The 67587-nt window shown below is 45.7% G+C and overlaps 1 protein-coding gene across 2 annotated transcripts; it reads left to right on the top strand.

Moving 5' to 3' along the window:
* The first annotated feature begins 9543 nt into the window (after positions 1 to 9543).
* Positions 9544 to 23526, top strand: HMGN5 (high mobility group nucleosome binding domain 5). 2 transcript variants are annotated; one of them, XM_048514364.1, is made up of 7 exons: positions 9544 to 9789; positions 10058 to 10088; positions 11788 to 11817; positions 14848 to 14877; positions 16973 to 17023; positions 20027 to 20167; positions 22798 to 23526. In XM_048514364.1, the coding sequence occupies exons 2-7, from the start codon at positions 10074 to 10076 to the stop codon at positions 22843 to 22845; spliced, it is 315 nt and encodes a 104-aa protein (XP_048370321.1). In that variant the 5' UTR covers positions 9544 to 9789; positions 10058 to 10073; the 3' UTR covers positions 22846 to 23526. The 2 variants fall into 2 exon arrangements, with proteins under 2 accessions (XP_048370321.1, XP_048370320.1); XM_048514363.1 differs by having other exon boundaries at positions 9544 to 9796.
* The last annotated feature ends 44061 nt before the right edge of the window (positions 23527 to 67587 follow it).

Below are 67587 nucleotides of genomic sequence, written 5' to 3'. Positions count from 1 at the left end.
ACAGTGCTGCTTAGTGGAGTCTGTGTATCCATTCTTCAGGAAGTAACCAAGTGATAGACAGAGACATGTGTACAAAGTAGGCATACTTTTGGATAAATTAAGTGACAAATATCTTCAGTTTCAAAATTAAGTGATAATTAGCAAAGAAGTTGTTATATCCACTACCAAAACAAGGATCTTAACATTCTGCTACAATTATCTGTCAGTCCCAAACAGTGTGAGTTGCAGTACACACACAACACAGATATTGCACTGGCCACCCTTGCAATACAGATCAGCAAGTATGAGTTTTGGGCCCAGCCCCAGAGAGACCCTGCCTACTCTGTTTCACTTCTGCCTCTCGATTTGCCAACCTAGAGGCAAATGTGCTGTGGAAAAACTTAGCACCCATGGCAACAGAACATACTGGCAGTAACAAGAGTGGCACAGAAGTAAGGGGTACAGCACCTTCACCCCATTCTCATAATGGTCCCCCAAGAAAACTAGCTGTTGAAAAGGGCTCAGCAATCACCATCTCAAGCTAAGCTGCTTTGCACAGCAGTAGGTATATGATACATATACTAGATCAGTGGTGGCGAACCTTTGGCACTCCAGATGTTATGGACTACAATTTCCATCAGCCCCTGCCAGCATAGCCAATTGGCCATGCTGGCAGGGGCTGATGGGAATTGTAGTCCATAACATCTGGAGTGCCAAAGGTTCACCACCACGGTACTAGATGTTCTGATTTTTACAGGCTGGACACGGTCCTCAACATAGTGCCCGTGGGTTTTATGGCACCTGCCGACACCTTTCCCGGTGCCTGCCATGTGCTTTTAGAAAGCGAGCAGGGCCAGAGAGGTTTTTTGCCCTGCAGGGCCGCTAGAGATCTGATCAATTGCGCAGATTTCTTTAAAAAATTACTTTGGCAGCAGCTATCACCATAGCACAATGCTCTTCACTGTGTGACTAAAGGTAAGCCGTGAATATGAAAGAAATATTTTTAAATGCGTTCATTTTAAAAGGCATCCTGTTAAGCACAGTCTCTGCCTGAAAGGCTGAAGGATTACTGGGTTTTAAAGAAAGTTTTCCTGATGTCCCTTGTGAAATAACTGCATTTAGTTCAGTTTGCTAGCGGACTGGGGTAGAGACCACCCTGGCCGAATTATGTATAGCACTAACTCTTCTTAAATGACTTTCCACCAGCATCAAAGTGGAGTCCTCTGACATGCCATATGTTATCTGGACTCAAACCCTTAAAATTAAAGTTGTGGTAAAAGACTCCCAAAAAGTTATGGACTCCCAAAGGGGTTGCCCCCATCCCTCATTGTTTCTGATGGGAGCTAATAGGAGATGGGGGCTACACCTTTGAGGGTCCATAACTTTCAACCCCCTGAACCAAACTTCACCAAACCTGGGTGGTATCATCAGGAGAGTCTCCTAAAGATACCCTGAAAGTTTGGTGCTGCTAGCTTAACAATTGCATGCCTGACAGCAGGCATCCTCCAAATTTCCCCAGAGTCTTTTTTTAAATCCACCCCCTTCGGCATAGACTTAAAGGGAGAATCTGAGGTCCCTAGTTTAAACATTGAAAGTGATGCTGTTTCAGGGTGGGGGAGAATCCATCCCAAAACAGCATCACTTTCAATGTTGTTTTAACTGGGGACCCCAGATTCTCCCTTTAAGGTGGATTTAAAAGGAGAATCTGGGCTCCCTAGCTTAAACACCATTGAAAGTGATGCTGTTTTGGGGTGGATTCCAGCATCACAGTGGCTGCCCCGGGGGGGGGGGGGGGGAAAACTCAGATTTTGCACCAGGCTCCATTTTCTCTAGCTATGCCTCTGGCAGGGAGTAGCATAGGGCTGCCTTGAGATAAAGTCACGGTAAAAATTAGCAAAACCCAAGAACGATTGCAGTTGTTTCCTGGTAGAGGGGGCTGGTCATTTTCTGATGTCCTCCACTTTAGCTAGGTCCATCTCTATCCCAGCAGCTGACACTCTATAGCCCAAAAAGTCCAACTTTGTTTGGTGGAAAGCACACTTGGACAACTTGACAAATAAGGAATTGTCAAGGAATCTTTGGAGGACTTTGTGTACTAAGCGTACGAGATTGTTCAACTTCTGAGTAAATGAGTACATTATCCAAATACACTACAACTCCTTTGAACAATAAATCATGTAAAACATCATTAATCAAACTCATAAAAACACTGGGAGCTCTGCTTAACCCGAAGGGCATCACTTGATATTCATATTGGCCATAACCGGTGTTAAAAGCAGTAAGATGTTCAAAACCTTCAGCAATCCGAACACAGTAATAGGCTTCCCGGAGATCCAGTTTAGTAAAAATACGCTTCTTTCCCAAACTGGCTAACAAGTCTTTGATCAACGGGAGGGGGTATTTATTAGAATTCAACACGGCATTCAACCCCCTATAGTCAGTACAGAAACGAAGAGATCCATTTTTCTTTTTGACAAACAGAACTGGAGCTGCAAAGCTACTGGTAGTTTTCCGGATGAAGTCCCTAGCCAGATTTTTTCCCCAAAAAATTCATGTAAAGCGGCGTCCTCATTAGGACTACAGTCTTCCCTTTGGTAGTTTTGCCCCAGGTATCAACTCAATTTTACAGTCCGTGATACAATGCGGTGGGAGTGTATCACATTCCTGCTCTTTAAAAACTGTCTACAAGTCTTGATAAGGACACAGGATAGGGGGGCGATCTGTTTCTTGAAGACTTTTGGCTTGTCCAATAATTAGGGGCTCAGGGGGGACTTCATGAACGTGGCCCCCGCAAGGGAGATCGGTAAAACGAATGATACGATCAATCCATAAAATGGTTGGATTATGCTCTTCTAACTAAGGCATGTCCAAAACCACGGGGTACTTGGAGGTATTGGCAACAATAAAACTGCAGTATTCCCAAAGCTGGGCACATTGAATCAGTACTTTAGCAGTTTTAAAACATGAGAGAGAGCCCAGCATGCAGCCGCCATCCATTTGAATGAATTGGATGCGATGCCACAATTGCAGAGAAGCTGAATGAATTCTTTGCATCTGTCTTCACCCAGGAGGAGGTGAGGAAAATTCCTGCACCTGAACCAAGCTTCTTAGGAGGTGAATCCGAGGAACTAGCGAAGATAGTGGTAGACAAGGAAGAAGTTCTGGCAGCCATTGATAAACTAAATGCTACCAAATCCCCTGGCCCAGATTGCATTCATCCAAGAGTTCTTAAAGAGCTCAAGCATGAAATTGCTGATGTTCTCACATTAATATGCAACTTATCCCTGAAATCAGGCTCCATCCCTGAAGACTGGAAGATGGCCAATGTCACACCAATCTTTAAGAAAGGGTCTAGGGGGGACCCAGGAAATTACAGGCCAGTCAGTTTGACATCTGTTCCTGGTAAATTAGTAGAATCTATCATTAAAGATAAAATTATTAAACATGTAGAAAAGCAAGACCTGCTGAGGAAGAGTCAGCATGGCTTTTGTAGAGGCAAGTCCTGTCTTACAAACTTACTAGAGTTCTTTGAGGATGTAAACAGACATGTGGATAAGGGGGAACCAGTGGACATTGTCTACTTGGATTTCCAAAAGGCTTTTGACAAAGTTCCTCACCAGAGACTGTTGAGAAAACTGAGCAATGAAGGAATAAGAGGGGAAGTCCTCCTATGGATTAAAAACTGGTTGAGGAACAGGAAACAAAGGGTGGGTATAAATGGGAAGTTCTCACAATGGAGAGATGTAAGGAGTGGTGTCCCCTAAGGATCCGTTTTGGGACCAGTGCTCTTTAACTTATTCATAAATGACCTGGAAGTAGGAGTGGCTAGTGTGGTGGCTAAGTTTGCAGATGATACCAAATTATGTAGGGTGGTAAGAACCACAAAGGATTGCGAAGAGCTCCAAGTGGACCTTGATAAATTAGGTGAGTGGGCTAAGAAATGGCAAATGCAGTTCAGTGTAGCTAAATGTAAAGTGATGCACATAGGGGCAAAAAATCCAAACTTCACATACACGCTACAGGGGTCAGTGCTATCAGTCACAGACCAGGAAAGGGATTTGGGCGTCTTAGTTGATAGTTCCATGGGAATGTCAACTCAATGCATGGCAGCTGTGAAAAAGGCAAACTCTATGCTGGGGATCATTAGGAAAGGAGTTGATAATAAAACTGCAAGGATTGTCATGCCCTTATATAAAGCAGTGGTGCGACCGCACTGTGTTCAGTTCTGGTCGCCACATCTCAAAAAGGATATCGAAGAGATAGAAAAAGTGCAGAGAAGGGCAACGAGGATGATTGAAGGATTGGAGCACCTTCCTTATGAGGAGAGGCTGCAGCGTTTGGGACTCTTTAGTTTGGAGAGGAGACGTCTGAGGGGGGATATGATTGAAGTCTACAAAATTATGCATGGGGTAGAAAATGTTGACAGAGAGAAATTTTTCTCTCTTTCTCACAATACTAGAACCAGGGGGCATTCAGTCACAAGCCTTTATTGGCATAAAATAAACATACAAAATCAGCATACAAAATTTGCCCATTATTGCTCACAATTATAGACACTGGTACTAAAATACTAAATACTAAAATATATACATGGTCCTTCTGTAACTATAGGACATTCCTTCAGCTAAGTTAACTCACTTAAACGTCATCGGATACTGACAGAAGCTAGCAAAATTACTGCTGGCTATATGTGGTCATAATACATAGACATTCATTGAAAATGTGGGGGGAAGAATTAGGACTAATAAAAGGAAACACTTCTTCACGCAACGTGTGATTGGTGTTTGGAATATGCTGCCACAGGAGGTGGTGATGGCCACTAACCTGGATAGCTTTAAAAAGGGCTTGGACAGATTTATGGAGGAGAAGTCAATCTATGGCTACCAATCTTGATCCTCCTTGATCTCAGATTGCAAATGCCTTAGAAGACCAGGTGCTCAGGAGCAGCAGCAGCAGCAGAAGGCCATTGCTTTCACATCCTGCATGTGAGCTCCCAAAGGCACCTGGTGGGCCACTGCGAGTAGCAGAATGCTGGACTAGATGGACTCTGGTCTGATCCAGCAGGCTAGTTCTTATGTTCTTATGTTCTTAAACAATTCCAATCCAAGCCCCTCAACTACACTGGATGGAAAAAGCAATGAGTGCAACCAGAGTCCACTAAAGCTTGCGCCAACATCCTGGTATTTTTGGGCTGATTGGTAACAGTTAGTGACAGTACAATGGGTTTACCCTCAGCACTCACCCCATCCTCCTCAGCAGTTCCTTTTATCACAGACTGGGGCATCGGCAAGTGGCTCCCTTCCACCGCCGAATCCGCAAATGAGGAATAGACCTCCATGGCAAGTTTGGGGTTCTTGGACTTGGCTTTGCTTGGTTTCACGCTGGGACGTTTAGCGGATGCTGAAGCAGCTGTTTGAGGAGCCGGTTTCGCTAGGCAGGTTGCTGCCGAATGCCCGCTGTCACCACAGTAGAGACATAACCTTCTTCTACAGTTGTAAGTAGATTCCTCAGCCGGAGGTGCTGTATGGGGTGGTGGTCATCGGGCACCAGAGGTCCCACTCGGAGCCATAGAACGATGGGGCTGTGTTGGCTTGCTGTCGAAAGATTTCACCACAGTCATCCAACCATCAGTATCTCCAGCTAGCAGGATCCACTCTTCCAAATTGGTTGGATTGCCTCCCATCATGGCCCATTTGCGGAGCTCCGGATTTAAGGCTTCGGTAAATGCATAGACAAACATCTGGTCAGACCAATCCGAGATCCTGCTAGCAACGGCACGAAACTGGTCTGAGAACTCCACAAATGGCTTGTTCCCTTGGCAGCGGTGGCGCAGGAGGTTAAGAGCTCGTGTATCTAATCTGGAGGAACTGGGTTTGATTCCCAGCTCTGCCACCTGAGCTGTGGAGGCTTATCTGGGGAATTCAGATTAGCCTGTACACTCCCACACACACCAGCTGGGTGACCTTGGGCTAGTTGCAGCTTCTCGAAGCTCTCTCAGCCCCACCCACCTCACAGGGTGTTATATTGTGAGTGGGGAAGGGCAAGGAGATTGTAAGCCCCTTTGAGTCTCCTTACAGGAGAGAAAGGGGGGATATAAATCCAAACTCTTCTTCTTCTTCTTCTTCAACAACTCACGTTTGGCTTGCTCACCTATAAACGGGTTTTTGAAAGGGTTGCGGACTGCTCTCAGGAACCCCGGGGCAGAGCGCACAACTCTTCTGCTTGTCGGTTGAACAGCTCCATGTACCACTGGGCCGCCGGACCTTCTAGGAGGACTCCCACATCATCGACACGCTCTCTTTCGCTCTGGTATTGCCGTCCATCATCTTGCATATGGACATCCACTTGCAACAGAAAAAAAGGGTAGTCGGTGGGGGGATTTATCAAAACGCACCGACATCCGTTTTCTTGCCGGGGTAGGAGCCGGCATAGTCAGGATCCGAATCACTACCTGCGGAGCCCCGTGCGCACCCACTCCGCCAGCGGCTCCGGCACCCGTCTGGGTGGGGCCGTCCACTGCTGGGCACGCCAATCACTGGCGTAATGCCCATTGGGCAAGGTGGGCAGCTGCCCAGGGCACCACCCTGTGGGGGGCATCAAAATGCTGGGTTTGTTTTGGGGTATTTTTAGTGGTTTTCCATTTTTGGCCTGCAGGGGGTGCGGTTTTTAGGGTAGCGGCACCAAAATTGCAGCGTATCATCAGGAGACTGTCCTTATGATACCCCCCAAGATTGGCGAGGTTTGGTTCAGGGAGTTCAGAGTTATGGACTCCCAAAAGGGGTGCACCTATCCCCCATTGTTTCCAATGGGAGCTAATAGGAGATGGGGGCTACAGTTTTGAGGGTCCATAACTTTGGCCCCCCTGAACCAAACTGCACCAAACCTGGGGGGTATCATTAGGGCAGTCTCCTGATGAGACCCTGAAAGTTTTGAGACTGTGCCTTCAGAAATGTGCCCCCCCCCCCAGCCTGCAACCCCCATTGACAGCAATGCAGAAAACTCAATGCAGAACAAAGATTCTTGGGCAAATTTCGGGATGTTCTTGCAGGGAGGGCATTCCTGGACATATCAGCACAAAAATTTCAGGGTATCATCTGGAGACTGTCATGATGGCACCCCCAAGGTTTGGTGCAGTTTGGTTCAGGGGGTCCAAAATTATGGACCCTCAAAATGTTAGCCCCTATCTCCTTAGCAAAGAATGGGGGATGGGGCACCAATGGGGGGGGGCATATCCAACTCAGGTTTTGCCCAGGGCTACAGTTTGCCCAGGGCTGCCTCGTTACGCCCCTGACGCCAATGCTCTTGCTGGGCCCGATCCTCGTTCAGGCGGGCCCATTCTGCCCAGTAGGACTGTGGGTGGGCACCTAATTCCTCAGGGCCCCACCACCGTGGAGGTCAGCCGGTCCTGCCAGGGTACAACGATTTGTAGTCCACAGGTTGTTTGTAATCCACAGGTCGGTCTCTTGGGAGAGAGTCCCAATCCACAGGGACTTCCCTGCTACCAACCGTCCACTGCACAGATCTGAGATCCTCCTGTTGGCCCCCCACGCCAAGTCCTTCTCTGCGCCTAAGAGAAGATTAACAAGCAGACGGCCCCACACCGAATCCAAAGGCACTTCGGCGGGATGCAGACTGTTCTATCAGGGGGGCAGCCGAAGCCGTGTCAGACTTCAAAGCTTCATCCTCCCCATCCAGCATTTCAGAGATCCTTTGTTCCATAATCTTGCTAGGAAACATAGGCATATATTCCCCAATTAGTCCTTGAATAAAAGCTAGTATTGCGGATAAAACATGCACAACTTCAGTAGACGACAGGTACATGAAGTGTAGCACTGATAGAGAACAGTCTTAATGTCAGGACTCCCCTGCATTGACAATGAACCAGGCAGACTTCAAAAATTTCAGATTTTATTGCAAGTGACAGGAAAGCAACAGAAGACTGTATTGTCGAAGGCTTTCACGGACGGAATCACTGGGGTGCTGTGTGGTTTCCGGGCTGTATGGCCGTGTTCTAGAAGAGAAGAAGAAGAATTTGGATTTATATCCCCCCTTTCTCTCCTGGAGGAGATTCAAAGGGGTTTACAATCTCCTTGCCCTTCCCCCCTCACAACAAACACCCTGTGAGGTGGGTGGGGCTGAGAGAGCTCTGAAAAGCTGTGACTAGCCCAAGGTCACCCAGCTGGCGTGTGTGGGAGTACACAGGCTAATCTGAATTCCCCAGATAAGCCTCCACAACTCAAGCGGCAGAGCTGAGAATCAAACCCAGTTCCTCCAGATTAGACACAAGAGCTCTTAACCTCCTATGCCACTGCTGCTCCTCCTTCTAGCAGCATTCTCTCCTGACGTTTGGCCTGCATCTGTGGCTGGCATCTTCAGGGGATCCTCTGAAGATGCCAGCCACAGATGCAGGCCAAACGTCAGGAGAGAATGCTGCTAGAACACGGCCATACAGTCCGGAAACCACACAGCACCCAACAGAAGACTCTTCTGAAGCTCAAGCTCTTAGACCAGTGCTATTATGGATTGCACTTTTCATCCCCCCCCCCCACCCCACACACGTGAAACCCTCAACAGAACAGTTCCCCGCAACATCTCCAGACATTCAAGGTTACTTGATCAGCCAGCTGTGGGGAAAGGCAGAGTAGCAAAAGCAGTGCATAGCTGGAAGTCACAGTTCCCCAAGCAGCCCAACCCCCGTAGCTGTCATCCTGACAGAATCCTAATTTCTGGGTAAACACCCTTAAGGCGAGGCTGCCGATGTAATCGAGCCTTGGAGAATCCGTTGGTGCAGCCCAAGTTTTATTTTATTTTTTTAAAAGGAAAATCTGCACCTATCAATTGGCCCAAGAGCAAAACTTCCTGTCATTCCTCCAACCCCAAACCCATTTCCTTGAAAGGCAGGTGGCAAGTTTGAGCACACTTGTATAGGCGTGAATTCCAATTTCTAGGTAAACACCTTGAAGGTGAGACTGCTGATGTACTCCAGCCTTGCAGAATCCGTTCCTGCAGCTCAAGTGTTTGGGTTTTTTTTTAAAGGAAAGTCTGCACCGATTAACTGGGGCTGGAGAAAGGTGGAGAGGACGCCTGCAGCCATGATTCCGCGTATGCCATAATGTATATCCCAGTCTGCTATAATACAGCTCCCAGCCCTCCAGCGAGGTCTTCGCCCGCTCCTTCCCCATTCCCAGGGCGGGAGCGAGACGAGGCCCCTGCATTCCCCCCCCCCCCCCCCCCAAGCTGCACCCTTCCTCCTCCCCCACTCCCCTTGCAGCGGGAAGGCAGGAAGGTGCCAGGGCAGCCATGTTGCTGGTGGCTCTGGAAGGAGAAAGGCTCGCACCGCCCGCCTGGGGCAACTTTGCAGGGAACTTTCTGCTCCCAGCCTCCGCGAGGAGCCCGGAGCTGTTGCAAAGCATTCGCAACGCACGGCGAGGCGAGGGGCCCGAGCACGTTTGCAACAGGCGCCCTTGGCCTCTGCCGGGTGGCTTGCACCCAAGGGCGTTCGTGGACTCCCAGCCACCAAGGCCCGGACGCAGCCAAAGCTGGCTGAGAGGCGCCACTGCGTTGTCTCCGCCATCAGGCCGGGGAAGGGGGGCGCTATTCAGGAAGAGTTTTACGCAGACGGCGCAAGCGCCCGGCGTGCGTCTGGCTGGAGGTGCGCGGGCGCCTTTCTCGCGCTAAGAGTCCGGCCCCGCCTCTCGTCCGAGCCCCGCAACCACCGCCTTCTCCCGCTCTGGCCTGGCTCTCTCATTGGTCCGGGGACGCGTCAGTCACCAACCGGACCCATCTCACGCTCCCCATTCATGCAGTTTGGTTGAGTGTTGGTGTATTTTACTGTTTGCAATAAAGAGGGGGGGAAATTTTTTTTGGGTTCAGTTTCTGCTACAATTAATTCATTTTTTCAAAAAAATATAGCATTTAAGGGGAGATCTTTTTTTCCTTTTAAAAGCAAAGCCTTTTGCAAAGAGGGTTTGTTGGGTGTTTTGTTAATTTTGCGCGTGGCGCTTTGCCTTTTTGGGGGGGAGGGGTGTCTGGGTTAAATATTTTTAAACACACCCCCTCTCTCTTGTTTTGCAAACAGCTATTCAGGTTCAACTATGCCCAAAAGAAAGGTAAGCAAAGAAAAAAATGTGGGATTTTTTTTTTGGGGGGGGGGGGTGCAATGGAGGGAGGCCAGAACGTGCAGCCCGTTTGCTGGGGAGGCGAAGGGGGGGGGGGAGATAAACATGTCTTGCATTTTTTTGCGCGCGCGCGCGCTTGCTTGGTCTCGGTGCACAGTCGGTGCGTTTTGCATTTTAAGATGTCGGTGGAAGCCGTAAAGCGGAGCCGATGCTGCTGGGAGACGCTCGGGAAGAGGGATCGGGGCCGGCCGCGGGCTCCCCCCGATCGGAGTTGAGTTGCCGGGCTCGGAGAGCGGCTGCTGCTGGCCGTCTCCATGCTGGGTCGCCCACAGCCATGGTGCTGGCTGCTGGTGCCCTTATGGAGCTCGCCTAGCGCCCGCCCTCGCACAAGGAGCCCGGCAGGTTGCTCTCCCCCCAGCCCAGGGCTTAACTGCCGAGGGGATCGACAGGCTTGGCGGAGGGGGCGCGTTGCTTTGCAAGCTTTGGCCCCCAAGCGGCTCTCCTTCCCCTGCGTTTGCCTTTGTTCTTTTTTTGTGCGTGTGTGTGTGCGTCCTTCCTCCTACTTCTTGGCATGCCAGATGGTTGTGCAATGGAAATCCGGAGCCATTAGGCGGCGCAGAGTTGGGAAACTGCCCTTGCAACGCGGGGAAGGGGCGGCGGGGAGCGCGCGGGGGTCCCAGCAGGCGGAATGCAACTTTCACCGGGGGAGATGGGGGCTAGTTAATAATATTTTAAAGAAAAAAACCTCGGCCTCTTTTTTTTTGCAAATAAACGGTTTCTTGCACGTTGCAAATAAGAGGTCGTTAAATATAGCTGCAGATTAATCTCTTTAGTTCGATGCATTCGATTGCTGCAAAAATTAAATCCTGCAGCGGTTCGCTTTGCAGAGCGGTTTGGCGCTCGAGCTGCCCTCACAAAGCGGCGCTTATGCAACCTGGCTTTCCCCTCCCCCAGCTCTGCTCCCCCCCCCCCCCCCCGCTCCACCCTCCCCCCCATTACCACCCATCTAATTTGGCTTAATTCCTTTCTGGATCGAGCCAGGGTGAAAGCATCCCCCCCCCCCTCCCCAATTCAAAGCTTCTCGCGACCTTGTAGGTAATTTGGCGGGAACTGGGATTTTTTTTTGAAAAAAAAAAAGGGCTGGGGTGGCTTTCCGACGCCAGGACGTAAAACAGAACAAATTAGCTGGCGGGGCATTGTGGGAGTTGTAGTCTTTGGTATGGCACTTGGGAGGTCTGCCTGGAATGTCTCAAAGCAGCCAATTTTCAGTTGGCAGGGGGAGGAGCAAGGCTTTTTTTTTTAAAAAAAAACTTACTTTTGCAAGCATCTTGCAGAAGACATGCAAGGGCAGGAATGACTGTTGGTGTCACTCAAAGCAAAAATGCCTCAAAAATGCAGTTGAGGAATTGCAAACTGGCACAAGAAGAAATGCAAGCTGTCAGCGATCAGTTAGCAGTTTACTTTGCTGTGACCCTCTAAAGTTGCGCACAGGCTGAGTTGGCCGTGACATTGCACAGTAGGTGGGCACGTAAGACTGAAAATAGTGGCTACCGAACTTGTCTCTATTTTGACTGATGTACTAGGCACATAGAGACTTATTTGCAGGTGTGTGGCATCCATTTTCTTTTAGGGGGAAGCCACAAATGCAAATATTGACATTTTGTATGTGCTTTGTTTTTTTTTACAACAGGCTGCAGCTGAAGGTGAGGTAAAGGAGGAGGTAAGTTTGTTTACATGATATCATTATAAAACATTCATCCCCGCTCTTCTCCACTTACCACCCACCTTGAAGGAGATTAACCACTATATGGTCCATTCACAAAGCAGAAACTGCTTTAAAAATTCTGCAGCATACTGTAGGCCTTTACTGACATACCCTGTTTCCCCAAATATAAGACATCCCTTGAAAATAAGACGTAGTAGAAGTTTTGCTGCAGTGCGAAATATAAGGCATCCCCCAAAGGTAAGATGTAGCAAAGTTTTTGTTTGGAAGCATGCCTGACGAACAGAACACAAAAAAATAAGACATCCCCTGAAAATAAGACATAGCGCATCTTTGGGAGCAAAAATTAATATAAGACACTGTCTTATTTTCGGGAAAACACGGTAGAAACTCATAGCATAATATAGTAAAATTCTGAGATTTAAAATTAAGTATGAACAAAGTAAGAATGGCCTATTTTTTAACAAAAAGCATTTTTAATACCACAATTTATCTTCCATTATAAGCATGATGCAGATTTATGGCTTCTTCCAGAAATCTGGCTATCTTCTTGCTTAATTCAAGATTGGAATTATTTTTAAAAAAATCAGCGTAACAGAATTGGGAAGTCCTGCCCTATGTACTAGCATAGGACTTTGCTCAGATCTCAAGACACAAAGGACAATAAAGTACAGCATGCTGAATAGTTTCAGTGGAGTCCACCTGTAGGGTGAGCTGCGGCAATCTATTAACTAGCGTGGCCCGGCCACGCGTTGCTGTGGCTTATTGTGGTGAAATGGGAAAGGAACAGTAGCAGCAAATCAATTGCAGAGGCCAGCAGTACGTGCTCATGCAAACACGCAGCCTGATACTGTGCGATGTCAGTGATGTGTGTGCCCGCATTCCTTGGGGGGAGGGAATGGAAAGGCACCCCTCCCACACATCTAGGCTGGCTGGTTATGACCCTTTACCTGGGAGTAAGTTTGGTTGGTGAGTGTCCAGTGAGGTGGCATTTTATACCCCACTTTCCTATAGTCATATAGATACTATGATCATATTCAAGGTGGTTTACAAAATACAATAAAATACAATCACGCAACCATGTATTTTTCAGATTTTCTTTTTATAAAACAGCTCGCACAAAGATTGTTGAACCTTTGATAGAAAGAGTCCATATTAATCGTGAAGAGGAGTTGATTAAAAAGTTTCCTGTGGGAACTCTCCAATTACGGTCCAGGTTGTCCAATAGTGTGATAATTCTTAAAGCCTGACAACTTGTTATTTCTTCAGTGAATCTTGTACCACTGTAAATGCTGTGTTTTATTTATTTAAACTTTATCGTAACTTATTTCATACAGTTAAGTTTTATTCTGTTTCTAATTGGCGGAAAGACGTAAAGAAATAGTAGTTAATATTTTTACAGTGCAATAACAACAATACAATATATTGTCAAAGGCTTTCATGGCCGGAATCACTTGGGTGCTGTGTGGTTTCTGGGCTGTATGGCCGTGTTCTAGCAGCATTCTCTCCTGACGTTTCGCCGGCATCTGTGGCTGGCATCTTCAGAGGATCTGATGTTGGAAAAGCAAGTGGAGTATACACCTGTTGGAGTATATATACCTGTTGGAGTGTTTCTTCACCCACCCTGGACACTCCCAACAGGTATATATACTCCACTTGCTTTCCCAACATCAGATCCTCTGAAGATGCCAGCCACAGATGCAGGCGAAACGTCAGGAGAGAATGCTTCTAGAACACGGCCATACAGCCCGGAAACCACACAGCACCCAATAATACAATAGTAATAAAATAACAAATAAATGCAGCACAGTAGCTCAAGTGTTGCAGTCTTAGAGAGTTTTCACTGGCTGGAACAGCGATTCCTTGGCTGGCATTAGCCTGAAACCTGCTGGTGCTTTCCCACATAATAGTTAGAAGGGCCTGAAAAGTGTCTGTAGCTATTTTTCAGCTAGGCCTGAGCAGAAGCTCAGTTGTATGCCTACAACAGTTGTACGCCATCAGTGACAGTCCATTGCTGAAACAGATCACTGTCAAGGTCCAGCTGCCTTTAAAATGGCTACTGATTGTGGCTCAGGGCTAGCGTAGATTCTTGTACATTATGCAGTCCACATATGGTCAAGGGAGTACTGGGGGGTGGGGAGCTAGTCTAAAATGTCAAAGATGCAACCAGCACCCACCTGTCTGTTCATTCCCAGTGTACCAACAGCTTTTTAAGATACAAGAAGCAGCAGTGGCGTAGGAGGTTAAGAGCTCGTGTATCTAATCTGGAGGAACCGGGTTTGATTCCCCGCTCTGCCGCCTGAGCTGTGGAGGCTGATCTGGGGAATTCAGATTAGCCTGGGCACTCCCACACATGCCAGCTGGGTGACCTTGGGCTAGTCACAGCTTCTCGGAGCTCTCTCAGCCCCACCTACCTCACAGGGTGTTTGTTGTGAGGGGGGAAGGGCAAGGAGATTGTAAGCCCCTTTGAGTCTCCTGCAGGAGAGAAAGGGGGGGTATTAATCCAAACTCTTCTTCTTCTTCTTTTTGAGAGCGGGGCTGTCTGTCATCCCCTGGGAGGCTGATTTATACTGAGGATACACTTGTGTGGAACAGACTGCTAGATGGCTGCTACACGTGAACTTGCCGAAATTAGGGAAGCGGCAACACTTTCTTTGTCCTAAATGGCACGCAGTTCTGGGCCGTCTTTGCACACACTGAGTTATAACTTTTGCCCTTTGCACTACAAAGCAGCCCAGTCCTGTAGGTCAGAGGTGTCCAACTCAGGCGCTTCAGATGTTCATCGTCTACAATTCCCATCAGCCAATTGGCCAAGCCAGCAGAGGCTGATGGGAATTGTAGTCCATGAACATCTGAAGCGCCTGAGTTGGACACCCCTGCCGTAGATGTTCGCTTTGAACTAAGCTTTGGTGAATTTAGTGAGACGTTTGCTCAAGTAAATTTGCAGGCAACTTTCTGATGTTGATTTTTTCTTTGCTTTCACATTTAATGGCATGACTAATGGTGTGTTGTTGTTTTTTTTCACAGCCAAAGAGACGATCGGCTAGGTTATCCGCTGTAAGTAGCTCTCCGGGTTCTTTTCTTCAGTGTTAACGTTTCATAAGAACATAAGAACTAGCCTGCTGGATCAGACCAGAGTCCATCTAGTCCAGCACTCTGCTACTCGCAGTGGCCCACCAGGTGCCTTTGGGAGCTCACATGCAGGAGGTGAAAGCAGTGGCCTTCTGCTGCTTCTCCCGAGCACCTGGTCTGCTAAGGCATTTGCAATCTGAGATCAAGGAGGATCAAGATGGGTAGCCATAGATCGACTTCTCCATAAATCTGTCCAAGCCCTTTTTAAAGCTATCCAGGTTAGTGGCCATCACCACCTCCTGTGGCAGCATATTCCAAACACCAATCACACGTTGCGTGAAGAAGTGTCTCCTTTTATTAGTCCTAATTCTTCCCCCCAGCATTTTCAATGAATGCCCCCTGGTTCTAGTATTGTGAGAAAGAGAGAAAAATTTTTCTCTGTCAACATTTTCTACCCCATGCATAATTTTATAGACTTCAATCATATCCCCCCTCAGATGTCTCCTCTCCAAACTAAAGAGTCCCAAACGCTGCAGCCTCTCCTCATAAGGAAGATGCTCCAATCCTTCCATTTGGATGGTGCCGATGACTTGAGTGCCTTCGTGCTAGGAGCTTCTAACAGCATCTTAAAACAGGGAGCCTTATTACTTTGGAGGAGTGAGAACGGGTGTCATGTGGTGTAGTGCTTAAGAGTGGAAGCTCCTGTCCAAATCTCATCTCAGCTGTCACCTCAGAAGGTGACCTAGAGACAGGAGCACACATTTTAAAAAACGCTGGGCTGCTGCCAAAAATGGCAACCCCACATCGAGTCTCTCCTCCATCTAAGTACGCCTTGTCTTATCTTTACACTTGTACATCCCCTATGGAATTGGGCCTGAAAAATGCACAAAGTAATAACATTAGGACAAATGGAGTTGGTACATTTGGACTTTGTGGAAAGAGAGGAAGACGGCAGTGGGGGCGTTCAGTTCTGGCTACTGTTTAGTCGGCTTTATAATGTGGCAGGCCACACTGGCCGAGTTCCCCATTTGCAGTGCGGGGATAATACTGATCTCATTTACAGGGTTCTTGCGGGACAGATTGAGATAATGTATGTGTTGCAGTGTAGAAATCAGCTATTATTATTTCTCTTGCATCTTTGTGGCTAGGGTTGTGAAAAGTGGGACAGAATTCAGCAAACCGAGTACAAAATCCATGTTCTGGATTATGCCATGATGCCCACTGGCACAGTCTTGGTGCATTTAGATTGCCAAGTTGAGCCCAAGATCTATTGGAGCAATCCCCAATGTGGAGCCCTGTGATGTAGAAACCTTAGTGTTTTATTATACCTCCACTATCCTTTCTCTTTATAACTTGTTTTCTTTATCCTGTTCATACTGTCTCCTTTCTACCCTTTCCTGTGACCCCTCTCACAATCCCTTTTCTTCCCCTTTCTCTGTTTGTTTTTCTCTCTGCTTTTAACACCCCATATGTCATTTCTGTATCTGGTAGAGAAAGGCACCTGCTACATGAAACACCTTTACTGACACTCCCTTACACAAAATGACGTTCATTGTAGGGACTCCTCAATATCAGAGCCCCTGATCCTAAAAACAGAGCCAAAGCATAGCAACTGAGGAACTTTCTAGTTTATTTCACTTGAATAAATATCAGAAAATACAGGTAATATATATAATTACCTGAAAATTTGCTTTGCTTCCTATAAAGCCTATGATCTTTCATTTTTGCATGTGAACGTTTTACTTAAACTTTCATTTTTTTAAACTGCATGGGAGGGGTTAGGGGTGGGGCAGCCATTTTGTGATGGCATCCATGATGCTTTCTCAAAATTCTAAAAGTGCTCTCGGGCTCATCGAAACGGAGGATCTACTGACTGCAAGAAAAGTAAGAGTTAGTTTGCTGGTCACTCGGTTTGCACAGTACTTGTTGAATTCAGTGGGTGTTGCAGAAGACCACACCTAATCTTGGACAACGTTCATTTCAGGTGGATTGTGCTCAGGTCGATATCTGTTCTGTACTTTAAAAAAACAACCGTGTTCTGATATGACATTCCTCATATACCTGTTTGCTTATCTTTCAGAAACCTGCTCCACCTAAACCAGAGCCAAAGCCGAAAAAGGCAGCGCCCAAGGTAAAAAAAACCACATTTCTCTAAATAAAAGCTGAAGACCATACGTTGCCATTGTTTGGTCTTAAAACATAATACCGTATATACTCGCGTATAAGTCGACCCGCATATAAGTCGAGGCACCTAATTTTACCACAAAAAACTGGGAAAACGTATTGACTCGCGTATTAAGTCGAGGGTGGGAAATGCAGCAGCTGCTGGTAAATTTCAAAAATAAAAATAGATGCCAATAAAATTACATCAATTGAGGCATCAGTAGGTTAAATGTTTTTGAATATTTATTTCAAAGAAAAACAGTAAACTGGCTCTGTAAGTGGAAAAGAGGGTCAACAAGAACAATATGGTATCAACAATAACTTTAAAAGTACAAAAACCTTAGCTCAACCAGCAACCAAGCTAAAACACAAGAGTTAAAATCCTCCAAAACTGGATTCCTCATCATCATCTGTATGTCCAAATGTAACCCAACTTAGATTTTAAGAGGGATATTATCAGAAATGGAAAATCTACTATTAGCTTCCATTGTAAACAATGGGGATGGGGCATCCCCTTTGGGGGTCAATAACTTAGGATCCCCTGACCCAAACTTCACCAAACCTGGCTGGTAGCATAAAGAGACTCTCCTGATGAGACCAGCCAGGTTTGGTGAAGTTTGGTTCAGAGGGTCCAAAGTTATGGACCCTCAAAAGGGTAGCCCCATCTACTAATAGCTGCCATTGAAAACAATGGGGAATGGGGGCACCTCATTTGGGGGTCCATAACTTTGGACCCCTTGAACCAAACTTTACCAAACTTGGCTGGTATCATCAGGAGTGTCTTCTGAGGGTACCCTGAAATTTTGGTGCCACTAGCATAGAAACTGCGCCCCCTGCTGGCCGGCAAAGTAAAAACACAAAAAAAATTTAATGACCCGCATATAAGTCGAGGGGAGCTTTTTCAGCATTAAAAATGTGCTGAAAAATTCGACTTATACATGAGTATATATGGTAAGTAGCCAACATTGTGCTTGTTTATCCATACAAGTCATTCATTCTTTCCCAGGAAAAATATTTGGTAGATGGTTAAAATAAACATAATTTTTATTTTGACAGTATCCATTTTCCTTCTAAGCCATTTGCTGTGTGTAGGTTACTTTGAGAGATGAGGAGGAAAACCAACCTAAGTAACAAGGGAATAGGTAGACGTGGGAGGACCCAGGGAAAAAGTTGTGACTTAGGTGGCATTCTGATTTCGTCCTCTTTACCCTAAAATTAATATGTTCATCCTAGCTGAAATCTGCTTGGTAGCAAAGCGTGCGTACCATTGCTACCTGCAGCGTCCTTTTTGTGTCCGCAATTCACTCCTAAAAGGACTGCTTATTCCTTTTTGTGTTCAAAAAAGCAGAACAAGCATTTTTGTTCTGTTTTCGGCCCTTGGCACCTGATTAATGTGATCCTGCTGATCTTTGCTGTTAGTTTATTATCTGACAACCCACGGTTAAAACAAATTGTTTTCTATTGACAATTTTTTGTGAGAGAGAGCTGCCTTGACCCTTGTTTCTGTAGAAAAAAGGTTCTGTAGGCGATGTTGTTTGTGCTGCGCTGAAGATGTTTCCCTGAGCTGAACGCTTGCTCGGGTGAAAAATACAAAAAAAATCGCATGGAACTTTCAACGGGTGTTTGGATGCTTGTGTCCCTTATTTCTGGTTTACACTGGGGGGAGAATCACACTAGCTGGGACAGGAACAGATATCCACGTGTGTTAATTCAGAGATCTGCCGATTTACATATAAAATAGGAGACAGATATATTAACCAGAACAAAATAACATTCTGCTGCTTAAAAAGGTTTTTCTCCCACCCTGGCTCTTGTGCCAGAAATGAGCCTGGCTAGATAGGAAGCCATCCAGAACAGCAAGGAAAGGAGGGAAAGGGCAACGATTCCCATTATAAACCCAATCTATCCCTCTCTTCACGTGTTCGTGGGCATCTTGTCTGGTTGTCCTTTAGGATTCAGATCAGTTTGTCTGCTTCAAGGCATAGGTCAGTGTTGGCGAACCTTTGGCACTCCAGATGTTATGGACTACAATTCCCATCAGCTCCTGCTCCAGCTCCAATTGGCCGTCCGGGCAGGGGCTGATGGGAATTGTAGTCCATAACATCTGGAGTCCCAAAGGTTCGCCACCACGGGCATAGGTTGTCATAAAGCACTGTTTGCTGCAGATGGAGCTATATCCAAAAACGCACCTTCCTCGGTACCCCATTTTTGAGCATCACACAGAGCCATACAACCAGTGTTCGATAGACCCCCTAGCACAAAATATGTCTTCTGTCAGGTTTATTATACAAAGAACTCAAAGTGATTGCCTCAACAAGGGAGGCAAGGGACCGCACAAGCTTCGTTCTGACGCCTTTCTCACCTGCCATAGCAAACAGTGCATGTTTACTCTTATTGGCATTAGACAGTAATTAATATAGGCAGTTATGGGTTTAATTCTTCACTGCACTTTGGTTATGTATACAGAGCTGTTGATATGGGGGGTTTCTTTGTGTGTTTAGGTCTTTTTTTAAAATCTGCCTTTCACACATACTGGTGACACTGTCTGAAATATAGCAGAGTAAATGGGCAGGGTGTGGGTTCTAGCCTAGTATTTTTGTAGTACTTGGGGCAATGGAGAAACCAGTGCATCAAACAGTTTCTGCATCCCAGTAAGGATCTCAGCTTATCTTGCCTAATAAGAGAAGAAATGATCTCTTTGGTTCAGTGGAATTTTAAAAATATATTTGCAGTTTTTTTGTTAAAGTAGCATACATGGCCTCAATACATTAAAAGGGAGTTGTTGTTATCCAAGCAGAAATGTTTATTACTGTTCAAATATGCATTTTCCACCACAAAACATTCTAATTTGGTGTGGAAATTATGTCTCTTCATTATCTCCCTTGAAATGTAGAATCTTGATCTTTGAGGATTGACATTTGAGTGCAGTCTGCTTTTTTTTTTGTTTTGTTAAATGGGATTGCTGTTGCAGAAAGAAAAAGGAGCAAACGATAAGAAGGAGGACAAAAAGGTAGCAAAAGGGAAGAAAGGAGCCAAAGGAAAAGATGAAACGAAGCAAGAAGATGCTAAAGAAGAAAACCACTCTGAGAACGGAGATACCAAAACTAACGAGGTAGAGTATACGGCAGCTATCTAGTGCAGGATGAATGAGCCCTCATTACTATATGCAATGTGTAGTTCAGCTGCCCTGGAACTTGGAGGAATACAGATTGAGGCTGGATTTGAGACCTGCAAACCGAAACAAAAAGGGGAAGAAAAATGTCAACCCGGAGAACCAGGTGCCTCAGAAACTTGAGAAAAAGCAGACACCAGAATTGATACTTAAGGGTTACATGCAATAAATCGACAACACTTTAATACATTACAAATGGCAAAAATTGATTATAATGGTAAATTTCTTTCTTATAACCATTTTTAAACTGTTTTTACTTTTTGTAATGTATTAAAGCTTTGCTAATTTATCCTTAAGTGTTCATTCATTATACTGTGGTGAGTCTAATCTGGAGAACTGGGGGTTTGATTCCCCGCTCCTCCATATGAAGGGTGGGCTCTTATCTGGTGAACCGTTTTGTTTCCCGACTCCTACATTTCTTGCTGGGTGACCTTGGGCTAATCACAGGCCCCTTGCGCACTCGCAAAATAATGCGTTTTCAAACCACTTTCACAACTGTTTGCAAGTGGATTTTGCCATTCCGCACAGCTTCAAAGAGCACTGTAAGCAGTTTGAAAGTGCATTATTCTGCATGTGCGGAATGAGCCACAGTTCCCTCAGAACTCAGCCCCACCTACCTCACAAGGTTTCTGTTGTGGGGAGAGGAAGGGAAAGGAGTTTGTAAGTCACCTTGAGTCTCCTTACAGGAGAGAAAGGCAGGGTATAAATACAAACTCTTTTGCTTAACCCTGCCCTGGATGGGCCAGGTTAGCCTGATCTCATCAGATCTCAGAAGCCAAGCAGGGTTGACTCTGGATAGTATTTGGATGGGAGACACCCCCCCTCCCCCAAAAAAGAATACCAGGGTTGTGATGTGGAGGCAGACAATGGCAAACCACCTCTGAAAGTCTCTTGCCTTAAAAATCCCACCTGGGTTGCCGTAAGTCAGATGTGACTTGGTAGCATTTGACACACACACGGTAGGCTTTCTATCAACTTTCTTGGTTACCTGGATTTGAAACCTGCCCATTATTTGTCACTTTCTGTAAGGTTTCTAAGCGCATGATTCTCATTATTTCCAAGGGTCTGCAAGGCAAAGGGAAGAGATTAACTTCTCCATCTTCTCAATCTGCCGTGCATGCCAAAGGTCAGGGGATGAGGGTGGATTGCCTGCAACTGACGTTAAGCAAGAGATTTCATAAATCACCCCCCCCCCCCCAGCAAGTTATCTGGAGTACACAACATAGATAAGGGGAAAGGATCTTGTGCTGCAACTGTGCCAAGATAGCCATCTAGAGAGATTCATAGCCGTCAGTGGCTATTTGCCACAAATCTAGAATTGTGCCAGGAGTGTATCATTTTAGTATGCAGGGATGTTATATTTGAATACCTTTCCATGTCGATAGCTACAGATGTAGAAAACTAGCTGTCTCTTCCTTGATGTAGTAGCTTTCCCTTCTAGAGAGACAGCAACGTGAATAACCATTAAAACATGGATTAATCCTACCTAAAATGCTGCACTGTGCTTTTGCTGTACATTTGAAACATCACTGTGTTAAGTGTGATGTAACATTTTGGAACTGGAGGCCATGCAGAAGACAGAAGCCATGTTTTATGTAATGGGGTAGAGGACAGAACTCACCCCCACAGAAGTAAAATAAGAACCCCCCCCCCCCCCCGAAGTAAAATACGAGGGGTGGGGGATTAAGCCTTCTTTTAAACCTGACATGCTGCAGTGGAAACAGAATCTTAATAAAGGTAGAGAATCAAGCTAAGTTTACATCCCTTTTGGTTCTCAGTTTTGCATATATGCAAATACATTTGGCAATTAAGTGACTTAGAAGGCAAGTTGAGCCGCGCTTCTCTGCTATGTTCTGGTTCTATGAATTTGAAGTGGACGTACTATACATTTCTGCTATTCTTTCAAAGGGTCAATTTTAGTAGTGTGTACAGAATTTAAAATCGTATGCAAGAGGGAAACAAGTTTCTATATGTGGGAAGTAATCCGTGGACGCAAGAACTGTGGATCTTTCCCAGATTTCTCCCCCGCTCAGTAGCCATTTCTGACCCTGGGACAGTTCATTCATGGACTGATACCTGTGTGGGTCAAGAGGTGGGGAGCTAATTTGACAAGGGAAAATTCCTATTGCAGCCTTCTAACCCAGGAGTGACATTTCTTAGGGTCAGGAAGGGCTTCCAGGGGGAGGAAACATGGGGAAAATCTGATGGATCATTGGATCCAATCCAGGTATATGTTTCACTTCATAATCCTCTGGTTTATTTGTACTGAACAATAGAGTGGGATGCATTGTCGAAGGCTTTCACGGCCGGAATCACTGGGGTGCTGTGTGGTTTCCGGGCTGTATGGCTGTGTTCTAGCACAGCTGTGTTCTGATGTTTTGCCTGCATCTGTGGCTGGCATCTTCAGAGGATCCTCTGAAGATGCCAGCCACAGATGCAGGCGAAACATCAGGAGAGAATGCCGCTAGAACACGGCCATACAGCCTGGAAACCACACAGCACCTCAACAGAATGGGATAGTTCCTGTTTGTAAAAAACACTTTCTTTTCTTTCACCTCCAACACGAATAGGCACCAGCTGCCGAAGAATCCGACGAAAAGGAAGCCAAGTCCGAGTGACAACCTTTGCCCTGTTGATTTCCATCATTCGGTATCCATACCTCCATTCTGTATTGTTAAGAGAGGAATATTTTTATCAACTATTTTATAAATGCAGGTTTTTTTAGCATGAATTTAATCATGGAACATCTTCATCTCTGTTACTTGGGACTTGAAACAAAAAGCAAAACAAAAAAAATCTTTTGTTTTTAAAATTTGTGGTTGTCATAGATTGTATGGTACCTGGAAAGAATCAGTGGTGGTAGCTATTGACTTCTGTCAGTATATAATCCCTTTGTGTGTAAGTCAGACAGACTTCAGATTTTAATTTCACCCTTGTTACGTGTTGTACGGTTTCTTAATGTGGGGAGGTCTCAAAAAAAAAAAATAACACAAAACAATTGCGTCAGACATTCCGGTGGTTCTGTGGGTTGCTTTTATAAAGAAGGTGAGATATTTTCATGAAAAATCCTAAGAAGCTGGAAATCTTGTTGTATCCCAAATGTAGTTTTATTTTGTCACATTTTGGAGAAGAAGAATAATTGGGGGGGCGAGGGCGGGGGGGGGGAGAAAGTGTAATCGTGTTTTTAAATGAAATACAAAAAAAATTCTTTTAGAAAAAAAAGGGCAGGTTGGCTGAATATACCCACTGTTAGGAATTTTGCTGGATTTATCTTAATAAAAAAAGACTCCTCGAAAGAAGTATTGTCGTTTTGCTTGCTTGCTTGCTTATTTATTTATTTTTATTAATTAAACTTATAGGCCGCCTCATCCCCGAAGGGCTCGAGGCGGCTCACAATATGGCTGTTCTAATGAACAGCAAATCAACAACATAAAACTTAAATCCCTTAAAACCTATACAGCAATAAATTAAACAGCAGTATTTTAAAACAAAATTGTTTAAAACAGGCTCATGTGCTAGTAGTGTATTTCTACATTCTATACTCCCTTCACCTGCAAAGGGAGGGTGTGTGGAAGGGAGAGGGGTGGACCGTCCTGTTGGAACCAGACAGAACTAACCTTCAAGACCTCTGCTTCCTACAGGAGGATTATCATGTCTGGGACTGCATCCTGTGACTGACCCACTCTGGTTGCAAACCAGCTTGGTTAGGGACAGAACACTGCTTGTATCATCCTACCTCACTGAATGCTGGGGAAAATGTTTCAAGCATTTAAATTTGTAGATGGACCTTTTATCAGGTGGATTCAGCCCAAGGCAGAGGTGGGATCCAACCAGTTCTCCCCACTTTTCTAGAAGTGGTTACTAATTTTTTCTGAGTGCCGAGAAGGGGTTACTAAGGCAACCTCCCTGCCCAATAGGGACTGGAGGTGCGTGTGTGCGGCGGCGCCACTGTTTGAATCCCACCACCATCGGAACCTGTTATTAAAATTTTTGGATCCCACTACTGGCCGAAGGTGTTCGTTTTGGCCTCTGATTGCTAGTGGTTTTCAGAACCGCTGAGCTACAAAATTGCTAGATTCAAGTCCAGTAGGACCTTAAGAGACCAAGAAGATTTTTGGATAATGGAATTACAAGTCAAAGTTTCCTTGGTGATATACCAACATGAGCTACCCTCTGAAACTAGATACAGAATTATGTCAGTGGATACAAAGCTGCCATAGGAATGCAAATAAGATTCATTCTAATGTACCCAAAACTGAATGAGTAAGTATCTTGGCACCATAAATCTGGGGAAAAAATTGGAAGAGACTTGGAAAGGAAGGTTAGCTCGTTTTCAATTGCTTGCTTTCTGTCTACATTCAGAACAAACTATGGAGGCTCCAAGTGCAGCTCAGGTACTGAAGTTCAAATGCTCCTATCCAATAATGCGTTGTTAGTTTGTTACATCCAGACCATTAATTGTGATTAATTTCTAGTTTATAAACTGCAGTTTAATGTTAGCTATGTTTTAATCCTGGTTCATAGGTAAACTACAGTTTGAGGTCAAGATATAATGACAAGCTGTTGCTTGTTGCAAACAAGCAAGTTTTAGGTACTTGCGCCATGCACAGAGGGAGACAGTACACAAAACTGAGGACATCCAGAGCTTGCTTTAGGAATGAAAAATGTCATTTGTCATGATATCAGAATTCAGCTTCTGTTTTCAATCAAATCATGCCATGAACATCTGTATCCATCATGGAGAGTTACATTTTTATTACAAAAATGTATTTGAAGTCAGTGGAATTTCCTTCCAATGGAATTTATTTCTCAATAAGTATCCTATATTGAGCATACTCAAGAGCCGGCGTGGTTAAGACCAGATGCACTCTAATCTGGAGAACTGAGTTTGATTCCCCGCTCTGCCACTTGAGCAGTGGAGGCTTATCTGGTGAACCAGATTAGCTTGTACACTCCAACACATGCCTTGGGCTAGCAACAGTTCTTTGGAGCTCTCTCAGCCTCACCCACCTCATAGGGTGTTTGTTGTGGGGGGAAAGGAGATTGTAAGCCCCTTTGAGTCTCCTTACAGGAGATAAAGGGGGGGTATAAATCCAAACTCCTCCTCTTCTATATGGATGGGAATTCCTTAAACAAGTTGTTAAAGCTACATTTATAAATAATACCATTCACAGAGAAAAAGGGAGGGGACATCTTCAAGAAATCAAGGTAGCTGAATAAAAAGATAAATGATGATCTGAAAATTATAATGTAACAAGAACAGGAAGTGGGGCACTCTACAAGAGACATCAACTGGCGAGTAGCCTGAACAGTTATTGGGGTTTTAAATTTGGGTTTTTGGTTTAATTTATTTAATGTGTTGTATTAATGTTGTCAGCTGCCTTCAGCTCCACAAGGAAGGAAGGTGTCTTAACAAATATTTTAAATAAATGAATAAAATAGCGTCAGGACAACAAAAGATCAAAATCGGCTCAGAATAGCATAGAACAGGGGTAGGGAACCTGCGGCTCGAGAGCCACATGCGGCTCTTCTGCCCTTGCACTGTGGCTCCACGAGCCGAGCTACCGGCTCCATCCTTGCCCGCCCTGCAGGCAGCAGAGCGAGCGCATCCATGCGCTTCTCAGAATGAGCGGAGTAAAAGGTTAAAAAACCCCAATATATATAGTGTTAGTTTTATTTTAAATGTCAAAAATTATTTGCGGCTCCAAGTGTTTTCCTGTGGAAAACGGGTCCAAATGGCTCTTTGAGTGTTAAAGGTTCCCTACCCCTGGCATAGAATGAAGAACAAAAAGAGTTCAAGTAAGTAAGAAGAGGAAGGAAACGGGAGGCTGCTTGGTAAGGAAGGGAGAAATGGTGACAGAAAAGGCAGAATTGCTCAAGTCTGGTCTTGCTCTGACTTCTGCACCCTTGGAACACCTCATCTTTGAGAAATCCTGGTGGTACTGTGAGACTAAAGATGGGCATTTTAAAAATCTTATTTTGGTAGGGTTTTCTTAAAGTCACTGCTCACTCATAGGGTCTCACGCTTACTTGCAACATTAAAACAGGATAAATGAGCTAAAACCACATAAAAGCAAATATCAAATATTAACATGAAGAAGAGTTGGTTTTTATACTCCACTTTTCTCTGCCTTTAAGGAATCTTGAAATGCATTATTGCCATCTGTACACCACCCCACAACAGACAACTTGTGAGGTAGGTGGGGTTGAGAGAGCTCTAAGGGAACGGGGACTAGTCCAAGGCCACCCAGCAGGTTTTATGTGGAGTGCCAGGAATCAATCTCCCCACCTCTAGATTAGAGTGTGGCATTAAGCTACACTGCCACAACCATGCTGGCTAAAATGTTAAACCAGGGGTGTCCAACTCTGGTGCTTCATTGGCCATGCCAGCAGGGGCTTATGGGAATTGCAGTCCAAACATCAGAAGTGCCAGAGTTGGACACTCCCGGGTTAAACTATTAAAATATGGCTAACACCATGTCACCAATGAAGCAATCCAACCATGTGGTTTACATTCCGAAGGACAACCTGAACAATTTGGCCTTGTGTGCTATTTGGAAATTAAGTCTGCCAGGGCACCGATGTCCTTAGAGAGTGTATTCCGCACAAAGCAGGGGCCACAAGAGAGAAGGCCATTCTTCTGGTGGTGCCTGACCGAGCCATATTGGAGCCGGGCTCCTGCGAGAGGGCCTTACAGGATGACCTAAGGGAGCAAGGGGGTCATAATGGGAGGGGCAGTCTTGTGGGTATGATGATCCCAAGCTTTTAAAGGATTTACGGTTTTAACCCCCACACTGTGAATTGGATCTGGAGACTAATAGGTAACCAGAGCAGCTGTGGCAAAATTGTAGTAATATGAGCTGACTGTGATGCTCTGGTCAGCAACCTGGCAGCTTTATTCTGGACTATCTGCAGTCTCCGAAGCAGGTTCAGGGGTAGCCCTACATTAAGGTGACCAGATGGTCACCTTTGTGAACCGGAACGGGGGGTAGGCGGCCACGCGTGCGCGCACAGCCGCAGAAGCGCACTGCCTTCTGGGGCGTGCCATTTCCCACCCTGTCACTGGGCGGAAAACGACAGCGCCCCAGAAGACCGTGCTCCTGTGGCCACGTGCACGGGAGGCTGCCACACTGCCTTGCGCCCCAGAAGGCAGTGCGGCAGCCTCCCAAAAATCGGGACAATTGAAATAACCTGTGGGACGCGGGACAAATTGTTTGAAGGTGGGACTGTCCCGCCGAAAGCGGAACGTCTGGTCAGCCTACCCTACATTGAGTGAATTACAGCAGTCCAATCTGGAAAAATCGACGTAGCAAGATCCAACCTAGACCAACAAGTTGCCAGCTGGCAGGCCTGGCATAGGTGAAAACCCTGACTCTGCTACCATGGACACTTGTTGATCCGATGATAGCACAAAATCCAAACACACCCTTAGGCAGTTTAGTCTCGGGAATGGCCTCATCCTCAGAAGAAAAAAGATCTGGGAAACTGCAGGTCAGTCAGTTTGACTTTGAAACCAGGGAAAATAGATGATTAAAGAAACTACTCTGAAAGCAGTTTGAAAACGATGCTGCATCCAGAGAGAGAGAAACAGACCATCCTGGGGGGAAGAGAGAGGCTGGGGTGCTCAGTGGATCCCTTTTGTTCCCTGGCTGTGGCCCAAGAGAACCTTCATAAGGTAGTCTGCAAGAAGCCCAGTCACAAATGTGGATACAGTGGGTGGAATTTACCTTGATTTCCGCAGGACATTTGACAAAATCCCCCACGATAACTGATTAGCAAACGGATTAAATTTGTGAAGGGTGGGTAAATGATAGCATCATCAAATGGATTTATAGCAAGCTGGAAAACTGTACTGAGAAGAAGAAGAAGAAGAAGAAGAAGAAGAAGAAGAAGAAGAAGAAGAAGAAGAAGAAGAAGAGGAGGAGGAGGAGGAGGAGGAGGAGTTTGGATTTATATTCCCCCTTTCTCTCCTGTAGGAGACTCAAAGGGGCTTACAATCTCCTTGCCCTTCCCCCTTCACAACAAACACCCTGTGAAGTGGGTGGGGCTGAGAGAGCTCCATAGAGCTGTGACTAGCCCAAGGTCACCCAGCTGGCATGTGTGGGAGTGCACAGGCTAATCTGAATTCCCCAGATAAGCCTCCACAGCTCAAGCGGCAGAGCAGGGAATCAAACCCGGTTCCTCCAGATTAGAATGCACCTGCTCTTAACCACTGCGCCACTGCTGCTCTGCTCATCAATGGTATTTCATAAACCTGGAAAGAAGTCTTGAGTGGGGATTCCACAGATCTAGACTTTATTCAATAGCCTGGACGCAGGAATCCTTATCCAAATGTGCAGGTGATACAAAATCCAAACGTGCAGGCATCATGAACACCATAGAAGACAAACGCAAATGTCACTGACGAGTTGAAAAGCTGGCCTGAAACAGATGGGTTTCATTTTATGAGAGACCATCGCAAAGTTCCACAATTAGGCAAAAAAAGAAAATGCACGGGTATCAGACGGGCAACACCTTGCTTGGCAAAAGTAATGAATTCATCGGAGAGATTTATGACATCCTTACAGCAAAAGCATACATGTGCATATAGCTTAACCTCTGAGGAGTCATTGGAGCACATTTTATTAGTCTGCCCAAAATTTACAGATCTCAGACCTAGTTCATTTTTCGAGGCTCCAATACCGGTTTACTCATGTCCCCCTAATTCTAGATTGAACCACCTCTTGAACAATGAGGATCCCAAGCAATTGGAAATGGTGGCCAAATTCCTGCTCAATGTTGTGAAATAATCCTCTGGGTCTCCTTTTTTAAATTATTATATTATTTCCCTGAAGTTTGCATTTTATGAAACACGAGCAGTTGTTTTACTTTGTCAAATTGTACCCGGATTATACTACCGCACAGTTTTTATCTGTATTTATCTCCTGATGCCTAATAAAGGTCTCTGAACTGAAGTAATGAATTCATTTTCTCAGTGCGCTTGATTGCAACAGAATTCAGCAGCGTGATGCTACTGCAAAAAACAGCAAACATTATTTCAGACTGCATCGTCGTCATCGTTATTATTTGGGTTATTTACAGTCTTGCATTTCTTGCTGGGACTCAAGGCTAATTACATGATGTAAATCCAGTACTACCGTGTTTCCCTGAAAATAAGACAGTGTCTTATATTAATTTTTGCTCCCAAAGATGTGCTATGTCTTATTTTCAGGGGATGTCTTATTTTTCTGCACCACAGCTCTATGCTCTGGTGTTCTGTTTGACCTGCATGCTTCCAAACGAAAACTTTGCTACGTTTTACTTTCGGGGGATGCTTGATATTTAGCACTTCAGCAAAACCTCTACTACATCTTATTTTCAGGGGATGTCTTATTTTTGGGAAAACAGGGTATCAACAGAATTGGCATCCAGTGAACAGGACAGTAGGGTTTGGACTACAAAAGACTGAAAACAAACAAATCTCAAACAGCGCTGAAGAAATCATGAGCTTTAAGCATGATACAGTCAGTGGTGTAGAAGCTATCTAATCTGCCAACATAGCACTACAGTGGGGCAGGTCACCGCCCTTATTCCTTTGTCAATGCAGCTTTCTGAGCATTTCGTTACAGTACACTTCTCTTTATCCATGCAAAAAGCCTGCTCAAATAATTCTGTTTTGTGTACTTTCTGGAAAGCCAGGCGTGGAGAAGCCTACCTAACCTCCTCAGGAAGGGCATTACAGAAGCTGGAGGCCATCACAGAGAATGCATGAATATGGGCGGTTATCAATTTTGCCCGTTCACAGGATGGTACCTGTAGAAGGCTGTGCAAGCATGTACAAAGTTGGCAAGGCAGAACCTAGGGATAGAAGTCCTGCAGGTAAGAGGGACCAAGGCCATGAAGGGTTTTGCATGTCATAGTCAACACTTCGAATGAAGCCTGGTAATTGATGGGCACTCAATAGAATGTTATCCAAATCATGAGAAGATATAGTTCTACTATACTGTGTGCTAGTTGCACCTCACCTGGAGTACCGTGTCCAGTTTTGAATGCTTTAAATTGGAGCAGGTTCTGGGGAGGGTGACAAAGGATAGGGGCAGTGGTGGGATCCAAAAATTTTAGTAACAGGTTCCCATGGTGGTGGGATTCAAACTGTGGCGTAGCGCCAATGGGGCTGGGCGGGGCACGACGGGGGCGTGGCTGGGCATTCCGGGGATGGGGCATTCCTGGGCGGGGCTGTGGCAAGGATGCAGTCGCTGCGCCGGTCCTTAGGCGGGAAATGAATGCACGTAGGCGCAGGCTGCCACGCACGCCGGTGCACCTCCTGCTAGACTGCTTCAAGTTATGCGCACTACTGCTGAGAGGAGGGGGCGCAACTAAGGCAAAAATCACGTGGCAAAATCACCCATTAGTAACCCCCTCTCGGCACACACAAATAATTAGTAACCTACTCTCGGGAACCTGTCAGAACCTGCGGGATCCCACCTCTGGTTCTACTATACTGTGCGCTAGTCCCACCTCGCCTGGAGTACTGAGTCCAGTTTTGAATGCTTTAAATTGGAGCAGGTTCTGGGGAGGGTGACAAAGGATAGGGGCCTGAGAAGAAGTTATGCAAGGAAAGGAAGGAACTGGCTATTTCTAGCTTGAAGAAGACTTAGAAAAGGAGTAGATGGGATCAAAGTCTTTAAGTTAAAAAAATAATAATAGATGGGAGTAGATGGGATCAAAGTCTTTATACACCTGAGGGGCTACTGCATGGAAGAGAGCAGAGACTTGCCCTTTGCTGCTGCAGTGGGTAAATAATTTCTAATAGCTTAAGTTACAGAAAGGTAGATTTTGGTCAGACACCAGGAGAAACTTCCTAACAATAGGAGTGGTCTCCTAACAGAACAAATTACAGGGCAGAGTGGCTCTCCTTTTCTGGAGGTTTCCACGCAGAGTCTGAAGAGCCATCTGTCATCAGTGCCCTAGCTTAGGATTTCCTGAACAGAGGGTTGGATTAGAGAGTCTACAAAGCCCCTTGGCACTGTAGGATGCCATAAGAAATGCAGCTTTGGCTTGTGCTCAGAATGATTAAATAATATTAATATCTGGAATGAAGCAGCTATGATAAAATGACACGGTCTTGCCAGTTACACCACCAGTCTAATAATAATAGTTTGCATATTTAATAAGCACAAGGAAAGAACCTGTTAATACAACTGCTTTGATGAAAGCCTCCCTGAGTTGTATCAGGAAAACTGGTGGGTGGCATAGCATAAGGATTTTTAACTCAACGGTATTGTTCTTGCTGCAAAAATTCCTGCCTCTGTTGCTTTGTATATACACAAAAGATGTTTTAAGTGTTCTGGAATTCAGTTGCTTGTAAAAGCTTAGGTAAGTCACGTACTTGGGTTAAAACAAAGAACACAACCAATTTTTTTCAGAATAAAGGCATGAATTATTTTACTGGTAAATGCAAAAGTCACTGGTTTTGAGTGGAATTTTCGAAAACATTGGTCGTTTCCCCACTTACCTTCTGCCCTGCACTACTCTCCCCAAGTAGCGTGGGGTCCCCCGGCACCATTGCAGGGGTGGAGACAACACAGCCGCCCCAATGCTGCCGCTGTCGCGCCCCCTTGGCGCGCGTCATTCCTGGCGCTCCTCAAAACGGCGCCTTTTGATGACCCCGCGCTCTGGGGAAGCCCGGGAGCGCGCCAGAAATGACGCGCGCTGGGAGTAGCGCGCAGCAAAGGGTGGTCGAGGTAAGTGGGGAAACAACCATTGTTAAAGATTTCATTGAGCTTCTTTCTCATGAAAGCCCCACTCTCTTCAGCACGACTCCCACAGGAAGCCCCATACAAACCCAGAGGCGGGGGCCATGCTGCTAATGCAGCGCTGCCCCACCTCCTCCAAAAGGGCTTTTCAATGGCATGGGGAGCAGGGCAAAGCCCTGGGTCTCCCCACCACCAAAAACCTTACAGGGCTTCATGAACATACACTGCTGAAAGACAGGCATAAGTCTGAAGGCCTGTGCCCCCCACTACCAGCCCTCAATCTCAGTAGATGAGAAGAAGAAGGGTTTGGATTTATACAGTGGTGGGATCCAAACATTTTAGTAACAGGTTCCCATGGTGGTGGGATTCAAACTGTGGCATAGCGCCAGTGGGGCTGGGCGTGGCACGACGGGGGTGTGGCCGGGCATTCCGGGGGCGGGGCATTAATAATTTCTCTGTTACTGTAAAAAACTCTTGCTGTAAAAAAAAGTTCCTAATTTCCAGCTGGTATCTTTCTGTCCATAATTTAAACTCAGTATAGCAAGTCCCATCGTCTACTGCCAACAGAAACAACTACTTCTCCTCTAATTGACTGTCTGTCAAATACTTAATACTTTCAAATACTTAATTTTGTTTCTAGAAATCAAAAGAAGGATACTTTCCTTAAACAAGGAACTTTACCATATTTCTAAAACATGTTTTTAAAACAGCCCAACAGGGAGAATTATCCTGTTTTCTACCTTTGCTAACCAGCCACATAGGAAACAACAGGACTTTATGGTTTTGGGACCTAATGGAATTTCTAATGGAAAAGCAGACCCAATTAGTAACCCCCTCTCGGCACACACAAATAATTAGTAACCCCCTCTCGGGAACTGGTGAGAACCTGCTGGATCCCACCTCTGGATTTATACCACTACCATCACCCCTTCCTTTCCTGTAAGGAGACTCAAAGGGTCTTACAAATTCCTTTCCCTTCTCTCCCCTCAACAAACACCTTGTGAGGTGGGTGGGGCTGAAAGAGCTCCGAAAAACTGTGACTAGCCCAAGGTCACCCAGCTGGCATGTGTTGGAGTGCACAGGCTAATCTAGTTCCCCAGATAAGCCTCCACAGCTCGTGGCACTGTCCATCACTTTAGCGGGGACACTTTAGCAGGGACACTTGAGCGGGGGAACCAAACCTGTTTCTCCAGATTAGAGTGCACCTGCTCTTAACCACTATGCCACTGTTGCTCCAAGTAGAGAGCAGACTAAACTCAGCTTCGCCCTCGGGAACACTCCGGCCTGGTGCCTCCCAACCTGGTGTCCAAGTGGGATGCTAGCGAAGCCCCACCCCACCCTAAACTTCTGGGTTCTGTGGTAGTGGAGCTGTGGGGTGGCTGGCTGTCGGGGTGGCAGGCCCTCTGCCGGGGTAAGTACCCTGCGGAAGGCAAATGCACCACTGTAAGGGCACACCACTCCCACTAGCCCTTCCCCCTGCCCTTTGGATGGGATTCTAAGTCTGCTTTCAGGGGAAAAACAATTTTTTTAAAAAACACAGTTGATTGGTTTTTAATGGGATACTTGTTGACGGGATGGACTTTCTCACCCTTTTTATTTCTATTCTTGTGAGCCCACTGACTTCAATGGACTTAGAACATCTGTTCAGGATTGCACAGTAAATCACTTACAGCAACAACAGCGGCCGATTTCCCACTTCAATTGAAAGCGGAGGCAGACCGTGCTCATAAGAAATGGGTGTTCTTGAGCACGGGTTAATGCCTCCCCACCCCAGTCAGCCTTCACCCTCCCTCCCTCCCGCGACCATTCTTCCCTCACGCGCTTTCCAGCCCGCAGCGCCAGCGCCGGTGACTCAATCCAAGGGGGGGACGGAGGGCGATCCACGCCCAGAGCCATCAGAGGGGAAAGGCTCTGCGCGGGGTTTTCCAAAAGGCGCCCTTCCATGCAGGAGCGGAAAAGACACATGCTGAGGAGCCAGAAGAGCAGCAGAATCGGGGTGGCTGCGTTGTCGCCAGTGGTGCAGTGGGGAGTGCACCACAACCCTGGGTTACTTGCCGTGAGTACCCCGCACCAAACAGTGGGCGTTTCCCCACTTGCCACGACCCCCCTATGCCGCACGCTGCTCTCAGCGTGCGTCATTTCGGGCGCGCGCCCGGGCTTCCCCATGACCTCGCACTCTGCGTGGGGTCATCAAAAGGGACGTTTGGAAGAGCGCCAGGAATAACGCGCTCTGAGGGGGCGCGACAGTGGCAGCATCGGGGCGGCTGCATTGTCGCTGCCCCTGTAGTGGGGAGTGCCGGGGGACCCCGCGCTACTTGCCTACAGTAGCGCTCAGCTACTGGTAAGTGGGAAAATGCCCAGTGAGTGGGGAAACGGCCATAGAAAACTTTAACACATAATGCCACATGAAGTAATATAGCATATGTTATCAAAAGACTTTCCATAAATCCCATCCTGAGCTTCTGAGTCTATGTAATAAATGCAGACCCTCCGAATATGTTAAATGTGCAACAATCATTAAATAAAACCTTAATGTTGTCAATGTATCATTGTGAAACTGTGAACAACCCCAAGGATTTATTGTCGAAGGCTTTCACGGCTGGAAATTGCTGGGGTGTTGGGTGGTTTCTGGGCTGTATCGCCATGATCTAGTAGCGTTTTCTTCTGATGTTTTGCCTGCATCTGTGGCAGGCATCTTCAGAGGATCAGATAATCAGATCAGATCTATAGAGGATCCTCTGAAGATGCCAGCTACTAGAACATGGTCATACAGCCCAGAAACCACACAACACCTCAACTCCAATGATTTCCTTCCTTAGCAAGTTGTAACTGAGGCCACCAAATAAGTAACAACAAACACCTCCTATTTGCATTAACTGAACTCAGTCTAAGAACTCAGTGAGCACAGATTGTTCTCTGTTTAAAAAATAAACAAAAGTATTATTGAATAACACATTACACGTATAATACAATATTATTGAAGAACACATTACACGTATAATAATACAAAATCAAGCCACGTTAAGGCTGGCAAATAGGTTAGGAAACGCTCATAAAGAACACACACTTTAATTATACCATATACTGACCAAAATCTTCTTGGCAGACAATGTATAATATTCTTGAGATTATAGAGCAAAATCCTCCTATTGGTTAACAATGTGTGATATGCATAAAAGGAAGTTCTCTGTTGGAGGCAAGCGTTGCTTATAAGACCATTATCATTGTTATAAGACCTGTGATCATCGCAGCTGAGCAATTTGTACTACAATGGCCTTAAAAGTGACGCTTGCCTCCAACTATTAAGAAAAACTCTATTTTCTGTATATCGCACATTATTAACCAATCTGAAGATTTTGTACTACTGTTTCCCCGAATATAAGGCATCCCCGGAAAATAAGACATAGTAGAGGTTTTGCTGAAGTGCAAAATATAAGGCATCCCCCAAAAGTAAGACGTAGCAAAGTTTTTGTTTGGAAGCATGCCTGACGAAAGAATACAGAAATATAAGACATCCCCTGAAAATAAGACATAGCGCATCTTTGGGAGCAAAAATTAATATAAGACACTGAATATAAGACACTGTCTTATATTCGGGGAAACACGGTATAATATTATACATTGTTTGCCAACAAGTTTTTGATCAGTATATGGGATAGTTAAAGTGCGTGATCTTTATGAGTGTTTCCCAATTGATTTGCCAGCCTCGGCCTGGTTTTGTTCTGCTTTTTGTGTTGCAAAAGTACTATTGAGACAGTCAAATTGTTCTCATCTCCATGAGATGTTTAAACAGATATATTTAAAGCTGCTTAATTTGTAGCCCGGTTTTTGCACGCTTGCTTAACAGTAAGCCGTGATATGCTCCGTGGGGTTGACTCCTAAGTACGCTGGCAAAGGACTGTTTTTTTTAATCAGCTGGCCTAACAACCCCTTCCTTTTGCAGTTTTGAATGGCACCATGTTGTCCTAGCAGCTCCTATTTGCGTATACAGCTTGGACGATATGACAGTTCACGTACACAGGCATGCAGATTAATGTGGGATGAACAATCCACATTGGCAGGTTAGCATCAACTCTGTGCGTAAAACACAAACAACTTCAAATCTGCTTAACGTTGCAAAGGCAAGATCAGACCTGCTTGGATCAATCCAACCATCTGTTTCCACGAGGGCAGCTGCTGTCCCTTTGCAGGAGTTGAACAGGGATGCCTATAACATATTCATTCGGGTGCCCTTTCTGCACAATATTGGAATTTCTTAAAGTTGTACAACTTGCCCTAACATCATACCCTCCCTCCCTCCCTCCCTCCCTCCCTCCCTCCCTCCCTCCCTCCCTTTCTTTCTTTCTTTCTTTCTTTCTTTCTTTCTTTCTTTCTTTCTTTCTTTCTTTCTTTCTTTCTTTCTTTCTTTCTTCCTTTCTTCCTTTCTTCCTTTCTTCCTTCCTTCCTTCCTTCCTTCCTTCCTTCCTTCCTTCCTTCCTTCCTTCTTTCTTTCTTTCTTTCTTTCTTTCTTTCTTTCTTTCTTTCTTTCTTTCTTTCTTTCTTTCTTTCTTCCTTTCTTCCTTCCTTCCTTCCTTCCTTCCTTCCTTTCATTCAATTTCTATACCGCCTGATCCCCGAAGGGCTCCGGGCGGTGAACAACACAATTCAAATAACATTAAGCAGGAGCAAATCATACACAATACACAAATACCTAGGCTCCATCCCATTAATAATCAATAAAACATCCTAAAAACTCATAGAAAACAGCGGATAATAATTAATAAATAAATAAGCAAGAAGCGTCCAGAAAACCCCAATTAAAACCTACCCCAAAGAAGGGGGACGGCGGGCCCCTCAATATGAAGGGACCCTGATGTAACAGCGCCAGGGCAAAGAGCAGTGAGGGCAGTACTAACAAAGAGCAGTACTAACCCAAAGGCTGTTTGTTCTTCAGTGGGGTCTCCTTGCATTTCTAAGGTTACATGCAAGGAAGTGCTCAGCGGATTCCTCTGAGTCTAGCTGCCATTTTGCCTGCCTCCCTGCTTCCAGGTTGTATCTGCAAACTCCATTCTGGGTGGTTACAATCTGCCTTTCTTTGGGGAGCTGGGGCATTTCAATGCTCTACCAATCCCAATATACCCAAGGGTTTTATTTTTTATTTTATTTTAAATAAGTGGCATCGGTCCCCTGGAAATGCTGGCCAAAGAACTGCTGTTGTGTGTGTGAGGGAAGACCAGGAGGAGTGGACAACTCAAAGCAAGTAAAAAGGACAGTGGTCTACTTCACTTCCCTTGTGCAAGCAGGGAAAAGGTTAGACTTCACCCATTTTTGGAAACAGCAGGGATTCTCTGATTTGCAGCAGGATGAGTTTGGGAGGGGAAAAACATGTGCACAACTGAGAATTTGACCCAAAGGGAACATACGCTCTCTGAGGGGCAGAGTAGGGTCGTTGATCAGCACTCTGAGCAGACTATTAATTATCCTATCTGCACTCATCCCTGAAATCAGTCGGTATTGAAGACTATAGTCCAGGCATTCTTTTGGGTCCTACTGACTTATCAAGCCCCTCTTGCTTGATCGCTGGCCCCCCGTTTGTCTCTGACTTTTCTGCCAGCATGACTCATACTTCCTCAGAGCTCCTTTTTGGAGTATAATATTAGTCCTCTGTGTCTGTTCTGGGTCTATGTGTGCATGTATGTGGGCTCCTTCCTTCGCTCCTGGAAATGCTTTGTCGTTTTCCTCTTCAATGCTGCTTTCGTGAGACGTCCCTCCAAAACAGGTAAGTATTAGTCATTCCTGAAACCCTAACCGACTTCCATGCTTTCTCCTCTGAGTCAGCCCTTGTATGCTTTGTATTTGTGTGTGTGCTCAAGTGCCTAAAATATATCCCTTATTTTCAATAATTATTATGAATAAAACACAGTTTATTAATTGTACAACTGCCTGAGTTTTTCACTGAGGATTATCCTGGTGTACACAGGTAATTGATCCCAATCGCCACCTCTTGCTTTGTCTCCACAGCTAATTCCCCCCAATTAAAGTAGAGACTATCTACCTAGGCTAACAACAGATAGAAGCAAAATGGCTAAAAAGTAAACTTTTCCTTTCGGGACATGAAGATCTGATGACCCTCAAGTGGGGCAGACTTCCCAAGGCGCATTATGAACTCTTAGGACACTAGGAAAAAACTCTTTTTAGATAAAAAATATAGCTATATGTATAAAATAATGATCAAAGCAGCACATGCAACAATAGCTTTAGGCTGGAAAGAAAAGAAACAATGGACAATTCAGAAATGGTTGGAATACATCTGGGAACAAGTGACACTGGACTTTTTCGACATAATAACAAAGAATAAACTGTGGCAAGATAAACAGAGCGAAATCTTGAAGATATGGACCATATACGAGGACTGGATGAAAGAAGCGGGAGTCAATGAGGAGAAATGGGAGAAAAGATTACAAAGAATGAACTTACTGCTGTTTGTCTGACAAAACTATGAAAAATATAGGGGGGAGGGGGGAAAAGGGGAAAATGTATTGTTTGAAAACAAATGAAGAAATGCATTAATATAAAATGTAATATTCAAATGATACAATAAAATTATTTTTTAAAAAAGGAAAAAAAACTCTTTTGTATCCTGCTCATGCAGGAGCAGAAGTCATGATGGACCAAGCTTATGCCCTAGGGACGCCATCTTGGCCATGTGGCAAGGGAACAGTGGAGAGAAGTCTCAACTAGTAGATCTAAGGTAATGGTGAACTTTAAGTTTAAGGAGCAGTAGTGGTTATGAGCAGGTGTACTCTAATCTGGAGGAACCGGGATTCCCCCTCTGCCGCTTGAGCTGTGGACGCTTATCTGGGGAAGTCAGATTAGCCTGTGCACTCCAACACACACCAGCTGGGTGACCTTGGGCTAGTCACAGTTCTTCTCAGCTCTCTCAGCCCCACCTACCTCACAGGGTGTTTGTTGTGAGGGGGGAAGGGCATGGAGATTGTAAGCCCCTTTGAGTCTCCTACAGGAGAAAAAGGGGGGATATAAATCCAACTCTTCTTCTTCTTCTTAAACTACAGCAACTTCAAGTAAAGCTAGCCTATCCTACATAAACATTAATTAGTAAACATGTAGTACTAGGAAAGATGACTGAAATGCTTGAAGAGATCACAGGTAGTTATTTAATTCATTCATTTAATGCATTCATTCAACTTCCTTGTATTTTGATTTAAGTACTATAAGTCTGATCTCTGACACACACACACACACCACACACATCTATTCAGTCTTACTATCTCTGAGGTGTGGAAACAGTGAGTTAGATCAAGTTCGATGCCCTAGAGGAGGCACCGGGTGTCAGGGATGCAAGTGAGCACAGCAGCAAAGTGTCTTGGCGCCCAGCTGGAGTTTAATTGCAGCGTTTCACAGCATCTGAATGAAGCCTGACAGTATGTTGCGTGTGATCTCAACTTCACCATTTGTTCAGTCTTCCCCTGGACTTTCCTCATCAGACTCAACGTATTAAGGCAGCAAAGATTTTCTAACGCAAGCCTCTTTAATGAATCTGACACATTTCTGGGCTCTTCGTGACAATTCATGCCAGACCAGTACCTGCTGTGGAATGCACAAGCAAGAAATCTAGTCTCCTGCAAAACCTTTTCGGCCCTGGCCCCTACCTGGTGGAATATCTCCCAACTGAGATTCGGGCCTTGCAGGACTTGAACAGTTTCCACAGGGCCTGTAAAACAGAGCTATTCCACTGGGCTTTCCCTAATGGCCAGCCGGGTTAACAGCTATTTTGGCCTCCCAGGGGCGGGGTAGGGGAGGGAATACTGAATTTTGTATGTCGCCATCTGGATGTAGGTTTTAGCAGGTTTATGTTGTTTTAATTTATTTAATAAGATTTTATTGTGGCTGTTTTTAAAACGTTGTTGCCGCCCTGAGCCCCTTGGGGGAAGGGCAGGCTAAGAAATTTGAAAATAAATAAGTTGTGTACAACCTTATTATATTCAGATCATATTCTTCTATAGGTGATCCTTAAATATTATTTCCAAAAAGTGCAATTGCGCTTGTAGGCACTAGATTCCCCCGCTCTGCCACTTGAGCTCTTGAACGTGGAAATAACAGAGACTGTAGGAAAGTCCTAAATCAGTTTATTTCTACAACGCATAGAGTAACAGAGAAAGCTGAATCTAAGCTCTCCCGCTTAGATCCAGAGATTATATCCTTCAATCCCCCCCCATTTGATTCCCACCAAATGTGTTTCACAGGGTGTATAACATTTGCACTACAGAGCTTCAATAAACCTGGGAACGTTCGCAAGTTATTCCCTTCTATAGTGTAGTTAGTATGGTGGCTGCTAGATGCTGGGCTTATTCAGTGGCTGCTCTTATTTTATGGACCAGCCGTCCCGAATTAGCCAGAATTATTCAGGAGGGGTTTGTTGCTCCCACTCAGTTCTTCATTACATACCTGTGCTGCTTTTAATGGATTGTGATTGTTTTATGCCTAATAAAGGTTTTTGGATTGGATTGCTTGGATTTTAATTGTGATTTCTTAATTATAATTGTAACCCATCTTGAATCTAGTTTCGGAGAAAGGTGCGCTAAAAATGCTAATACATGAAAACTTGCCAGAAGAAAGAGACGAGCAAATATACAGAAGAGATTTAAAGGATTACTGTCTTTTAAATGACAAACTGGGAGCTAAGTGAGAGAGCCTCTTTTGGCTGAGTCGACAGACCAATTTTTTTTTAAAAGATAAAAATAGTATTTTGAAACAGACAAACATAGACATCGCCTTTGCTGCAATGAGGCACCATCTGCTTTGTCCAGCAATCTTTTCCCAGCAGCCCTTGAATCCTTCGGAACATCCAACAAGCAAGACCAGAAGACGAAGGCTCTCCTTGATCATCTGTTCATACAGCTGCTATCCAGAGGGGCCTTCTCTCTGAACATGGAAGCTCCGTTTAACTATCACGACCAAGGACCACGGAGGAACCTCATTAGTTTTCCTAACCCAGTGATGGCGAACCTATGGCACGGGTGCCAGAGGTGGCACTCAGAGCCCTCTCTGTGGGCATACACACACAGAGTTCATCGTGTGGGGGTGGAAAATCACCCACACACAAACATCGAGACTGGCCTGGGCCACTGAGCACGACGTGTGCACACCACGGTGAGCAGGGAGGACTCGGCTGGGGGGCCTGGTGCCTGTGCTCCAGGTGGCTTTTGCCGGGGGGGGGGGGGGGGGGTGGCGCAGAGGACGCAGAGATGCTAGAGAGGCACAGAGTGGTGCGCGCAGGACTTGCTGGAGGCTAGAGCAGGCTGGCCCCTGCTTGAGTGGGTGGGGCGGAGGAAGAGGGAGCCAACCGTTTTTTCCTAAACTAAAACCTCAGCATTCAGGTTAAATTGCCGGGTTGGCACTTTGCAATAAATAAGTGAGGTTTGGGTTGCAATTTGGGCACTCGGTCTGAAAAAGGTTCGCCATCACTGTCCTAACCCCTTTATTTTAAAAAAACCCATCCAAGCTTGGCATTATGTGTCAGGGGCCAGGTCTCTGGACTTCCCCAACCGCCCCAGCAATGCTGGCCCAAGCCGCTTACCTGCAGGACTTGGGAAGCCGGGGCCACCCAAACAGGTGGGAGAGCCAGGCAGCAGCTAGGCCAGGGCCAGTCAAGGCACTTGTCTCGCAGCCCAGCAGGAAGCCAGCCCAACAGGAGCCAAAGAGCACAGGTAGACCCAGCAGAGCTTTAGATATTGGGGTGTTGTGTGGTTTCCAGTCTGTATGGCCGTGTTCTAGTAGCCTTTTTGCCTGACATTTCACCTGCATCTGTGGCTGGCATTGTCATGGGCTGGCATCTTCAGAGGATCTGATGGTAGTAAAGCAAATGGAGTATATATACCTGTGGGGTGTCCAGGGTGGGAGAAAGAACCATTTGCTTGTTAACCAGTGTAACGGGTGCAATTAGCAAGCTTGATTTGCATGTGTTGGCTGGGATCCACCCATTTAGCATGAGAGTAACCATGAAGGTAGCATAATCAATTAGTGAGGGCATCTACATTGTAGTAGCCTGGCCTTTTGATCCCTTTGTTTACAGCCTAGAGTGGAGTGTGTTGTTCTGGGTGGTGTTCACTAGCCCTTTGATTGCTTGCTGCCTGGAGACATCCTTCGTCTGAGTGGGGTTCATTAGTCACTGTCTTGATTCTAGTGTTTTTCGGTAGTGGTAGCCGAATTTGATTTCTTGTAAGTTGTGTAAGGTAGCCTAATCTTGCGTCTGGAGTTTAAAAAAAAGGGGGGGGGGATTTGCAGGTAGAAACCTGCCCTGCAGAAATTCAAATTTGGGGTTTTGAATTTGTCTTGAGTTTATTGCCAAACACAACCCTTTTCCACACCCAAACTGCCCCGTGGTGCAAAGTGATAAGCTGCAGTCTTGCAGGCAAAGCTCTGCTCACAAACTTCAGTGCAATCGGTTTCAGGCAGCCGGCTCAAGATTGACTCAGCCTTCCATCTTGCCAAGGTAAGAAAAATGGGGACCCAGCTTGCTGGGGGTAAAATGCAGATGGCTGAAGAAGGGAATGGCAAACTACCCCATAAACATAGTCTACCTAGTAGTAGTAGTAGTAGTAGTAGTAGTAGTAGTAGTAGTAGTAGAAGAAGAAGAAGAAGAAGAAGAAGAAGAAGAAGAAGAAGAGGAGGAGGAGTTTGGATTTATATCCCCCCTTTCTCTCCTGTAGGAGACTCAAAGGGGCTTACAATCTCCTTGCCCTTCCCCCCTCACAACAAACACCCTGTGAGGTGGGTGGGGCTGAGAGAGCTCCGAAAAGCTGTGACTAGCCCAAGGTCACCCAGCTGGCGTGTGTGGGAGTGCACAGGCTAATCTGAATTCCCCAGTTAAGCCTCCACAAGCAATAGAGCTGGGAATCAAACCCGGTTCCTCCAGATCAGAGTGCACCTAGTAAACATTGTGATGTGACCCTATGGATCATGAATGGCCCAGCGCTTTGCCTTTAATCACAGTTCAGTCACTGGAAGACAGATGGACATTTGTTGTTTGTTTGTAAGCCCAATGAACTGTTTTTACTTGTCACACATTACCTTTGTTCTTTAGGAAGATGTCTTTACTACATGAAGCACTATAGAAAAATGAGGTTCCTTTCCAGAGATAAGGACACTTTGGTCATGTCACTCACTGCTGCCTGGCTGCTGTTCTCTCTAGTCAACATGTTTCAGCTTCTCAGGGACCACAAGTATGCAACCATGACAACATATCTATGCAGCTCCGTACATTTATTACTGTTGCTCGTTCAGAGCCAGAAAATATTTAGTGCATAAAGAAAAAAGTACAGTTGTAGAATAAGGATATCAAGATTTTGTCTGAAAAGATACAACTCTCTAGTATGCTTCAGATCACCTGGTCTGTATTCCTCTTCTTACTGGCTACTAGAGAAAGTCTGGATGTTTTGTCTGGGTGGTTAGTTTTGAAAATATAATCCATGGTTTGTAACTGGAGGAAAGGTCACCTTGGTAAAGGCAATGAATTACTACAATATGACAAAAGAATATGCAGCATGTGAAACCCAAAGACAAGTGAGGAATACCCGTATATACTCGAGTATAAGCCGACCCAAATATAAGCCGAGGCACCTAATTTTACCACAAAAAACTGGGGAAACTTATTGACTCGAGTATAAGCCTAGGGTGAGAAATTTCAAAAATAAAAATAGATACCAAATAAATTACATTAATTGAGGCATCAGTAGGTTAAATGTTTTTGAATATTTATTTCAAAGAAAAACAGTAAACTAGCTCTGTAAGTGGAAAAGAGGGTCAACAAAAACAATATTGTATCAACAATAACTTTAAAAGTACAAAAACCTTAGCTCAGACAGCAACCAAGCTAAAACACAAGAGTTAAAATCCTTCAAAACTGGATTCCTCCTCATCATCTGTATGTCCAAACAGAGCTTCAGCTATAGCTGGTGTGAGGTTATCAGCACAGACTAGGGCACATAAGTTGTATATAAATACTGTATATACTTGAGTATAAGCCAACCCAAATATAAGCCGAGGGGGGCTTTTTCAGCATAAAAAATGTGCTGAAAAAGTCAGCTTATACACAGGTATATATGGTAAAATGAACTCATCTTCTTGCTATTGCCTTCTTGCAGCATAAGGAAACACATAAGCTCTGTTCACATGACCAAACAGGGTATTCTGAGCATGTGAAAGGTTCAGAACACCTGGCATTCATTGACTGTTCCATACAGAGTCATTGGGTTAGATCCAATCAGGTTTTCCACTGGTACAAAAGGGAGACAGGATCCCATTTGACCACCCAAGCAGTTATCATGGCACCTGCATGCACAAAAGTAATGTGGGTGCAGTTTGCACCAAGGAGGACAAAATTGACTTAAAACGCTGAGTGCATCCAACACTATGTGCTGGGAATGTCAGCCACCAGCTGGGACTGGGGATTCTCCCAGAATAAAGCTCATCTCCATATTATAGAGATTAGTTCCCTGGAGGAAATGGATTATTTGGCAGGATAGACTCTCAGGCATTGTAGCCCACTGAGGTCCTTGTCCTCTGCAAGGTCCATCCCCAAATCTCCTCGAATTTTCCAATCTGGATTTGGTAACTCTACCTTCAGTGATGGGATTCTAATAATTTAACAACCAATTCACCACCACCCCTGCCCCCACTCAGGGGCGTAATGCCCATTGGGCAAGGTGGGCAGCTGCCCAGGGCACCACCTTGTGGGGGGCATCAAAATGCAGGGGTCGTTTGGGGGTATTTTTAGTGGTTTTTCATTTTTGAACCAAACCTCACCAAACTTGGGGGGCAGCATAAGGACAGTCTCCTGATGATACGCTGAAATTTTGGTGCTGATATGTCTAAAAATACACCCCCTGCAGGCACCAATGTCCTGGTGCAAAAAAAAAATTTGGTCGTGGTGGTGGCCGCTCCCATGGGGGGGCATCCAACTCAGGTTTTGCCCAGGGCTACGGTTTGCCACCTTATGCCCCTGCCCCCACTGCCCACTTACCTGCTGCGGAGGAACTTCTTGTGGGGGTGGAGGGGGGCAATGGGGCCTTGCCACTGCTGCTCTGAAAGCCCCCTCGCTCCCTCTTCCCTGGGAGAGGGGGCGATGGGGCTTTTAGCTGCTCCGGGCCTCTGAAAGCCGCTTTTAACAACCGGTTCGCCAAACTCAGCAAAAAATTAGGTAGCCAATCTACTGAACCGGTGCGCACCAGCTGAATCCCACCACTGCCTACCTTCCATCCCCTGCTGGTGGCCAGGGGAGACCTGGCTGTCCTCCTTTGTGCGTACAAGTTGCTTGAGAGACAAGGCATGCTTTTCAGATTCTCCTTTTGCAATATAGGCAAAATAACTTGATGGGCAAAATAAACTTTATAAGGGATGTTTGATCATGCTTGTGAACTGCTTTGAACAAAGATTGTACTATAAATGCACCCAGCCATGGATTAATCATCAAGCAAAATAAGCATGTGTTTAGAGCAGTGATGGCAAACCTTTTAGAGACTGCGTGCCGGGGTCAGAGCGAGGGGAAACTGCACCTGGGGCACGCGAGCGCCCTGTGCCCCTTCCATGCCCTTGCCCTGCCCTGGAATGCCCCTGGAATGTCCCAAAACACCCCGCCCCACTCCCGGAACACTCTTGCCAAACCCTATGCCACTGCCAAGTGCCCAAACTGGGGCAACAGCTCACGTGCCCACAAAGAGGGCTCTGAATGCCACCTCTGGCACCTGTGCCATAGGTTCGCCACCACTGGTTTAGGGCTTCAAGTAAAGAGGGCCCTATGCAGGGTTTTTCCCCTCCTTATCTCTAAGCATTGAAGCCAATTTGTTAGGTCAAAATTAATTTTGAGGAGATGATAAAAAACTCTGCAACTAAAAATGCAGGCAAAAACTTTTTGTAGTATAAATAAAGTCATAAGTAAGCAATAGTAAACATTCTGCATCTTTGATTCTTATCAGTTAAAATGCTTTGTATCTTCAAGGCAAGAAGGCAGTGGAGTAATAAGTGTTTTGTTTCATACAAATGATATTTATTCATTACCGGTAGAATATATATATTTTTTCCGTTTACTATTATTTTTATTTGGAATTACATATACAGTAAATGGGGGTACCATAAACTTTCACTGCTTAGGGCCTCTAAAGGTCTTAATCCGGCCCTGAATATATACACCTATGTACTTCAGTAGGCATATTAAGCGCAAATATCCAAGCTAGAGGGGAAAAACATATTTCTGCATAAGTGAAGAACAGGGCATTAATATTTTGGAGGAAATGAAAATCAGGAAGATAAAGTGAAAGACCAGATTAAGGCATAGCATTAACAGGGATCAGTTTGGAGTCGTATCGCATCCAATTCCCCTGCCTGAATGAAGACCGGAGAAAGGCCTGGGAGGCTGTTTCGGCTCTGTGATTATAGCCTTTTAATCTCCAGGTTATTTCAGTTTCGTTCTGTTGTGTTCTTTCTCTCCTTTTCTCGTCCCGCCAAGATCTGCATTGCACAGTGACAAGTTCAGATTCATTTTCTCCATCTCGTGCACCAGAAACCTCATGAGTTTGATCAAAATCTTGGCTGGGCCTAGGGTCTCGGTTTTTATTTGTTAACAGTGTTGGCTGCCCCCTGCCCGCATTACATCATCCATTTGGAATAGAAAACTCTGCAGCTGCTTATATAGTGAGATGGGGGTTTCAGGTTAATGTTGTCATTATTTTTAAACGAAACTCTTTTTTTGTTTTATTCTTCTAGGGTTATTTTCTTGGAAATTGCCAAGAACTGTATGCTAAAACATACATTGGTGGGAAGGGGCAAAGAGAAAGAACAGAACTCGGCAGTTTCATCCTCTCTGTCTTTATTTCCCTTTTAAAACGGATCTAAGGGGAGAAATAGCCCCATTACCCGGCCAACCTTCTAGAGACTGCAGCGCTGCACGAAAAGCCAAGCGCTCCGTCGTGGCAATGGCAGATGGCATTTTTGAAAAGGAAAGTGTGGGACGGGGTCAAACTTAGAAACGTTTGTTCCATTTCTGACCTCAGCCTGGGCTGCAGTCCTAATAAGTCCAATAGTAGAGAGCAATTAAATGGATAGAAAAGGAAAACAAGGGCATTTCTTCCACCGGCTGATGTGGAGGACCACCAAGGCTGTTGGAAGTGAAGGTCTCAGACTTCAGAGGGGGTCTTGACTAGAGAGTCAGAGTGATAGAGGGGTCAAGACACTGGGCATCCTTTCTCTATTGCTCTGACGCTATTCCTTTGATGCGTACATTGCTATTTTCAGGAAACTGCCTGCCTGCCTTTCACACCTCCACTCAAATACAGGCACGCTTGCAGCCACGAAGGCAGGGCACAGGTCCTGTATCTGCCTCCATCCTACTTAGTTAAACTAGATTAGGAAATTGTATTTTCTCTATCCTAACCAGAAGTGTGGCTCCTATAATAAATGAAGTATATTAGTTTGAATAGATAAAAGGCTTCAAGTTCCTGGCAAACACAGAGACTAGATGGGCTTTGCTTGCACACATTAGCCTGTGAGCGCTTTGCTGAATTACTCAATGGCGTATGTAGGGGGGGGCGGAGGCCGCATATGGCTCAGGTGCCACTTTTACATGTCACATGAGTGGTGTGCATTCAGTTGGTCCCCCTGCCCCCCCCCCCCGGAACAAGCAGAGCCTGGTGGGACAGGAGCGGCAGCAAGGCACTCTCCCAGTTAGTCCAGCCCAGTTAGTCCTAATGCCACGACCCTTTAATACAGTTCCTCCTGTTGTGGTGACCCCCAACCCTAACATTTATCCATTTTACAGATGGAGAACACTGTGAAAGGGTCGTTCGACCCCCAAAGGGGTCCTGACCCACAGGTTGAGAACCACTGGTCCAGCAGCAGCCCCCCCCCAGCCCTCCCCCCCCCAGGAGCAAGCAGGACAAGCCAGTGCAACCCAAATTCGGGAGAAAGAAAGACTACGGCCCTGGTGGCTCCAGCAGCAGAATAGCCTGGTCACCTGGACCCCCTCCTTGGTACCTGCTTCAGTGTTCTTGGGTGAAGGAGGCAGGTACCAATGAGAGCATTTTTGGAGTGCCCCCAAAGCACTGGAAGGGTCTGGGCCCTCTTGAGGCAGTGGAGGCAGCCCCGTGACCGTGGAGGGAGGCAGGGGAGATCTGTCTCTCAGCTCTGATTCGGACAGCTTGCAGGCCAGTGCTTTCCCTGGCGAGCAGCCCATGTTGTGGCCGGCCTGGGTTTACTGTACCCGCCACTCAGACTGGCCTCAGACACGGCAGTGTCAGTCCTGCTCCCATGCCTCCCTTCACTCCCCAGCTGCTCTCCTGAGGCAAACTCCTGCCATGCAAAGCAGGATCAGGAAACAAGAGGAGGGGGTGATCCGGTGCTGGAGAGGGAAAAAAATTGGTCAGGGCAGGGGGTTGGTTTCCAGAGACAGACACGAAAGGAAGATTGTCTGGCCTCTCTCTCTGTCTGTCTCTCTCTGGATTTGGGTCCACTTTTTTTGGGGGGGGGGGGCACTTCCCCAGACCTTTTCTAAAACCTTCAGCTGCCTTTGGCCAGGGCTTTTGCAGCCCTGGTTGGCAGCACGCAGACCCTCTCACCCCCAGCCCTGAGACCCTGACCCTCCACTCCAGCCAGCTCCTGTAGTGAGCACAGCTTTTGTTCTTCTTTCGCAGGCCAGCAAGATGCCTTGGACCAGTGGTTCTCAACCTTCCTAACGCCGCGACCCTTTAATACAGTTCCTCATGTTGTGGTGACCCCCAACCCTAACATTTATCCATTTTACAGGTGGAGAACACTGATGCAGAGCGTCTTAAGCGAACCCTGTGAAAGGATCGTTCGACCCCCAAAGGGGTCCCGACCCCCAGGTTGAGAACCACTGCCTTGGACCCTGTTGCCTCTGGTCGCAAGACTGGGGCTTTTATGCACATGAATATTCTGCATTTGGGGAAAATGCTGCTCCTCCCCCCCCTTTTTTTTCTAGCCCCCAAAGCGGCTTGTCAGACAGCTCTGGCATTTTGACACGCCACACTCTTATCCTGAGCAGTCTAATTTGAGAACTCGGGCATCCCTGGGAGAATGGCTGTACATCTCACCCATTTCAATTTTATTTGGCTTGGAAGAGGAATGCAGGCACAACGCATAATGAAAGAAGGAAAAAATGGCTTTGGGGGTATCTCAAAGTTAGAATGCTTTTTTCCAAAAAGCCCGTTGCATCTCATTTGGGCCTCATTACAGTTTTTGACTTGACGAGGCTTCCGCTTAGAACTGTTAGCTGCCGGTTTTCTCTGGCCACTGGCACGTTCTGAGAGAGGCGGTATGTTTTCAACCCACTCGTCTTCCGTTTTCGATGAGAGCATTTTTGGGAAGGTTAACTGGATTTGTAGGTAATTACACTGAAGCTGCTTGTTGGTAAAGAAACGCAGGCTGGTCTGGCTGGGGACCCCTGGGAGGAGGACTCAGATGGAGAGGAGGTTCCAGATTCCCAGGCATGAAGAGCCTGAGCAGTCAGTAGTTCCTGCAGGACCAGATCCAGAGGCTCAGGCAGAGCATTCAGGCTGGGGATCCACAGCCAGGTCCAAGCTCTGAGGTTCCCCAGCCAGGGTCTAGCTCTGAGACTCTTCAGCCTCTCGATAGGGCCAGAGGGGACCCTGCCATCTCCATCACCTCCCCTGTCTCCAGAGCCCCAGGAGCAACGCAGGAGGAGACTGCGTGCTAGTTTACAGCAAAGGAGACACAGCAGCAGGTTAGCAGCTATGGGGTGACCTCAGAGGTGGGATCCAGCAGGTTCTCACAGGTTCCCGAGAGTAGGTTACTAATTATTTGTGTGTGCCGAGAGGGGGTTACTAATGGGTGATTTTGCCACGTGATTGTTGCCTTAGTTACGCCCCTCCTCTCAGCAGTAGCGCGCAGAACTTGAAGCAGTCTAGCAGGAGGTGCACCGGCGTGCGTGGCAGCCTGCGCCTGTGTGCATTCGTTTCCCACCCAAGGACCGGCGCAGCAGTTGCATCCTTGCCACAGCCCCGTCCAGGAATGCCCCACCCCCAGAATGCCTGGCCCCGCCCCCGTTTTGCCCCGCCCCGCCCCATTGGCGCTACACCACAGTTTGAATCCCAACACCATGGGAACCTGTTACTAAAATTTTTGGATCCCACCACTGGGGGAGCTGAATTGGATGCAAAGTCTTTGCAGGAGCCAGGCTAAAGTAACCCAGCTGCAAGAGGTTATTGCACTAGTCTAGTGAATGGGAAGCTGGCTATAACAGAGAGGATGCAGCTGAGCTAGCTTGTGGCAGCAACGTTGTGGTTCAGTTTGCAGATCACTGTTTCTGCTTCCAGCCTTCTCTTGGTTTAAGGTTTCGTGTACACATTAAATGACTGAACCTGCTAAGGACTGCGTCCAGACTATCTGTTGGTTCCTGAGGGCCTGTCTATGACACTGTGGCCCCCAGGAGCTCATAGAGAATGTGGCATAAAAGACAGAGTACATGTACTCTAGGGCGTACTACAGAGCTTCACAGGCATTGTAAATTTTGTAGCCCCCAGACTGGTAGTACAGATAATTCATAAGCTACTGCAATTCCTATTAAAGCTAGATCTTATATAGCTCCTTCAAATCGCTTGAGGAAAGCGGGAGACGGGGCAAGCACAAACGGGACCAGTACGTCTCACCGGCAACATTAATTCTCATAAATGTGAGATGCACATTTTAAAACTGATATGACAATACAGAGTTAGGAAATTTCTTCTCCATATAGTTAACAAACACTAGAGCTACCACATGAACTTCTCAGTGGCCCCTTCCGCACACGCAGAATAATGCATTTTCAAACTACTTTCACAACTGTTTGCAAGTGGTTTTTGCTATTCCGCACAGCTTCAAAGAGCATTGAAAGCAGTTTGAAAGTGCATTATTCTGCATGTGCGGAATGAGCCATTGTTCGTTCAAATATATTCTGTGAAACATCTCAAAAGTCTATCATACTTTACAAGCATTACAAACTTGTCATCTTTTCTAACAGCAAGTTACCATCTGTGCTGAACTTTGAAAACATCTTGATATCTGTAAGTAACAACTGCCTCTTTCTATGCTAATACTAATCTAATCCCCTGGAGTTGTTAATAATTAATACAATTCCATAATTTGTTTAACTTTTAAAAAAAGGCTTTTTGCATAGTTGTCTGAGGTAAAACAGAGAGGGTGTGTGAAGGGTCGGGGAACACCTCAGTTCCCAAAGTTGGTTCAGTTAAACATTTATTTTGAAGTGAAACAGGGTGGGACCACTAAAGAGAACCCCCATAAAGCATTATTAGGATGCTGATCTTACTTAATGGAAACCAGCTTTACCACCTATCTCTGTAGCACAGGAAATCTTTCATTTTAAGTATTACAGCTGCCAGAATGATCTTTGATGTTTTTTGATGTTGGCTTGACAACATTACATGTGAAAGGGATCTGGGAGTCTTGCTAGACTACAAACTGAACATAAGTCAGCAGTGTGATGCAGTGGCCAAGAAAGATAATGTGATTCTGGGCTGTATCAAGAGGAATATAGTGTCTAGAACGAGGGTTGTAACTGTACCTCTCTATTCCGCATTGGTTAGAACTCACCTGGAATATTGTGTGCAGTTCTGGGCACAGCAATTCAAGAAGGATATTGACAAGCTGGAATGGGTCCAGAGGAGGGCAACCAAAATGGTAAAAGGTCTGGAATCCATGCCCTACGAGGAAAGACTTAGGGAGCTCAGTATGTTTAGTTTGGTGAAGAGAAGGCTAAGAGGTGACATGATAGCCATGTTTAGATATATGAAGGGATGTCATTTTTGTGAGGCAGCAAGCTTGTTTTCTGCTGCTCCGGAGACTAGGATCAGGAATAACGGGTTCAAGGTGAAGGAAAAGACATTCTGCCTTCACATCAAGAAAAACTTCCTGACAGAAAGGCCTGTTCAACAGTGGAATGCACTACCTAGGAGTCTCCTTCTTTGGAGATTTATAAAGGCCGATTCCCCATGGTCAATTAATGGATTCAGGAAGAACTTCCCACTGCCTGATTGATGAACAAGGATTCATCCCGGTTCTGGCACTCATTCTCCCCCTTATCCCACGTCTTTGCCGAACCTGCTTGAAAGTACTACTTTTTTAAAAAACACGTCTTCGATCCAGTTTGGAGGGGAGGATCGGGGGTTTAATCTTGGTTCAAATTTCCTGCCATGGAGCGTGACGCAAATGCCTTACAACCAATCAGTGCGTGCGGTGCTGTTCTCCCAAGAGCACGAGTGAACGAGAACCAACCAGAAACTTGGGTGGGGGAGACATGATGATGTGCTGACGTCATAATGTCAGCACGTTTTTGCGGGAGAACAAAAAAGGTCCCGCCCCAAAACGGCATGACAGCCAATCAGGAGAGACCAGCCAAGCTGATTGCGTGGTAGTGGGGATTGTTACATTTTTTGAATCTGAGATAGGCCTAGATGACTTCACTGGAAACATGCTGCGGTGTGTGTGTGTGTGTGTGTGTGTGTTGGGGGGGGGGGTTGAAACCTCGATGAAAAGGTGCAGTTTATTTTCAAACTTGGTTTGATCTAGATTGAATTTTCCTGTGGGGATACAGCCAAACAGAGGCTGGATGGCCATATGTCAAACAGTGCTTTGATTGTGTGTTCCTGCATGGCAGGGGGTTGGACTTGATGGCCTTTGGGATCTCTTCCAACTCTATGATTCTATGTCAATATACAACACAACAGGACTTGTATAGATTTCCACAGAAAGCTTGAGAATTGGAATTTCACAGATGAAGAGGAATATTTATTTATTAGATTTATTTGCCGCCCTCCCCCGAAGGGATAATGTAACGTATACATATATTTCATATACAATGTGTGCCTAACTCACTTCAACCTTTTTCATACAAAGGGGGGGGGGGGAGGTTACCCCGTGCAAGAGTCCTGAACTGCACAGCTTGACAAAATGATTGAACCATTTTAAAAGCATTTCCATAATACCAAAGAAATAAATCATTTTACAGCCGGCAGAATAAAGCCCAACCCAGCTACGAGAGATGGAATTTTAACCTGAAAGCTCAACATTTACCTCCATAAATAGGAAATAGCTGGATTAACTCTGAATTAACAATGGAAAGATAATTCAACTTTTGCCAAACCTAATTTATCTGTTTTCTCTGCCTACCATAGCTTTTGTGAGTTCTCACATGATGCTGAAGAGGTTCATAGGACCCGTGTCTGTTTTCTGACATAATCAAAATAATGGACAACAATGATTTTTCAATCACATTTCTCTCTCCCTTTGAGATCCCATCTCCTCATTTCCAGCAGGGATGAATTCCATTTGAACTTGTACATATCTATGTCATTCATCTTCACACAAACAGTACAGTTAACAACAATATGTATAGGAAAAAAATAGGATACACACAGGGGAACTAAAAGTACACAGAATTATTTTAACCTATAATGAAGTGTCAGCTGTGTACCTAGTCAGGCAAAAGATAAACCTGGTGCTGGAAAAGTCTCGTATGGAGCAAAGGTGGGGCAAATTTTGTCCCTCTGAAAATAGCCAAAAAGAGGAAGTGGCTAGCAGGAAATAATCTATGCTATCAGCTTTTAGGGGCATAAAAATGATGGGCTGGTCCATCTAAGACAGGGGTACCCCACAATTTTTGAGCTTGTGGGCAATGATGTACTGCCACAAAAAGGCACCTGGGGCTTGCCCGACTGAACTCCTAGCGCCCAGCGCCCAACTGAGCTCCCTCTGCTCCCTGCCACCACAGAACTCCCCACCGCTGCCTTGCAAACCCCCCCCCCCCAACTTTTTCCTTTTTGAAGCAGGCTAAGGCCAGAGAGGGCACACTCCTTCCCTGGCCTTAACCCTGCCCCCAGTGCGTTGCCAGCCACTGCTGCTCAGGAGAGGAAAAAGTTTTTTTGGGGGGGGAGGGTTGCAAGAGCAGCCAGAGGTCTGGGAGGGAGTTCAGCTGGGGGCTAGGCACGGAGGGGGGGGAGGGGGGGAATGCACCCCCACATGATAAGGCAAATACACTTGGGTTGCCTGCCCCCTCTTCCCCCCACAATTCCACCAGTCCCTTTGGGCACATTTGGGATTCTGACACAGCATAGTGGGAGCAGCAACAAAATGGCTGCTGCAAAATGACCACTGAAGGAGGCAGAGCTAGACACAAAATGGCTGCCATAAATTAGCTTCAGTAACACTGTGCATAGCTTTGTCCTGCGGTGGCAGCTGCTCCCAAAGTAATGGGTTTTTTTTTAAAAAAAATTGCATGGCCAATCAAATCTCCAATAATCACTCAGAAGCCTTGCTGGGCAAAAGCCCTACCTAGCCCTACCCTGTTTGCAAAAACACTTGGCGGATGCCTGAAAAGATCCATCCATTCAGTCTGGTATTCTGTTTCCAACAGTGGCCAGCCAGTTTGCTTTGTGGAACATTTCAAGTCATACATGCTGCATTAATCCGCGTGCGGCATTAAATTAACATTATTCGCTTCTGATCTTCTACCAGACTTAATTTTCCTCTGAATCTTTGCTGCAACACAAATACTGATTTTTTTCCCCCCACTGTTTGCGAAAAGCATCTCTATTGTACCACATTTGTATAATTGCGGAATTAATGTGCTTCCGTTCTGTCAGGCTTCATAGTATAAGATTCGAGGAAATCGAGAGATCTATACAACTGATGAGAATAGGAATTGAATACAATACAGCAGATGGGAGGGTGGTTTGTAGGGCAGGCTTTGGTTTCCACAGTAGAGTCCACATCTGCTACGAATGATGCTAATAGAGTGGTTTATTTCAGTTGCTAAAGTGGAGAATCCTAGTAAATTAAGTCTGATGAGTAGGCTCTTTCTTTTTCAGTATTTAGGGGCTGAAAGCAGCCGCTGCCGGCAGCTGACTCATGATACCATAGCGATAAACCCATTTAACATACAAAAAGAATTTAACTCAAGACTGCAAATGTGGTTTAACCATTGTATTCGAAAAGAAAAAAAAAGAAAGGGCCAAGGTCTGGTTTATAGGAAGTAGGCAATAAAAGTACCCAGAGCTTAAGCGCTAATATTTTAATATCACTTATTGAGAGGGGATATGAAAACCAGTCATTTGAAAACATCAGCTGAAATCTTTGCATTGGAAGAGCCCGTGAGGCGTGAGATCTCGCAGAAATGCAGATGTTAGTGAATTCATTACCATGGCTCAACTGTCGTCCCTCCCTCGCACTTCTTGAGGAAAGCATACCTGGAAGTGGATAATTTCAAACAGACAAACAGACGGGTGTGTGGTTAACCCTTTTACCTGCTTTAGGGTTGTCAGGTTCCTTCTGCCCACCAGTGGGGGATGGAGAGGTGGGATCACCAGATCCCGGTTAGAAAACCCATAGAGATTTAAGGATGGAGCCTGAGGAGATCAGGGTCTTCAGAGGATACAATGCCATAGGGGCCGGCCTCCAAAGCATCAATTTTTTCAGTGGGAATGGAAATGTGTAGTCTGGAGAGGAGCTATAAGTCTAGGGCCGTGGTGGCGAACCTTTGGCACTCCAGATGTTATGGACTACAATTCCCATCAGCCCCTGCCAGCATGGCCAATTGGGAAGGTTCGGGGTTGAATCTAGATTTAATTTCCCGCCATAGGGAGTGATGCAGAGCCTTCCAGTCAATCAGAGCGCCGTGGGCTGTGCACGAAGCGCACGCAGCTTTGTTTCGCGCCGGCAGAGACTATGGCTGCGTGGAACGTTGACACATGGCTGCGTGGAACGTGATTTCTGTGCCAACTGTAAACTAAAATTAGACTTTTGTGCCAGCGCAGCTGCATGGGTAAAGAGTTCCGAAGCCGTGCATAAACATAGCTTAGCGCGAAAAACAGCTACTGTCTACGCATGCGCATGGTGACGTAGATGCGGGGGGAAAAGTTTTTAAAAATTCCCGCCCCAACACAGCGCAACAGCCCCAATCAGGATGAGGAAGAAAGAGCCACTGAGCAGATGGCCCGTTCGATTGCGCGATCTTGGGGAGTGGTGCACTGTTTGAAAGCATGATAGACATGGATGTCCTCATCACCCACACGCTGCAGTGGGAAGGGTGAAACCAATATGAAAAGCTGCTGTTTCTTTTGAAACCTGGTTGTATCTGGATTTAATTTCTTAGTGGGGAAATGGTTTCTGTGCAATTTCTGAAACACAATGACCTTCCCTAAAAATTCTGAAGAATGCCCAGGTTCATTCCTTGGAGTAAGGTGGAAGTTCTCTTCAATATTGCTGTAATTCACACCCCCAAACAAGAGGCGACTGGGAGAAGTCTCTCCTGCCAGTTTTCTGAGGGAGATCTGCTTTTAGGAACAAATGGACTTTGCAGTCTCTCTGCTGGTGCCCTTAACGGTCTATGAATCCACTTGCTTCCTTCTCCATTAATCTTTTCTGTCTTAGTTGAGTAGAACTGCCAAGAGAATCACAGTGCAGTCCTGAATTATACTCTTCTAAGTCTATTAACTTCAACAGACTGGAAGAGTACAACTAGTTGCTGGGTACCCCTTCTCGTGAGGGAGGAGCATAGGGGGCTGGGGTTTTACCAGTCACAAATTGAGACCTAGGCTTCAGTCCCGTTTGTGTGATGACGCGATGATGTCACTTCCAGAAGAGACGTCATCAGGTTGCCAATGCTGTGGGAGAGGCTGTGGTATTTAGGCAAAACTTCTTTGCCTCAGCACACACATTTTTTAGGAGAACTGCACAAAGTACATCGTATGGTTTAAGGCAATAAATTGTCCATTTTAAAGATTCTGGTAAATATCTGCAGTCTGTTGCCAACATGTGGTGGCTGTATAGACGCCAAAGACAAGAATGGGCATGGATTCAGTTTAACATGTTACCAAGGCAAAACAAGGAAGGTGATGTTAGAGGCCCTCCGATCCAGAACAAGGTCTCTGATATTACTTCAACTCCAGCATTACTTAAACACTAAGGCCATTCTGCCAAGGATGAAGACATTTCACTGGCTGCAGACTTTTTTCTCGCCTTCTCTCCGGCCAAAGGGCCCCGTGGAATGGCAAGGCAACCTTCCATCTGTATGCTGTTACAAAGTAAATCATGTAGGTCTAACGGGTTTTGGCCAAACACACGTTGGCACGACTCCCCACTTGTTAAACCTTTCCTTCTAAGGAATATGAAGCAAATGCACAGGGACAGAATTCATGAGTATTTGTATAAAACACATTACTATACAGGGATTTATATAAAAGGGTGATAAAGAGCAATTAAGGACTGTTATAGTGGAAAGATATATTTTTAATGACTAAAGATGGAACCATCACATATTTACGTTTTAAAAGCACACAAATGCATTGAACTATTTCTGCTATTCTGGAAAAAAACAAGGCCTATGATGTTCCATGGGATCTGGTCAGAGGTTGGATCCAGCAGGTTCTCACAGGTTCCCGAGAGTAGGTTACTAATTATTTGTGTGTGCCGAGAGGGGGTTACTAATTGGTGATTTTGCCACGTGATTTTTGCCTTAGTTACGCCCCTCCTCTCAGCAGTAGCGCGCAGAACTTGAAGCAGTCTAGCAGGAGGCACACCGGCGTGCGTGGCAGCCTGCGCCTGCGTGCATTCGTTTCCCGCCCAAGGACCGGCACAGTGGCTGCGTCCTTGCCACAGCCTCGCCCAGGAATGCCCCGCCCCCGGAATGCCCGGCCACGCCCCTGTCGTGCCCCGCCCAGCCCCATTGGCGCTACACCACAATTTGAATCCCACCACCATGGGAACCTGTTACTAAAATTTTTGGATCCCACCACTGGATCTGGTATGTAACATTAGACAACAACGAAGCCCCAGTGGCATCAGAGCATTTTGTAGTGCTCCTGCTAACAGCACAACAGGGCTACTTTTCTGGAATTAGACATTGCTATATGAGTTTATTGTCATGACCGTGATATGTGTTTGGAGCCACACGTGGAATATGTTAGAATTGTCAGTTTCTGTCTTGGCAAACAAATATTGAGGGATGTCAAACCCATATCTCACATAAAAAATCCCTGGAGCTCAAAGGTGCGTACTTTGTAGGAACAACATGGGATTTTTTTGGACCACTGGTAACAATTTTGGTACTCCATCTTCTAAAATAAAAGGCAAACCTTTAAATGAAGGGAATCCAACTCCACTAAGGCAGATATTTGTGCCCGCTCGTTTGCCTCCATGTGCTGCTGAAATTGAGGTCATGCCACCCCTTTTTCCAGTTAGCTTTTCACTGGTTTGGTGACTAGTTTGGTGATATTTTAGCCATATAATATGCAAGCTATTAGTACATGGATGTACTCAAAAGATAATGCTGGCTATTCTGCTTCATGATTAATTTAATTGCAGAGTGCTGTTTAGGTAGATGGAGTATCATCAAGGCAAAACGGACTCAGAACGCTCCGTCTTGTCCAAGCATTACAATTTTCCATAGCAAAATCATGTTGACGTTTCATGAAGTTCCGTATGCTACATTTACCCCATTGAAATGAGGCATTCATTCGCTGAGGAGAACTTCACTTTGGCCCTGTTCCTAATTGAAGCAGTGTACTGAGGAAGCAAGTTTGCTTAGCCAGTCTTTTGTTAAGCAACCGTTTCCCATACAAGTTATCAGCACAGAAAATATATCAAGATCTGTTTGATGGAATGCACAACGGAATTTGGTTCTGGTGTAGAACTAAGGCCAAAATTATATGCTAGCTACCACAGATACACACTGCGCAGTTGGAATGGTGAGTGTGTGTGTGTTTGTGTATCAACCTTAGGAGTTCACTTAATAGGGCTGCCACTTCCAGATTGAGAAATACTTGGAGATTTTTGGGGTGAAGCATGAGGAGAGTGTGATTTAGGGTGGGAAAGGACTTCAATGGGGTATGATGCCAGAGCTGCAATTTTCCACCTTGCCAATTTTCCACCTTGCCATTTTCTCAGAGATCAGTTGTAATAGTCAATACCTGGAGATCTTTTCAGGAGGCACCACCTGGAGGATGGTGACACTATCCCTTAGATAATAAAGGGTCAAAAGGAGGGATCAACCACCAGTTTGCACCCCCCCGCCACCACTTACCTGACTGCTGCGCCCCAGGCCCCCCCCCTTTCTGATGTTGGGCAGGGGGAGGTGAAGGAAGGCAGCAGCTTCGGGGGGGGGCAGCTGTAGCACGGCCTTCGGAGGAGGGCTGGGCTCCCCCGAACACTGCGCGCCATGGCACCACCCCAGGGTGGCCGCCAATTGGACCGTGTGCCAAGGACATAGGTAAGGGGGGGAGTTTCTCGGGTTCATCCCCCATGGTTTCCAATGGGAGCTAATAGAAGATGGGGGTTACATCTTTGAGGGTCCATAACTTTGGCCCCCCAAACCAAACTTCACCAAACCTAGGTGGCATCATCAGGAGAGTCTCCTAAAGATACCCTGAAAGTTTGGTGCTGCTAGCTTAACAATTGCACCCCTAACAGCAGGCGCCCCCAAATTTCCCCAGATTCTCCTCTTAAATCCACCCCCTTCGGCATGAATTCAAAGAGGGAATCTGAGGTCCCCAGTTTAAATGTTGAAAGTGATGCTGTTTCAGGGTGGGGGATAATCCACCCCAAAACAGCATCACTTTCAATGTTGTTTTAACCGGGGGGCCCAGATTCTCCCTTTAAGGTGGATTTAAAAGGAGAATTTGGGCTCTCTAGTTTAAACACCATTGAAAGTGATGCTGTTTGGGGGTGGATTCCAGCATCACAGTGGCCGCCCATGGGGGGGGCACAAAACTCAGATTTTGCACTGGGATCCATTTTCCCTAGCTACGCCTCTGCCCAGAGGGGAGGGCAGAAGGGGCTGCTGGCTGGGAGCCCAGCTGGTGGGGGGCGGGGGAGGGCAGGGCAGAGCATGGGAGTCTACCGTCCCCAGCACTGAGGCTAGGGTGGGGCTTGGGGAGGTGTGGCCCCGCCCTGAACCCCCCCATAAAAAAATCTACACCTACGTCCTTGCCGTGCGCCTCTGGGCTAGCGGCCTGATCTGCAGCCACCCTGGGGTGGTGCCATGGTGGGATTCAGCCAGTTAGCTATCGGTTCGGTAGAACCGGGGCGAACCGGCTGAATCCCACCTCTGGAGAGAGGTCTCCCCCTTATCAGTGAGCATGGACAAAGGATATTGAGGAGGACACTTGAGGGGCTCTAGGACTTCCAGCTCTGGGATGAGAAATACCTGGAGATATTGGGAGTGGAACCGGGGGAATGCAGGATTTGGGTGGGGAGGGACTTTAGAAGGGTATGCTGCAATAGAGTTCATCCTCCAAAGCAGTCACTTTCTCCAGGAGAACTGATCTTGGTCATCTGGAGATCAAATAAAATAGAAGGAGATCTCCAGGCACCACCTGGAGGTTGGCAACCCTTGTTCTAGCCCAGGGGTCTTCAAACTATGGCCCTCCAGATGTTCATGGACTACAATTCCCATCAGCCCCTGCGAGCATGGCCAAGTGGTAGGGCTCATGGGAACTGTAGTCTCTGAACATCTGGAGGGCCATAGTTTGAAGACCCCTGTTCTAGCCAAACAACAGTTTTGAAGAAGCAAGAAATTGCCAAGGGCTCAAAAATTATATTTCAGGCTAAAAGGCAGGAAAGGCCAGAAACGGAATAGAGAGGGATATAGCAAGGAAGAGTAAGAATTGGATTAAGTTGGAAGGTTAAAGCATGCAGCTTTCAAACTGTCTGAATAATTGTTCCTTTGTTGGACAACATTACAAGCTCTAGTTAGAGAGTCGGCAGAATTGATAAAAACATGCTGATAATCACCTTCGAGAGAACAAACACACCCCTCCTCCCCAGACTTATCCAAGTGATGCCAAGTCTAAAAGCTGGTATTATTTAGGTCAGTCAATAGCCGACAAGCCCATTTCAGTTGGGCACACCCACTTGGGCAAAATGTAAGAAATACGGAAGTAGTTTAGGGTGTGTCTCTTCCGAGCGTGGAAGAGTATATTCATTAAGCATATTTACTTGTCGCTTTGTCAAGCACGGAGGTGGCTTACAACAAACTCGGAAATGCAATAAAACAAAATCAATAATAGAGTCAACAAGAGCAATAGCAGCAGATAACAAAAGGGAAAACAATTAAAATAGAGACAAAACAGCAGTTTTACGTGCCCCTGGAGGACAGGGGCAGGATTCAAAATGATCTGGACAGATTCGAGAGCTGGGCCAAAACGAACAAAATGAATTTCAACAGAGATAAATTTCAGATTCTACACTTAGGCAGAAAAAAAAATGAAATGCACAGATATAAGATGGGTGACACCTGGCTTGACAACACTATATGTGAAAGGGATCTGGGAGTCATAGTAGACCACAAACCGAACATGAGTCAGCAGTATGATACAGTAACCAAGAAAGCCAATGCAATTCTGTGATGCATCAGTAAGAGTATAGTGCAGTGGTGGTGAACCTATGGCACGGGTGCCAGAGGTGGCACTCAGAGCCCTCTCTGTGGGCACGTGCAAACAGAGTGCCCCCCCACATCTAGGCTGGCCTGGGCCTCTGGCCTCGATTATTAGCATTAAACCTAAGACTAGTTTTGGGGAGGCAGTGTAGATAACCCTGTTAAGCGCTGTTAAACCCCACTGATTTTCATACAAAGAACTAAAGCATGATCCTTTACCTGGGAGTAAGCTTGAAGAAGAAGAAGAGTTTGGATTTATATCCCCCCTTTCTCTCCTGTAGGAGACTCAAAGGGGCTTACAATCTCCTTGCCCTTCCCCCCTCACAACAAACACCCTGTGAGGTAGGTGGGGCTGAGAGAACTCCGAGAAGCTGTGACTAGCCCAAGGTCACCCAGTTAGCGTGTGTGGGAGTGTACAGGCTAATCAGAATTCTGCAGATAAGCCTCCACAGCTCAGGTGGCAGAGCTGGGAATCAAACCCAGTTCCTTCAGATTAGATACACGGGCTCTTAACCTCCTACGCCACTGCTGCTCCTTGATGGCTGCAATGGGGCTTGCTTCTGAGTAAACCCTCCTAGGGTCGTGATTCACCCATTGGAAGAGATGCACGGTTGCTTCAAAGCAAAGCCACCAACTACCACCAAGCTTACTCCTGAGTAACGCACACCTCGGAGCCAACCATTTTTTCTAAACTAAAACCTTAGTATTCAGGTTAAATTGCCATGTTGGCACTTTGCGATAAATAAGTGGGTTTTGGGTTGCAGTTTGGGCACTCGGTCTCAAAAAGGTTCGCCACCACTGGTATAGTGTCTAGATCGAGGGAAGCAATTGTACCACTCCATTCTGCACTGGTCAGACCTCCCCTAGAGTACTGTGTTCAGTTCTGGGCACTGCAATTTAAGAAGGATATTGACAAACTAGAACATGTCCAGAGGAGGGCAACCAAAATGGAAAAAGGTCTAGAATCCATACCCTAAGAAGAGTGACTTAGGGAGCTCGGTATATTTAGTTTGGAGAAGCGAAGGTTAAGGGGGGACTTGATAGCTATGATTAAATATTTGAAGGGATGTCATTTTGGTGAGGGAGCAAGCTTGTTTTCTGCTGCCTCAGAGACTAGAATCAGGAGTCATGGATTCAAGGTGCAGGAAAAGAGATTCCACCTAAACATTAGGAAGAACTTTCTGACTGTCAGGGCTGTTCAACAGTGGAATTCACTGCCTCGCAGAGTGGTGGAGTCTTCTTCTTTTGAGGTCTTTAAAACAGAGGCTGGATGGCCATCTATCAGGCGTGCTTTGTGTATTCCTGCATGGCAGAGGGTTGGACTGGATGACCCTTGTGGTTTTTTCCAACTCTATGATTCATTTTTACAGTACTCGGCTATCACTGGGCTTAGTACTGATTTGGCTGCTCATATATTGAACAACATGGATCCATTGATCTTATGAAGAATTATTTGCCGTGCAATTTCATAGAAATATATGTGCTGTACTGGCTGACATTAGAATGGTACTCAAATGTGCTAGAATAATATACAACAAGCTCATGAACAGCAGCAGAATCTCAAGAATCTGAAGATGAGCAGCAGAATCTGAAGATGCCAGCCACAGATGCAGGCGAAACGTCAGGAGAAAATGCTACTGGAACACGGTCATACAGCCCAGAAACCCCACAACACCCAACAACAGAATTGAAAGAAAAATATAGGAAAAATGCGTGTGAGAAAGTCTGGTAAAGCCTCTTTGTAAATTTTATGACTTTAAGATTGTAATCCATTCTCTTAATTTCTTTTAACACATTTTATAATGACATAGGTAATATAATGACATTTCCATTTTATTGCTTTTTATGCCACTTGTCATTAATATTTGTTATGATTGGTCACTGACTGTAAGTGAAGTATCTATCTCAGGGGTAGGGAACCTGCGGCTCTCCAGATGTTCAGGAACTACAATTCCCATCAGCCCCTACCAGCATGGCCAATTGGCCATGCTGACAGAGGCTGATGGGAATTGTAGTTCCTGAACATCTGGAGAGCCGCAGGTTCCCTACCCCTGATCTATCTATTTACTCAAGTTCTCCACTGTGGAAGTGTTCGTGATTCTTACTGCAGTCAACCTGATTAACAAACACTGGAGGAAAGTCTTTATCTGAGCAATATGCTTTCAGACAGACCAAATTCACATACACTGGGGAGAGCCTACTAGCCATTTTCCTATCTGCTCAAGGTTAGTCTAGATGAAGAAGAGTTTGAATCTCTACCCCACTTTTCTGTCCTGTAAGGAGTCTCAAGGTGGCTACCCCACAACAGTCACCTTGTGGGGTAGGTGGGGTTGAGATAGTTCTGAGAGAACTGTGACTAGCCCAAGGTCATCCAGCAGACTTTATGTGCAGCAGAAGGGAAACAAATATAGTTCACCAGAGAAAAGTCCATTGTTCATGTGGAGGCATGGGGACTCAAACCTGGTTCTTCAAATTAGAATCCACTGCTCTAAATCAGTACACCATACTGGCTCTTTACCAAGATCTACCAAATCTCACTTTAGAAGAAGAAGAGTTTGGATTTATATCCCCCCCTTTCTTTCCTGCAGGAGACTCAAAGGGGCTTACAATCTTCTTGCCCTTCCCCCCTCGCAACAAACACCCTGTGAGGTGAGTGGGGCTGAGAGAGCTCCAAGAAGCTGTGACTAGCCCAAGGTCACCCAGCTGGCGTGTGTGGGAGTGTACAGGCTAATCTGAATTCCCCAGATAAGCCTCCACAGCTAGGGCGGCAGAGCTGGGAATCAAACCCGGTTCCTCCAGATTAGATACATGAGCTCTTAACCTCCTACGCCACTGCTGCTCCTTTAATGACACAAACGTAAAAATTAATAGGAGGCTGGCACTTACACTTTATTTTTGCCGCACAAACTCAATAGCAAATATGGTTCAAGCCACAATGATAAAGTAATTTTTTCTTTATTTATATACCATCCTCCCTGGCAATGCATCAATAAAAAGTAAATTGATTCTCTAAGCAACACTAGTTTGTTTACACTCATAATAACAAAAATAATAAGGATCAAGGAAAACTACTAAAAATACTCTGAGGTTAAATAAAATGTAAAAGTACACATATTCTGATATGTATCTCTATAACCCACATTCCTCAGGCTGTTTCCTAGAAAGCTACATACCTAACCACAAAAAATCTTCAGAACGAAGCAGAACGTTTTTGGAGTTCCAAGGGGTTTAAAACCGACTCCCTTTATGATTTAAACATTCTTCTATTATGTCCTTAAATGCTAATTTCTTTGTTTGACAGGCTCACCAACATAATTTCATAAGGTTCCTGAAGCCTTATTTCATAAGATAATTTGTTCCTCACATGCCAGTTTCATAATAGTGTTACAGGGCTACAGAAAATTACAATACTTCTGTTTTGCAGGTAAACAGCCAGGGCTCTGTGGAATTCACCAGTCTGAACACCCGGCCATTTGTGGCTGGATTTCAATGGTGAGGCAACAGCTTAAGGAAATGGTGGGATTTTGTAATGTGCACACAGTGTGATCAGAGTGTGTACCTTAAATTTAAGATAACCCTTGACATTATTTCTAAATCAATGCCACTAATGTTTGTAAAGAACCAATGAAAAATGTTCACTGTGAGAGGCCTCGTTACAGAAAATACTGTATGACAAACACGTCCAGTAGCAATATGTTGCCTACGAGATCTTAAATCACTGTTTGCAAATGAAATTAACTAAACATAAATTATGTTCTGTTAAGGTGTGACCACTAGGCTATAATGCCAAAACAGAAGTTTGGCAATTTCTGGTTTAACAGGAGTGAAAACTAAACGGTTTATTAGGCACATATTAAACATATTTGAGGTCCACAACAATTTGCAGGCCTTTGTAAAAATTGTTTCATTGTCTGTTTGTCGTGGGTTTTCTGGGCTGTGTTGCTGTGGTCTGGCAGAGCTTGTTCCTAACGTTTCGCCTGTATCTGTGGCTGCCATCTTCAGAGGCGTATCACAGAGGTGTATCACTGTTACATACATTGTCCAGTAACAGACTTTCCTTTGTGATACACCTCTGAAGATGCCAGCCACAGATGCAGGCGAAATGTTAGGAACAAGATCTACCAGACCATGGCCACACAGCCTGGAAAACCCAAACAACCAGTTGAATCCGGCCGTGAAAACCCTCGACAGTTTCATTGTCTGTTTTCCATTGACAGTCTCCAGTGAAGAGTGAATCTCCCCCCTCCCCGTGCCCAAAATAATTTTGGAATTGGCTTGATCTTTATTAAGTTTCATTGGAAAGACTTTAGAAGCAGTTTGGCTGTTCTCTAAGAAGTCTCTCTGTATGATACTTGCATGCATGTGCTTCATTTTTTGGGACATACCTACACTCTTACAATTGCAACCTGGAAATCTGAGGCTGTCCACAATGCAACCTGCAAATGCACCCAGTCCTTCAACATAGGCTGTGCATTGACATAACTAAACGTTTGTCAATATGGGTCAATGGCTAAATACAGGAGGATCTTTCCAAATGCAACTTCAGAATATGTTTTTAAAAGAATATGTTGCTAGAGAAAAAGTGTGTATGTGTGTGTGTGTGAAGCATGAATATTGGCCAAAGATGTGCCATAAGAAACTCCTAAAGATTTCAAAACAAAATAGACTGGAAGGAATCTGTATGATCCGAAGAGGTGGAAATCATATTTACTGCCTGTTCTTTTTTTAAAGGGTTGGAAGCTTAAAAATGAAGGGGGGATGCGTGTGGATCAATAATTATGCACAAAGAGAGGTAATACTGCCTTGAAGAGGAAGGTGTATGCACCGCCTTTTGTAAGATGAAGTCAGGCTTCACCTGTGCCAGGTTTCAGACCCCAGACTCTGTTGTCAATGCCAGATTACAGCCCTTAAAGTATGTAATGAAAATACTCCAATTTTTTTCTTCTTACCAGTAACTAATCAGAGTGATGTAGTGGTTAAGAATGGTTAAAAGTCAGGGACTCTATTCTGGAGAACTGGGTTTGGTTCCCCACTCCTCCACATGAGCGGCAGACTCGTGGTGAGGTGAATTTGTTTCCTTGCTCCTTACACACGAAGGCTGCCGGGTGACCTTGGGCTAGTCACAGTTCTCTCTGAACTCTCTCAGCCCCACCTACCTCATAAGGTGTCTGTTGGGGGAAGAGGAAGGGAAGCTGCTTTGAGACTCCTTTCAGGAGAGAAAGGCAGGGTATAAATCCAAACTCTTCTTCTTTTTATATTTCAGCCGTGCTCAGCCAAACATACATACATCACCCATAACATCTGTGTATGTAAATACATATCTAAAATTACATTTTTAAGGAAAACAGTGCCCAGTTTGCATGAATCAGAGATTCTGTTATATAAATCAAAGTACCAGTCGATTGCCAGGACACAGAAAATAGTAGCGGCCATTGCTGCTCTGAGATATGAATCAAGCTACAGCGGAACAGATTACATTATGCCTGACAGGTGACATTTTCTTCAAGAGACTGAACGGTTTAAATAATTGGCAAGCACATTTACACAGGCTCCAAATCCTGCATGCTTCGGTACAAGTGGGATTCTTTAGAAAAACAGGAGAGAGACCGTTCAACAAGGTCTCCACCGAAATCAGCCTTCAATGGTGTCTTGAAGAAAAGGCCAGTAGGACGATGAGCAGTTCTTGGTGGCGCAGCTCCATCTAGGGGAAGCATTCCTATAACACAGCAGTGCCTTCACATTTTACCAAACTAAAAGCAAACAAAAATACCTCTGGTGCAGGACAGGGCCTTTCACCTGCCACTTGGGATTGAGAAGGGAAATAAGGAGGCGGCAATGAAGAAGGATATCTGGAATGGAGGACGAGGGAGAAAACGGAAACCGAGGTGGAGGGGAAAGCAGAACTTGATTCAGCGACATGAGGAAGGAGGCAGTGAATTATTGATTTCATTTGTACTCTGCCCAGTGGGGATCCCAAAGAAACTTGCATCATTTCCCTATCCTCCAGTTCAGTCTCTCAACCATGTGAGTTAAGTGAGGCTGAGCGGATGTGACTGATCCAAGGTCACCCAGTGGAGAATCCATGGCAGAACAGGCACCCCAGATCCCAGTCTGACTCTATAACCACTACACTTGCTGTCACCAGTGAAAGAAGCATACTGACCTATGTTGCT

This window comes from Sphaerodactylus townsendi, linkage group LG13 (assembly GCF_021028975.2).
Source record: "Sphaerodactylus townsendi isolate TG3544 linkage group LG13, MPM_Stown_v2.3, whole genome shotgun sequence".
NCBI classification, from domain to species: Eukaryota; Metazoa; Chordata; class Lepidosauria; order Squamata; family Sphaerodactylidae; genus Sphaerodactylus; species Sphaerodactylus townsendi.
The sequence above is the reverse complement of the archived record's forward strand: the minus strand, read 5'-3'. Positions and strand labels throughout refer to the sequence as shown.

Bases quoted from the DNA above. Each gene is read 5' to 3' on its own strand.
- HMGN5 (XM_048514364.1), top strand. The intron at 17,024-20,026 runs GTAAAAAAAACC...TTGCTGTTGCAG, and splicing joins CGAAAAAGGCAGCGCCCAAG to AAAGAAAAAGGAGCAAACGA. The intron at 20,168-22,797 runs GTAGAGTATACG...CAACACGAATAG, and splicing joins GAGATACCAAAACTAACGAG to GCACCAGCTGCCGAAGAATC.